The 72,089-nt window shown below is 34.0% G+C and overlaps 5 protein-coding genes and 1 non-coding gene across 7 annotated transcripts; all 6 read right to left on the reverse strand.

Annotated features, from left to right (window-relative positions):
- Positions 1–9,734: 9,734 nt before the first annotated feature.
- On the reverse strand, positions 9,735–23,991 carry LOC129873692 (uncharacterized). Its single transcript, XM_055948871.1, is given in 14 exon segments — positions 9,735–9,971; positions 10,078–10,131; positions 10,360–10,431; positions 10,533–10,620; positions 10,735–10,802; positions 11,923–12,030; positions 12,417–12,836; positions 13,028–13,109; positions 13,423–13,502; positions 20,857–20,934; positions 22,141–22,310; positions 23,467–23,870; positions 23,872–23,930; positions 23,932–23,991. Coding segments are annotated over 14 exon segments (1,833 nt in total). The 3' UTR covers positions 9,735–9,881.
- TRNAA-CGC (transfer RNA alanine (anticodon CGC)) lies at positions 23,955–24,027 on the reverse strand. Its single transcript has one exon. It is a non-coding gene; the product is annotated as a tRNA-Ala (tRNA).
- Positions 24,028–25,969: 1,942 nt separating this feature from the next.
- LOC129873761 (uncharacterized) lies at positions 25,970–35,865 on the reverse strand. 2 transcript variants are annotated; one of them, XM_055949044.1, is made up of 8 exons: positions 35,738–35,865; positions 32,741–32,873; positions 32,529–32,640; positions 31,324–31,406; positions 30,175–30,238; positions 29,939–30,056; positions 27,006–27,160; positions 25,970–26,405 (listed from the first exon to the last, which is right to left on the reverse strand). In XM_055949044.1, exons 1-8 carry the CDS (start codon positions 35,844–35,846, stop codon positions 26,352–26,354), a joined length of 828 nt encoding a protein of 275 aa, XP_055805019.1. In that variant the 5' UTR covers positions 35,847–35,865; the 3' UTR covers positions 25,970–26,351. The 2 variants fall into 2 exon arrangements, with proteins under 2 accessions (XP_055805019.1, XP_055804948.1); XM_055948973.1 differs by having other exon boundaries at positions 32,741–32,891.
- A 7,908-nt stretch (positions 35,866–43,773) lies between these two features.
- On the reverse strand, positions 43,774–47,283 carry LOC129889141 (beta-glucuronosyltransferase GlcAT14A-like). The gene is made up of 4 exons (XM_055964324.1): positions 46,764–47,283; positions 45,344–45,419; positions 45,133–45,248; positions 43,774–44,282 (listed from the first exon to the last, which is right to left on the reverse strand). Exons 1-4 carry the CDS (start codon positions 47,275–47,277, stop codon positions 43,774–43,776), a joined length of 1,215 nt encoding a protein of 404 aa, XP_055820299.1. The 5' UTR covers positions 47,278–47,283.
- A 1,855-nt stretch (positions 47,284–49,138) lies between these two features.
- On the reverse strand, positions 49,139–50,248 carry LOC129894462 (uncharacterized). Its single transcript, XM_055970172.1, has 3 exons — positions 49,982–50,248; positions 49,811–49,906; positions 49,139–49,630 (listed from the first exon to the last, which is right to left on the reverse strand). The coding sequence occupies exons 1-3, from the start codon at positions 50,246–50,248 to the stop codon at positions 49,139–49,141; spliced, it is 855 nt and encodes a 284-aa protein (XP_055826147.1).
- A 2,528-nt stretch (positions 50,249–52,776) lies between these two features.
- Positions 52,777–57,177, reverse strand: LOC129873913 (endoglucanase 6-like). The gene is made up of 9 exons (XM_055949141.1): positions 56,930–57,177; positions 56,505–56,717; positions 55,914–56,114; positions 55,534–55,623; positions 55,262–55,426; positions 54,859–55,143; positions 54,072–54,420; positions 53,735–53,788; positions 52,777–53,330 (listed from the first exon to the last, which is right to left on the reverse strand). Exons 1-9 carry the CDS (start codon positions 57,128–57,130, stop codon positions 53,038–53,040), a joined length of 1,851 nt encoding a protein of 616 aa, XP_055805116.1. The 5' UTR covers positions 57,131–57,177; the 3' UTR covers positions 52,777–53,037.
- Positions 57,178–72,089: the final 14,912 nt, after the last annotated feature.

Raw genomic sequence — 72,089 nt, forward strand, 5'->3', positions numbered from 1 at the left:
CAGACCTTACTCCTATCAAGGTAGGACGATTGTTTCCTGGAGACCCTCGGCTCAGTAAAAGCATAAATGCATAAAAAAATGTTAGATAAGAATAGAAAATTAAAAGCTTTATGAGAAAAACAACAAACAAATAACGATTAGATAACAAATAAATACAAATAAATAAATAGTAATAACAAATAACGATTAAATAAATAATGAAAGCGTCACATGTAAAATTGAGTAATCAAAGCATAGAAAGTAATAAATAATAACAGAAATAACAGAAATCAGAAGTCAAATGAAGATGATTATGATTTTTTTTCATGATCCAAAGAGATATAAAAGGTTAGTTGGAAAGTTAAACTACCTTACTATGACTCATTCACATATAACTTTTGCAGTAAACATTGTTAGCCAGTTTATGTCCGTACCTACAATCAAATATTGGGACTTTTGAAACATATTATGTGTTACTTGAGGATATCCTAGACTTGACATATTATATAGCAATCACGGTCATACCATATTGAGTCGTTGCAGATGTTGATTGGGCTGAATTCAAAATTGTTAAAAGATATGCTACAGATTACTGTGTCTTTATTAGAGGGAACCTAGTATCATGAAAAAGTAAGAAACAAAGCGCTGTATTTTAATCTAGTGCAAAATTAGAGTATGAAGCTAGCTAAATCACAGTTTGCGTGTGAGATTATATGAATACATCATCTTTTAGCAGAAATTGAAGTGAAGCATCATATACCAGCAAAATTTTGATATGATAATCAAGCTGCTACGTATTGCCTCAAATTCGATGATCAAGAAAAACTAAATATATTGAGGTTGATCGTCATTTTCTTTGTGAGAAGATACACAAAAATGTGATTTCCACAAATTACATAAAGATAGGAGAGCAACTAGTTGATTTGGTAACAAGAGTGTTGAATGAAACTCAAGTTGATTACCTTTGTAACAAGTTGGGCATGATGATTATCTATGCTCCAACTTGAGAAGGAGTGCTACAAAATCTGTAAAATAATGTATATAAATAATATAGTGTTAAGTAAATGGAATGTCCACTTATATTTTTAAATGAAGTGAGGCCCACTGAAAGTGGGCATCCCACTAAATTGCTCCTATATAAACATGCCATATTGGCATGAACGTGAGTAGAGAAAAAGAATTTCTTCTTCGTTATATTCCTTCTTTGTTATTTTTCCTTTCTCTGTTTCCCTTCCGTTTCCTTACTCTCTCCGTTAAAATTTGTTCAGATATAGAATATTTTATAACACGTTATCAGCACGAGGCTCCGACTAATTTTTCAAGGTAACAAAAGTGGTAAGAGTTTTATTTAATTTTATTTTTATAAAATGGCAAATATTTCTAAAATTGAATTTACTGCTCTTGATATATCTGGAAAATGATACTCATTATGGGCACTTGATGTCGAAATTCATTTAGAATCAATGGGTCTGGCAGACACCATTAAAGATGATAATATGGCATCCAATCAAGACCGTGCTAAAATTACAATATCTTACATTAATAGACCCCTTTAAATTGTGGAAAAATTTAAAAGAAAGATATGACCACCTGAAGTTGGTCATGCTTCCACAAGCTCGTCATGATTGACTAAATCTGAGATTAATGGATTTTAAAAATATAACTGAATATAATTCTGCTTTATTTAGAATTATAGCTCAGTTAAATTTATGCGAAGAAGAGATCACTGAGCAAGATAAACTTGAAAAGACATACTCCATATTTCCACCTGCGAATATGCTCCTGCAGCAGCAATATTGCGAAAAAGAATTTAAAAAATATTCTGAATTACTTTCTCACCTTTTTATTGCTGAAAGACATAATGAACTATTAATAAAAAATCATGATAGTCGGCCAGTTGATTCTTTGCCACTCCCTGAAGTGAATCAGACAAATTCTAACCAACAAGAAAGAGGCCATGGCCCAGTCGTGGTCGTGGTCGTAGTCAAAGAAGAAATTTTAATCATGATTCTCGGCTGGCACCGAGAAATAACCAGCAATATAAAAGGCAGGGTAAAAAGCCAGAAGCTTTACCGAAGAATAATTCAGAAACAATATGTCATAGATGTGGAGGTGTGGGCACTGGTCGCGGATTTGTCGGTCATCAAAACGCTTGGTTCAGCTATATCAGGCATCGTTAAAGAGGGCAGAAAATAATCCAGAGACAAATTTTATCTTTGAGGACAATATTGAGCCCATGCATCTGGATGTAGGTGATTTTTTTAATTTTCCAGAAGTAAATATGAATGTTGATAAGCCCGATAATATTTAAATAATTCTCTTTGTTGTTGTAAGTATTAAATATTATGTTTGTATTTTTCTAGCTCAATGTAATGAAATAAAACTTTGTATAATAAATCATGTATTAATTATAATATTTACTTTCTTTCTTTTTGAAGAAAAATATGGAAATGCCTCAAATTTTATTTGGATCAATGATCAATCAAGAAGATATTTATGTAATTGATAGTGGAACAACTCATGCTATTTTTAAAGACGAGAAATATTTTTCCAACTTGCTTAGAAGAAAAGCTAATGTTACTACGATATCTGGCAATTCCAAAATGATTGAAGGCTCCGGAAGAGCTACTATAATTCTGTCTAAAGGGATAAAAAATATTATAGAAGATGCATTATTCTCTTCTAAATCCTTTAGAAACTTGTTAAGTTTTAAAGATATCCGAAGAAATAGATATCATGTTGAGACACTAACTGAAATAAATACTGAATATCTTGGTATAACCAAGAGTGTCTCAGGCCAGAAATATATTTTGAAAAAATTACCAACTTTGTCATCTAGCCTATATTATGCACAAATTAATGCAATTGAAGCACATATGATCGTAAACCAGAAGTTTACTGATCCAAATACATTTGTGCTATGGCATGATCGAATAGGTCATCTTGGATCAATAATGATGAGATGAATTCTTGAAAATTCAACTGGACATCCGTTAAAGAACTAGAAGATTCTTACAAATGATAAATTTTCATGTGCTGCTTGTTATCAAGGCAAATTAATTGCCAGACCATCGACCCTGAAGGTTGGCATCGAATCTCTTGGCTTTTTAGAGCGTATACATGGAGATATATGTGGACATATTCATCCACCTAGTGGATTGTTTAGATATTTTATGGTCCTAATAGATGCATCATCTAGATGGTCTCATGTGTGCTTGTTATCATCTCGCAACCTTGCGTTTGCGAAGTTGTTAGCACAAATAATAAGATTGAGAGCGCAATTCCCAGATTATCCAATTAAGACTATTCGCCTTGATAATGTTGGAGAATTTACATTCCAAGCATTTAATGATTATTGCTTATCAATTGGGATAAAAATTGAACATCCTGTTGCTCATGTTCATACTCAAAATGGCCTTGCAGAGTCATTTATAAAGCGCCTACAATTGATAACTAGACCTTTACTAATGAAAACAAAATTGCCAATTACTATTTGGGGTCATGCTATCTTACATGCGGCAGCACTTGTACGTCTCAGACCGACACATTATAATAAATACTCTCCGTCACAATTAGTATTTGGTCATGAACCAAATATAGACCATTTAAGAATTTTTGATTGTGTGGTATACGTGCCTGTAGCACCACCACAACGTACAAAAATGGGTCCTCAACGAAGGTTGGACATATATGTTGGGTTTGACTCACCCTCAATAATTCGATACCTTGAACCGTTGACTGGAGACTTATTCACTGCTCGATTTGCAGATTGTCGGTTTGATGAAACATTTTTCCCGCCATTAGGGGGAGAGAAAAAGGAACCCGAAAAAGAAAAAGAAATTGCATGGAAAATTTCATCACTATCTTATTTTGATCCACGCACCCGCACATGTGAGCAGGAGGTCCAGAAGATCATCCACTTACAGAAAATAGAAAATCAAATGCCAGATGCATTTACTTATTTGAAACGGATAACTAAGTCACATATCCCTGCAGTGAATGTGCCTATCCGGATTGATGTCCCAAAAGGACCATATACAAGTATCATAGCTTCTGAATTCCAAACACGCCGGAAGCGTGGTAGACCGTTGGGTTCAAAGGATAAAAATCCTAGAAAAAAAAGCGTAAGAAATAATAAAGATGATACTACACATGAACTTCTTGAAGAAGGTCAAGTTTTGAGTAATCCTGATATTCCTGAAGAAATTAGTGAACCCGAGACTCAAGTGAATGAAGAACTTTCAATAAGTTCTACCGGTGATGAGATAAATTCAGATCGATCAAAAATTATGGTGGATAATGTTTTTGCATATAATGTTGCAATTAACCTCATGAAAGATAGTGAAAGTCTTGAACCTAAATCTGTCGAAGATTGTCGACGTAGATGTGATTGGCCAGAATGGCAAAAGGCAATTCAATCAGAATTAGACTCACTTGCTAAACGTGAGGTTTTTGGACCTGTAGTCCAAACCCCTGAAGGTGTAAAACCAGTTGGCTATAAATGGGTTTTTGTTAGAAAACGAAATGAGAGAAATGAAATTGTAAGATATAAGGCACGGCTTGTTGCACAAGGATTCTCTCAAAGACCCGGAGTCAACTATGAAGAAACATATTCACCGGTTATGGATGGAATAACATTTCGATATCTCATCAGTTTAGCTGTACATAAAAATCTTGAAATACACCTAATGGATGTGGTTACAGCTTACCTTTATGGTTCACTTGATAATGAAATTTACATGAAAATTCCAGAAGGATTAAAATTGCCTGAAGCATGTAAAAAGTCTCAGGAAGTATACTCAATAAAACTCCAAAGATTATTATATGGTCTGAAACAATCAGGGCGTATGTGATATAATCGCCTAAGTGAGTACTTAATAAATGAAGGTTATATTAATGATGTTATTTGTCTATGTGTTTTTATTAAGAAAACGGAATCAGAGTTTGTTATACTCGCCGTTTATGTTGATGACATAAATCTCATTGGAACCCCTGAAGAGGTCCAAAAGGCAATTGAATATCTAAAGAAAGAATTTGAAATGAAAGACCTTGGAAAGACAAAACTTTGTCTAGGTCTGCAAATTGAACATTTAGCAGACGGAGTTTTTGTCCATCAATCTGCCTACACTGAAAAAATCTTAAAAAGATTTTACATGGACAAAACACATCCATTAAGTACTCCAATGGTTGTTCGATCACTTGAAGTGGAAAAAGATCCATTTCGACCTCCAGAGGAGGAGGATGAACTTCTTGGTTCTGAAGTACCATACCTCAGTGCAATTGGTGCACTTATGTATCTTGCTAACACAATCAGACCTGATATAACATTTTCTGTAAATTTGCTGGCAAGGTATAGTTTATTCCCAACGCGAAGACATTGGAACGGTATCAAACATATTTTGCGATACCTAAAGGGTACTGTTGATATGGGTTTGTTTTATACTAACAAAGATAGTGCAGACCTTATTGGTTATGCAGATGCAGGTTATTTATCAGACTCACACAAAGCTCGATCTCAAACAGGCTATCTATTTACACACAGAGGGACTGCTATATCATGGCGATCCACAAAGCAGTCAATTGTTGCTACTTCTTTAAATCATGCTGAAATAATAGCAATTCATGAAGCAAGTAAAGAATGTGTATAGTTGAGATCGATGATACAGTTCATCAAAGAAAGATGTGGCCTGGAAAGTGATGTCAAAGTACCCACAGTTATATTCGAAGATAATACCGCGTGCATAGCTCAATTGAAAGGTGGCTTCATAAAAGGAGACAGAACGAAACATATTTCACCAAAATTATTTTTCACACACGATCTTCAGAAGAATGGTGAAATTGATGTACAACAAGTTCTTTCAAGTGATAATCTTGCAGATTTATTCACAAAGGCATTACCAACCTCAACTTTTGAAAAACTAAGGTATAAGGTTGGAATGCGTCGTCTCCAAAATATCAAATGAAGTTTTCATCAGGGGGAGTAAAATACGCGCTGCACTCTTTTTCCCTTAACCACGGTTTTGTCCCACTGAGTTTTTCTGGTAAGATTTTTAATGAGGCAGCACTCAATGCGTATTACCAGATATGTGCATTTTTTCCCCACTGGGTTTTTTCTAGGAAGGTTTTTAATGAGACACAACAACTATGTATTTTATTTCTTGTAAAGTATTTTTATAGAGGCACATTACACGTGGACATCCAAGGGGGAGTGTTAAGTAAATGGAATGTCCACTTATATTTTTAAATGAAGTGGGGCCCACTGAAAGTGGGCATCCCACTAAATTGCTCCTATATAAACATGCCATATTGGCATGAACGTGAGTAGAGAAAAAGAATTTCTTCTTCTTTATATTCCTTCTTTGTTATTTTCCCTTTCTCTGTTTCCCTTCCGTTTCCTTACTCTCTCCGTTAAAATTTGTTCAGATATAGAATATTTTATAACATATAGCTAATTTTTAGGGATTTAAATATTTAGTTACGTTTTGTTCATGTATTTATATCATTATACTCTAAATACACAAATTATTCTCCATATCTTTTCTCGGTTATATAATTCAAAAAGGGTTTCTTGATAGAAAATGACTATGCCACATCTATCTTTTTTTGGTAGAGAAGTTTTAGACTTTCATAATAAAAAACTATTTCTTCTCATATAGGAACACACTATTGGAAGAAAAAATTTGGACTTTTATTAATAAAAGATAAGTTCTCATACAGGAACACATTAGCACCAAAATGTAATTGTTTGGAGAATTTTGTTTAGAGGGAGATTTATTCACTCAATAACTTTAAAATAATATTTATATACTAGTATTATCATATGTAAGTCAACTGACCAATACATATCATAAAAAAAATTCAAAATAATTTATCTTGCATCTAATTTATTACTGTTAAATTTTCTAATTTATTACTGTCATAATTTAACTTTCACAGGACGATAGTTTCAATTTCAATACAATATTCTTACTAATTGATCAGATACCTCTAATTTGGGGAGAAATCTCTCTTTTTTTTAAAATCGAATTTAAAGTTAAACTTTGTGGAACTTTATAATTTTAATCTAAATCAAAATACAAATATTTTCTTATATGATTGATGTTTTGATTGGGCTTAATTTTTTAATTTATCTAGGACACCTCAAATAGTTTTAGGGAGAAGAAAAAGAAAGGAGTAGGATAGCCAGCGAGGTTTTTGTCAAGCTGTGCGGAGGGCAACGGTGGCATTGGGAAAATGATTAGCATCAGCCGGCGGCTGTCCACGCTTAGTTACCGTTTGATCATAAATTTCTTAGATCTCAGAATATTTGTCACGCTTTATTTTTCGATAGTCAAATTATATAAATTTTAATTAATATTTTTTGAAGTTTATATTTTGAGCATATTGATATAAAAAAATTGCAATTTATAATATTTTTCATATAGTCTGTATGTATTTTAAATTTCAAAATAATACTATTGAATTAATTTAATTTCATTTTAAAAGTTAATTAAATTATTTGAGAGGCAAAACGTGAAAATACGGTGAGACGGTAAAAGTGATATAATACTTCATATAACGCCATATCTTTACAACATGATTAAATAACCAAAGCATATGCTTAAAAGGAACTTGCATCTTTTAAGAACAATTAGAAAATGGTGACAATGCCAAAATGGCTTTATTCGAAAACAAAATTAAAGAAACAGCTATCATACTTTAAACGAAAAATCAAACATTGAAAGTTCTGGTTTTCTTGAGATCCCCAAAATATTTTTTTAAAATCTCGACAACACACTTAAATTTTATAAAAGTTCTATTACCTTCTTAAACTTATTTTTTTATGTATTTTTTTTGCTTTTTTTATGCTAACATGACACCATACATGAATTCACACGCCCTTAATTAATATATTCATGTATGATGTTATGTCAGCGCCAATAGAGTACAAAAACACATAAAAATGAGTTTAGGGGAGAGTAATAGAACCCTTATAAAATTAGGTGTGTCAATATGATTTCGGGTACGGTTTGAAATGATACTTGTACCTTATTCTAGATATGTATGTTTTAAAATATTGAAATTTCTATGTACGAAAATACATCAAAACATTAATCAGTTTAATCCATATATTTCAATAAATTGAAACAAATAGAGTAAATTTTGAAAAAATTATATAAATACACAATTTATTTTATTATATTCTTTAAAATTCCTATCATTCTCTTGATACATTATTTTACTGGATGTATCGATCGATACATTATTTACATGATGTATCAGGACGTCGGATACACATCACTTTAATAAATCGATCGGATATATTATTTTATGTGATGTATCAGAATGTATGTGATGTATTCAAATTCCATAAAAAAAAATTGAATAATCTTTTAAAAAACTAAAAATAAAATATAATTAAAAAAATTACTATAAAATTTAGATAAAATTTACTAATTTTTTCTCGCTTTTGTTTTGTATTTGTATATATTGGTGGCAACAAGTCAACAATATGGGCCCCAAGTGTTTATTTAAGTTATTCCTACTTGTTTGTTTTTTCCCAATAATTGGAGGGGGTGGGACACATTTGTTCACCAAGTGTCATCCTTAGCTAGTGAATAAACTAAAACACCCTCTCTCTTTTTTTACTTTATAAATTTGAATTAGGAAAAAGAGGCAAGGTTCATCATTCTTTGGAAAGTTCCAAATTTTTAAATTGGGCTAGCCATTTGTCGTTGTTATAACTGTCATTCATGATACATGTTGATTCCTCCTTTCTGCCTGTCAAGTCTGTCACAAAGAATTGACCACGTGAAGCCCCTACCGACCACGACGGAGAAAGAAGAGAATGTTACTTTTTTCCTTCATTTTTACTTATGCAATATTATTATTATTTGTTCATTTTTACTGATTTACTATGTACAGGGAAACAAACGATCTCCGTCATATTTTTACTTGTCAAATATTAATTTGACACATCCCTTAAGATGTATTACTTATTACTTTTAAGATAACAACAAAAGATAATTATTTTTTTCATATTTTACCTTAATATTAATTACTTATTGCTCAAATTATTTTTTCAATACTTAATACTAAACATCAATTACTAAGAGTAGCATGGCAAAATAACATATCAATTTTTTTTAATAAATATAAAAAATAAAAGTAAACAAAAGAAATAATAAATAAAATGACATTACTAAATTATATAATAATATCAATATTTTGAGAAATGATTTTCAATTAATTATAAAAATAAATTATATTTTAATTTTTTAAACTGAAAAAATAAACGTAGACATCTATTTATTGTTTTTTTAGTGAACGGTAGAGTAATACTGACTAGATAAATAGTGGCAAGTCAGTTTTGTCTTAACAACATTTTCTTCTTTTCAGACAGCTTTTTTGAGAAAAAGATGATGAAAGTTGAAAAACCGAGTACAAGTCAAAAGTTCCAAAACTTGACTTGAAATAACCAATAAAATCAATGCCGCCAAGGGTGGTGCGAACCCAAACTCAATAATTTTAGTCCAAATTCTAAAATTTCAAAACTCATAAACTTCAAACCTTGTATCCATGTGTTAAATGTACGACAACTTCAAAATTTTGAACTTGAAAAAACTTTTTTTTGTAAATTTTGGTTGAAGAAACTCAAAAAATTCCAACTTAAAAGATCACTTATGAGCCTCCCTTGTGATACAAGTTCTCTCTCTCCCTTCACAACAATTTTCTAATTGAGTTTTTCCAGATCTTTGGCAGACTTCTCCTGCAACTTAGGAATTAGCCTCTGGTAACGATAACACGTATGAAACCCAGAAATGGACATCCGTTTGACTCAGCATACGTCGATAACAAATAGCCAAATACAGTGAAAAAGAACCAGTAAGGTGGATATTTACTCTGGTACAATTTATGCACAGTTATCTTTCTGAAACCTTTTCTGTAGTTATGGGTTCAGAACTAAGAAGCCTTTCGGCTTCATCATTTGCCTCTGCTTGGATTTTCCATTTCTGCAAATAATGGACGAATAACATTAATCAATGCCAAGACTAAGAACCTACAGGATTACAGAGGCAATTAAAATAAAAATAGTACTTGAAAGTAAACAACACATACTTCCTCGAGATTTTCAAGCTCCATTATTTGTTGTATTTGTTCAGCAATACTTTCCTGCATAGAGTGGAGAAGATGAAAACAGGGCCAGTACAATGCTAAATTGCACCTTCACAAAGCAATGTGAACTACAAAAACTAGGTAAGGGTACACTGCACCACCAATCCCAACTACATTTTGGCTGGTGTTTACATTCTTTGTTCCATTTCCCATCTTAAACAGTTGAATAACTACCTCGCTATAGCTTTTAAATAATGTCAAAATTATAACAAAAATGATCCTTACCGCATTGCCTGCTGCTTCAGCAGCAAGAACATCTGAATCCATCTCTACTTCAATTTCTATAATGGAAGAGATCTGCAATACACAAGGCATATTTATTCATAAATTTGGAATGCATGTTCAATGGTATTTGAGCTTCAATGATCCAACTGAGCATTTCTGGAAAGATTACGCACTCTTGCATAGCTTTCAATCAACTCGATCCTTCTCTTAAGGGAGCTTTCCAAGCTTTCACGCACCCTTTTCACTCTACTTCTCCGGGCCCTTAAATCAAAGAGAAAGTCATGTAATGTGTGACAATGAAGCATACACATATAGTCTAAACAGAAGTTGATAATAAAAACAAGAACAGATATAGGAGTTTGAAGAGAGTTTTACCGATAAGCAGGTTCTCCAACAGCAAAGATTTTGTTTTCCAGTTGGCACATGCGAGCCAACATCCAAACCTACAAAATGAATAAATAAAATTTCATTTTGACATCGTCAAGGCAATAAATCATACAAAGGATTGATGCCGGAATACTTACAACCATCAACTAATGAAGCAAATCTATGCTATTGAAATTGTTAAAAAATGAACTTATAAGAAATCAATATTGCCTTTCTACAGAAAACATGCTTTAACACTCAATAGTAGATAATAGCAAAGTCAATAGTAATTACTGAGTGAAACAAAAATGATTTATGACATACAAATATTCCTCAAGCATGAATCCAGGTGCATGAGAATTTTGACAGCAAAATGAGACAACTTTATAAGTAAAGATATCAATGGTCTTTGCAGACTCTATAGATAGATAGAAATATAGACGATGAGGAATATCCAACAAGCGAGGGAAAATCAGTAAACAATGCATTGAGAAAGATTTCCTTCGAGGCAATCAAACTATACAACTTGTTTAACTACATTTGAACTATGACTCGGAAGAAAATGAAGTAAGAAAATCAAAAGGCTTTAAACAATTTTCAGAAGAACACGGGAGCATGAACAATAGAAATTCTTTTGTCCCATCAGAACAACTGCTGAACTCAGACATACAAGTGTAATCCATTTACTATCTTCATCTAAGTGTCATATATGCTGTCGGCAAGAAGTGGAGGATTTGGCTTTCAGGAAAAGAACACCAAAAAAGATAAAATATAGAAATGTTGTTGGAATGATTTGAACTCACGAATTTTGTTTTGTGAATTGACATTGAGTCTTCTATATTGCACTAGCTATTCCTTTGTGACAGTGCATGCATAGTATAAATACATATTTTTGTGGTTTTATCTAAAATGACTTCTAGTTTCTAGAAGATATAAACCTTAGTCCCTTGTACTATGTAGAAAGTTCTAGCCATCAACAGATCAAGGATGTAGACAAATCATGTAGCAGCCAACCCAAGTATGCAGGCATGAAATAACGCGACTTAAGCAAACATATACCAGTTCTTATTATTTTCCATTGCAGCTGCCTTTTATCTTTTCAGGACCCTGGCAGGAATGAGATTGACAGATTTTGGACCTAAAACCTAAATACCCAGAGAACAAGTGATTTAACAAAGTTGCACTGGAGGAGTATACCTCGTTATCAGCAGATTCTTTCAACTCCTTTATCCGTGATTGGAGCACATCATACTGAGATAAGAGTTGCTGCCTGATGCCAATGGTATCAACTAATCTCTGAGGAAGCTATCACCAAAAAGAAGAGAAAAGTAAGATTCTGCCTTATTTCTGCAGTACCTTGTGAAGGCTATATAAGTCTACAAAGAATCATCATCTTAATAAAAAGGATAACCTATGTATGTATAGGAACAAACTCCAGCAAATTGAATATAACCATTCTATAAAAGAGAAACTTAACCAATGATTTTACTTCTTTGACTTAATGCTCAATAAGGAAAGGAAAGGCAATATAAAATGTGAATGTGTAGGGAGATAGCTTCTGTGTTCTCCTTTTCTCTTTGCAGGTACTCCAGAAGACATTTCTTCAAATCTTTAATAAGCTCGTGAATACAACTTTTAGATATCATCCTTCATTGATGAAGTTAATTGCAATAAATATCACACTATGTTACCTTGCTGAATTGAGGAAAAACCAGGCTGCTAAAAGTGGCCCCAAGAGCAATTGAGGAAAGCGCAACAACTGCTATTATCTGAGGCAAGTTGGGATCTATCATTCCAGAGGCAGCATCTCCAGTGGCAAATACAGCAAGAAGAGGAACGAGGATGGAAGGATTTAATAAAGATGAGGTTTTATCTTTTTTGGGTGCTCTTAGTAAGGGTGATTCACGACCATCTTTGTGGTTAGTCAAGCACAAAGGCTCTCCTGGGTAGACGTTTGGAGCTTTTGGATTGAACTTTAATGGACCCAACCCTCGGTAAACATTTGGTGGTGCTGCTAGAGCAATGGTCACTCTCTCACCTTCTTGTGCAGGAAGATCAACTGTTTCAGTAGCAAATCTGTGTGTTCGTGCCATTCCAGATGGGGTCTCCACCTACAGAAAGTGCTAGAATTGATTTACAGAAGCCTTTTGTAAGAAATAAGAAAATATTGGTCGATAGGAATTGTCTCAAAATAATAGGAGCAAGAACTCCGCTACAGGAAAAAAAGTCGAAAAGACCCAGTACAGAAGGTGGGCAAACCAGAAAATACTACTGATATGTATGGCTTTTAAAAGAAATGTACCACAATCGAATGAACAGCAGCTGGAATGTTTTGCTTTATCGGCAGGAATCTTAGTCCCCTTCTCCATGCAGGAATTTCCATGCTGCGTTCGGCAGGAGGAGAACCTTAGAAAAAGTGAATGTCCCAGGATCAACACCATACAATAACACAGTTCTCATGACAAACATCGGAACAAGAGTAAATTTATTAATATATTTGACCCATGCATTGAAAAAAAAGCATCTGAACAGCTTTCTCATGTCTGAATGTTGCTTGTGTTTTTCTTTTAGTTTTTGTTTTATTTTATTTTTAGTTTTTGGTGAAATGTTTGAAATAATTGGTACAGAGTCGAGGATTTAACAAAGTAAAATCACTTCAATCAAAACTGGATCACACAGTAGTTAAAGAAAACTAACCTAATTTCTTCTGACTCTATACCAACAATATTGCCTGAAACGAGCTCATACTGGTAACGGCATTTTGAACAGGATACAACCTGCAGAAGTGGGTTTTCTTATGTCATGTAGTAGAAATAAAATACAGGAAGCACATTGACACACAGTAACTGACCAGGTTGATAAGCTATACCTACTATAAATTGTATGTGAGAGGAGCATATGTTCTCAATAGCAATGAAAAACTAATCATCATCATAATAAGAAACAGACTACTAAACAAAACAACTAGAAAACAAAACCCTAAAAAAAAAAAAAATTCCCTAACTCCATGGCCGCTTAACTATGGCAGCCTTGGCCCCTGACCAGCCGTCACCGACGGCGGTCCTACACCAACCAAAATTCCCACCTCCATCCTCATCAACGACTAATTCTCTAAACTATCCCCATCTAACCCACGAGTTTAAACAAGCTTCCACTTCTTCTTCTTCTACACCAAGTTAGGCCCAGACCCTTGAGAATGGAGCTCCCAAACCCAAATGTCATCCCATTCCATTGAAGGAAGTGTCGTATTTTGAAGGTATTCCAGTAGTGCGTTGGACAAATGCAGAAGTAACAAAAATGGAGCAGATTGAAAATCTACAACACGCTATTGTTGGTAAGTTTGCTTATGGGTGGCCAGAGTTGCAAGAATTAAGAAGCATTATCCCTCAACAGTGTGGAGTGAAAGGAAACTGTGTTATTGGTCTCTTGAGAGACGGACATCTGTTGATAAGATTTTCTCTAATGGAAGATTTCATCAATATGTCTTCAAAGTTTTCCTTTTGGTTGAAATCTAAGGATGGTCATGCGTACCAAATGAGGCCATTAATTTATAACTCTACCTTCAAGGTCGAGGAAGAAACATCAATAGCCATGGCTTGGATTTCTTTTCCAAATCTACTACCGACGTTTTTTGTGAAAGAATCCTTATTTACCCTGGCCTCAGCAGTTGGAAGGCCCTTGGGATTGGACATGGCCACCATAAATAAAACAAGACCTAACTGCGCAAGGGTAAAGGTCCAAGTAGATTTGCTATCTGATCTACCTAATTTTGTGCTGATGGAAATTGAAGATGAGAAGACAAAGGAGATAAGGAAAGAAAAGGTTCGTATACAATATGATCACCTGCCCAAGTATTGCACACAATGTAGGTTACAAGGTCATGCAAACGAAGACTGTCGAGTACTGCACCCTGAACTGGTGGCAAACAGAAATGAGAATGCAAAGAAAGAGGAGACGGAACAAGATAAGGGAGATATTTCAAAGAGGGATACAAGATGTTTTGTAGGAAAAAGCAGAAGACATCAGGGAAGGAGATATCCCGTCCAAACATATGTTCCTAAAGTACTATCAAGAGGGAAGATTGTTACTTATCCAGGAATTCACTTAAGAAATAACAAGAAGACCCCTGTTGATAATGGGAAAAACAGTCCGTTTGCAGCTTCTACTCAAAATCATTTTGATGTGTTAGGAAAGCTCACAGAAGGAGACATTGACAACAATGTAGAGTACAAGGGAACAGATGATAAAGACAAGGAGCTTATAAAGGAAATGAAGATACAAGTGCATGAAAGTGAGAATGATATGATTGAAGAAAGTCACTCTGCAGTTGAAGAATCAGATTCTAACAAGAACTTATTTGAGGGTGCAAGTGTCAGTGAAGCTGAGGAGGACATTATCCCAAACTATGAACAAGACTCAGGATCTAGCAACTTGACAACAGAAAAAAAGGAAATGGAGCTTGAAATGCAGAAGGAAGCTGACAGCTTCACAACAGATAAAGGGGAGGCAGATTTTGCAGACAAAGACCAATCAACACCTAGGGAGGATGTATCTAAAAATCCTGAAAAGATGTTACAATACCCAACTGCAACTGATGAATATGTGATAAATAAAGGTGTCAGTGTAACTGAGGAGTACATTCTTTCAAACTATGAACATGACCCGGGATCTAGCAGCTTCACAACAGACAAAAAGGAATTTGAGACTGAAATCCAGAAGGAGCCTGATAGCTTGACAACAGATCACCTAGTCCAGACATCACATCCTCCATCTCTAGATCATGTCCAGGAATTCAGTTCGGAAAGTACATTGAAGGAGGGAGATTTGAGCATCTCAATTGACAATGGGATTGGTTCATATCCTCCTCAAAGGGATGTGCTCAAGAAGTTGTCAGTGACACATATAGAAATGGACAGAGCCCAGCCACAATTTCATCAGAGAAAACAATCTCCTCTAAAGGAACTACATGATGTGATCTCGCATAACATTAATGAGAGAGATGAGGAGCAACATGCTGAGGGTAAGAACAAAGTCAATGAATGTGAAGAGAAGGCTTCTATGGAACAGATTTTTAATGATGTGGTAAAAGAAGCAGACCTCTCACCAAGATCAAAGCAGCAAATCTACAAGAAAGGAAAGAAACAAGTTAATACAGGTACTCTTCCTATAAGAGTGGTACCAAGGAGAGGTTGTAAGCCTATTTTTAAATGATGATGAAGACACTCTTCTGGAATATCAGATCAGTGAACACACAAAAAGCATTTCACAGAGTCCAAATGCTACACAGACATCATAATTTCTCCATTATAGCTTTAATGGAGCCTTTTCAACATTACAGACATATTCAGGCATATAGGAGGAGATTAGGCATGGCATATGCACATTACAACTGCAATGGTAGAGTATGGTTCTTTGTACAAGATCATGTAGATGTGGAGATACTGCAAGATCAGGAACAACAAATTACTATAAAGCTTTTCTTCCAAGAATAGGAAAAGTCTCTTATGGTATCTATGATCTATGCAAAGTGTGATCATCTAGAAAGAATTAGTTTATGGGATAGTCTGTATGGTTTGGCTGATCAAATGGAATTGCCTTGGTTGGTAGGAGGTGACTTCAATGTTATTATGAATGAGGATGAGAAAATTGGTGGTCTACCTGTTTTCCCTGCAGAATATGAGGATTTTGCATTCTGTATCAACTCATGCGAACTGTATGAAATTAATTACAAGGGGAGTCTTTTTACTTGGTGGAATGGGAGGACAGGGAGTGACTATATTTTCAAGCGACTGGATAGAATGACTGCAAACTCAAAATTACAAGACTGGTTTGCACACATGGAGGTTCAACACTTATCTAGAACAGGCTCAGACCATGCTCCCTTATTATTTTCTTGTGGTGAAACCTCACATCACATAAGGAAGCCTTTCAGATTCCTCAACTTCTGGACAGAACATGAATCTTTCATGGAGGTGGTTAAACATGCATGGATTACTGACTTTGAAGGAGATGAGTTTATCAAATTCAAGTTGAAACTAAAAAAATGTGAAATCTGTGTTGACTACTTGGAGCAAGGCCACTTTTGGTGATATTTTCAAACAACTAACAGTAAGGGAAGAGGTGGTGAAAATTAAGGAGCAATGTCTTGAAGAAAATCCAACACCTGTGAATAGAATGGTACTACAACAAGCGCAAGCAGCTTTGAAAAAATATGTTCATTATGAGGAAGAATTCTGGAGACAAAAGTCACATATGACCAGTTTTGCGGAGGGTGACAGAAATACAAGATTTTTTCATAGTATTGTGAATGGTAGGAGGAAGTGATTGCAGATCAGGAGAATTCAAAATCAACTTGGAGTTTGGCTAGAAGGGGACACACTGTTGGCAGAAGAAGCTTGTAGTTTCTACCAACAACAATTTTCTCAACAACTTCCTGCTTCAGATTACCACCTACTACAACAAGTTCCCAGTATGGTGGACCAGGAGACAAATGATCAGCTGATAAGAATACCAACATATCAGGAGGTGAAGAAGGCTGTTTTTGCCTTGTCTGCACAGAATACTGCTGGGCCAGATGGGATGAGTGGAATTTTTTATCAGACTTGTTGGGACATTGTTGGTGTTTGTGTACATAATTTGGTGAAAGCTTTCTTTAATGGCCAAACTCTTCCAAAGGCTGTCACACATACCAACCTTGTACTGATACCAAAGAAGAACAACATAGAAACCTTTGCTGATATGAGACCAATCAGTCTTAGCAACTTCATCAACAAGGTGATATCTAGAGTGGTTCAGGAGAAGTTGGAAGGCATCCTACCTTCTCTAATATCTCCTAACCAGTCTGGATTTGTTAAAGGCAGATGCATCATTGAAAATGTCCTACTCACTCAAGAAGTAGTGAACATCAGACTAAGAGGAAAACCAGCTAATGTGGTACTTAAACTTGACATGGCAAAAGCATGTGACAGAGTATCATGGACTTTTTTGATTAGAGTCTTAAGGAAGATGGGTTTTGCAGAAATTTTCATAGATATGGTTTGGAGGCTGATAGCAAATAACTGGTACTCCATACTCCTTAATGGTCAAGCACATGGTTTTTTCCATTCCACCAGGGGGGTTAAACAAGGAGATCCTCTCTCTCCTTCCTTGTTCATTTTAACTGCAGAAGTTCTATCTATAGCTTTGAATTCTTTATTCAATAATATGGAATTTAGAAGTTATGGTATGCCCAAATGGAGAGCAAACATGAATCACCTGGCATATGCAGATGACATAATAATTTTTTCATCAGCAGATACAAGATCTTTGGAGCTAATTATGGAGGTACTACAATCATATGAGCAGGTATCAGGACAACTCATAAATAAAGGCAAGAGTTCTTTCTATGTACACAGTAAGGTTTCTGCTACCCTGATACAACAGGTGGAAACTATTACTGGCTTTAACAGAGGCACTTTTCCTTTTACATATTTGGGGTGCCCTGTCACTCACTCAAATTAAAGAAAGGCTGATTATAATGATCTAATCAAGAAAGTGAAGAATAGGTTGCAGACTTGGAAAGGAAGACTATTATCATTTGGAGGAAAAGCTGTGCTGATTAATAATGTACTAATGAGTATGCCAATTCATCTCCTGTCAGCTATTAAACCTCCAAAATGTGTTATCAATGATATGCACAAAATATTTTCAACTTTCTTCTGGAATAACTGTGAGGAGGGTAGAAGAAGACACTGGTCTTCATGGTTAAATTTGTGCAAGCCAAAAGAATGAGGAATAGGAATTAGATCATTGTTTGATGTATCACAAGCCTTAAGTGCAAAATTATGGTGGAAATTCAGAACTACAAACACCATATGGGCAAATTACATGTGGATCAAGTACTGCAAAAGGCAAAATCCTTAGACAGTGCAGTGGAAGGGAGGATCTCAAGTATGGAAAACTATGATAGAGGCAAGAGATAAAATAGAGCAAGAAATATGGTGGGAACCAAGGAGTGGAACTGCAAATTTATGGTTTGACAACTGGACAAAACTAGGAGCTCTATATCACATCATACCAGAAGATTTCCAAATAGACGAGAGTGTTCAAGAAGTAAAAGAAATAATGATGCATGAAGGTTGGAACTTTCCAAAACTACAGCAATTGCTTCCTGGGGATATTGTAGCACATATCCAAGAAGACTTACACTTCCATGAACAAAAAGGAGAGTGGGACATACCAAGATGGATGATGACAGCATCAGGCAAGTTTACAGTAGGCACAGCATGGGAGTTATTGAGGAACAAAGCAGTCAAATCAGATGTTTACAACAATATATGGATATCAGGGGTCCCTTTTAAGATATCCTTCTTCTTCTGGAGATTGTGGAAAAACAAAATTCCACTTGGAGATGTATTAAGAAGTATTGGGATAGAAACTGAAACAACAAGCTACTGTTGTGATCCCACACAACATGAATCTGTGGATCACTTGTTTGTAACAGGAAAAGTGGCTACAACAGTTTGGAAGTATCTTAAAGCAGCTGTTGGCATCACAGCACAGTTTCAGCAAGTTAGGCAACTAGTTCAACTATGGTGGAATACTGATTTTCCATCAAAGTTAAGAACTATCTTTAAAGCTATTCCAATGGTCACAATGTGACAGATATGGAAATGGAGGAACACTGTGCTACATGGAGGGAAGATGTCCATCAACAAAGTGATTTATGAGATAAACATGATTATTTATCAAATGACTCGAATGAGATACCCAGGGCAGGAAAACTTACCAAGATACATACCTCAAATAATGCAAAAATTTGAATCATACAGGCCAAGATTGGTAACTAGAATAGTGAAATGGGATCTTCCTAAACAGGGATGGTATAAATGCAATTCTGATGGAGCTTCTAGGGGAAATCCTGGACCAAGCTCAGTTGCATTTTGTATTAGAGATGCAGTAGGAGATCTCCAGTATGCAGCAGCAAAAAGGATACCAGATGGATCAAACTTGATAGCAGAAGCAAGGGCATTACATGAGGGACTTCAACAGTGTTACACACAGACTCCTACCACTGGTTTTGGAAACAGACTCACTAACAATGAAAATGATATTGACTGGACAGTGGGAGACTCCATGGAGCATTTCAATGATCACAAATGATATCTCCAGGCTGAGGAGGGATAAGGAAGTGAGGGTGGAACATGTCTTAAGAGAAGGAAATGGGCTGGCTGATTTCTTAACTAACTATGCTCTTGATTTTGCAGGTGACCATCATTTTGAAAATTTTACTTCACTTCATGTGACAGCAAGGAAAATACTGAACACAGAAAAGTTACACATACCATATATGAGGATTAGGCGAGCTAAAGATAACTACATACCCGGAGATTAATCACAACCAGGAGAGCAGCAGAAAAAACAACTATACATCCCAACAAGCCATGAGAATTATAGGAACTTCGAAGATGATTCGACGACAATCATTTTCATCTTCAACAAAATGAGACAGCAGCTACAACCGAAGGACCATGGAGGATCTCTACAATTTCCTTCAAGCCTGAATTATTATTCATTTGACTTTGAACCATAGCACCTGGTGAGAGCTTGTAGGTGTCCGAAATGGTATCGAGGTAAGGCTAGAGGAATCGCAGCAGATATTTCTACTTAGTATTTTTGGCTGTAGCTCATCACTCTTACTTCTGCATTTTGTTTTCTTCTTAGAATAGTGTCTCTACTTATGCTATTGTACTGATCTTGGTTTTCTAATAAATCACTGCCAAATATTCTTTGGTGGTTTTAGTTCAAAAAAAAAAAAAAGAAACAGACTACTTAAATTGCCTTTTCGTAAACCACCTCAACCTCAAGACATCATCTCTTTATCTTGGCCAGAAAATGGAAAATAAGTCGTTTAACAAAAGCACTTTATCTTGGGCAGAAAAGTGTAGTCCTTTAATAAGAGCACTTTTCTCAGCCATTGTGTATTCACGGTGTACAGAAAAAGGTTAAAACAGAAAATAAACAGGCCAACCAACAGCAAGCCGGCTCTATCCTCAGTGGGTCTGGTTGGTTGATCCTAAGCAGCTCAAATCACCACTAACGTCATTTTATTGTAAAAGAACTGACACAAATCTTAAATATTTTTGTGTATACCTGGATACCATCTTGTGGCTGAGCAACAGTAACAGCAATCATGCAACTTGGACATCGGACAACTTTGCCGAAGAGAACCTGCCCAGACACCAAGTTGAATCTTATTTTATGTGCAATCGAACAACAATACGAAAGCTAAGTAAAAAAAGCACCTAGGTTCAGATTATTTCTAAAAAGAATCTTCACGGGTCTTCTTATACCACCACACACTTCGATATGTAAACTGATCATGACAAAGTTACCAATACCAGACACTGAGTATATCATCAGTGAGATGACAGCAAGTTCCTTTCCTCTATTGGGAGAAGATGTGCAATTTGGGTATAGCCTATATTAGACTTGAGATTTCTAGGTGAAACTTTATTATACTAAGCTCTTGGGGGCTAACACATTTGAGCCGAGGGTCTTTCGGAAACAGCCTCTCTACCTCCATGAGAGGAATTTCACTGGGTATGTTGTTGTACTTTATTATACTAAATGGGCTTGAATTTGCTCCGACTGCATTGATGTCATACCACAGACTTTAAAGGACGAATCATTTACACCCAAACAGTATATGGGATTGTCTAGCATGGAAGACATTTGAATATAGTACACTTCCATTTAAATTGAACTAAAATTGGAACATAAATACATAATTCACCAGAAAATTGAGATAAATAAAGAGAAATGGCGCATGTACTTTTCCTTCAGCCAGTTGCACATACATGAGTTTGTGGTAGAAAAGTACTACATCACACTTTAAGACAAGTGGTTAAAAATAGTATAATAACCTAACATATTCAAGACTTCAGATCAACTTTTTTAATTGACTATTGTACAACCAATGGTCCTATTATTTTTTCAGGGAAGATATCGTCCAGGTTACTGTTAATATACCACAACTACAAATAAAGAAAAAGAAATTATAAATTCAAATTCATATCTTGATTAAGTAAACAAAGTTACCAAGATAGAATGAGAATTCATATAGTTACATTGTCTAGGGTAGAGTCGAAAGTAATGATCCATACTTCCACACCTATCAACAAACTTACAATTACATAGTCCATTCGTGGCAGTTTGCTCGCCCAAAATTCCAAAAGTGTTCTATAAGGTCTGAAAGTAAGTAGATTACAGATTGAAAATAAACTACTTATAGTTGGTAATAAACTTAATCCACCGCAGAAAATTCTTCATATTGGCATTGGTGCTCATATGGAGAGTAGTGTAGAACTCTAACACATTAAGATGCTTAGGCAGACTAATACAAAAGCAAGTTGGGGTGAGTGATGAAATGCTGACCTCTTCATTAGGAGATATGCTTACTCGACAAACATTGGCGATGATTTTAAGGGCATCTGAAACTCTCAGCAGTGTTGCAAGTCCTCGAACTAACAAGGTATATGTAGTGACATCTGGTCTTGACCACCTCCATCTATCATAGGATGGGCCTCTGTCTAAAACAGTCGTCCCTTAAATATGGGCAAGTCAAGTGCATCAATATTGGGGAATATCAATGAAAACTTGTCAAAAGATACAAGAGAATAATAGTAAGAGAGAGTAGTACTGCATATCATAAAAACTCGGGATGACATAAATGTGCTCTGCGCTCTCTTCAATAATGGCAATGAACGAAGATTTCTTCTAATGCCACACCTATGGTTGGGGGGGGGGGGGGGGGGGGATGGAGGGATGTATGGTTTGAAAAATTGGTTTGCTAAAGAAAATTCACATTATAGTTTAAAATTTAAATTATTAATCAACTTAAAGTCTTGAAAGTTGAAATATTATAAGTAGATAAACTGAATGGTGGAAAAAAACTCGAAATTGATGGAGTACCTTTTAATGAGATTGAAAAAGCTTTTATCAAATTCACAAGTCATTGAGTAACACAAAGTTGCTTATTTTTTTTTCCTTTGATACCAAAAAGGCAATGATCATAATAGGTGCTTCAACCCAAACATGTGTTGTGGAATCACTTCCTTAAGAATAATTGTTTTCCTTCCATATGCTAGTGTAAACGGAAATTTAGTTACTTCTCATCACATACATCATTAAAATTCCAACTTCAGATGGAAATAATGGACAAATTTCAACCCCAACGAAAGCAAACTTCTTCCACTTATTTAGACATCACAAGCAACACACAAAACATTGCATTATTCCATATCTCTTCAACTCTTCGGGAAGAACCATAAAGAATTCGCCTTTCTTTCAAAACCACTCAACCTCCTACCCCCAACAACCCGTAAAAGAGGAAAAGATAAAATAGAAAAAACTCATATTCAAATAACCCTCTCCATTTCAATTTGTTTCTCTTAGTTTCCTTTCTAGTCCATTTCGAATTTTTCATGTAGCACATTTAAGACCAAATTAAAGGGCATTTTGATACATTTCCACGTATTCAGAAGTTTTCTTGATTTTCTTAAACTACATATCAAGTCAAAAGGAGACAAAATGGGGGGAGTACCAATTAATATTTCTTCATGACTAGAAAAATCTCTTCTTTAAGCTTCCAAAACCCAGGGAGAATGAGCAATCTCAAAGCTAATAGTATCTTCTCTTAGTTCCTTCCACATTTTTAATAGATTATTACTAAAGCAGACAGAGAGAAGAAAGGAAATTTACCAGGATTAAAAGTAGAACGCATAGCATCAAATACGGAGATAGCCAAGTCAGCATTGCTCCGATCAAGTGCAGCAGAGATAATCAAACAACAATCAGAAGAGCTCACAACTCCACCACTTCTCCCAGTCTTTGAAACTATCACATCCAATACCTCACTTGCATCTTTCGCAGCCGAAACCGAACTAATCAATTCATCATCTAACAACTCCGACACCTTTTTCTCTCCGTCAGCTTCACTCAACGAAGCTTTAGGCTTGAAATTAAAGGTTTTTGAGGAATAATAGTAAGAAAAAGTAAGGTTTTTGGAGAAATGGGAAGCAGAAGAGAAGATGAAAGAGTAATTTGGAGGTAAACGAGGAAAGGAAGGAGAAAACAAAGAGAGAGTCATGTGTTTGGAGTTGTGGAGAAGGAGGAGGATTGTTCGGTATATATTTTGCAGGAGATGGAGATAAGGAACAAGAGGTTTAAAAAAAGGCGAAGACAAAAGATGGAGGTGCGGGGAATCGAACCCCGTACCTCTCGCATGCGAAGCGAGCGCTCTACCATATGAGCTACACCCCCATAGTGCTAATATTAGACAATTTATACTTAAATTATTTTTATGATCTGCTAAAAGAATACATCAATTAATTACTTACTAAGTAACTTACACAAATTTCACTGGTTTAGGATCTAATTACTTAGATACACGTTAGTTTGTAATATTATGAATCTTATTAAATTTTAGACTTCAGATTTATGAAATCAAAATTAGGTGTAATTTAGTGTAGATGTGTATCAAAGTAGATTCGCAATTATATGAGATACATAAACAAATGTCGATTGCCTCCTTCCTATTTCGCTCATGTATCTGGTGTCCCAAATTCATGAATCTAGTGTCAGATACATGCATCTAGTGTGATTCGCATATATCTGAAATACATAGACTAATCTTGTTCGTCTCCCTCCCCTTCTCGCTGGCCTCTCTCCCTATTTCATCACATCTGAATACATAAAATATGTATCTAGGTATATATGACTTGAAATCTGGCATGAAATTATTAATTAGTGAGATAATCTGTAATTATTTCAAACTATAAGGAGATTAAATAAATATGATAAGAATGTTTGTGTAATTAGGTAGTTTTTCCATTACTTAGGGTATTTTCAAATTATTTTTTAATATCTAATACTCCTTCTATTTCATATTAAGTGAATTTGCAAGACAATGCATACGTATTAAGAAAAACAGTAAGGACATAATTTAAACCATAGTAGAGCAAATTATCTCCTAAAAAAATAAAACTTCACTAAAGGCAAGGGCAATTATGAAAAAAAAATGATTCAAATACTTATCTTGAATTTTGAACAATTCAATTATTTTGGATAATGAAAAAAATCCTAAAAAATCACTTAATAAGTTAATATGGATTAGAGAAAGTAATAAACATTAATTGATATGAATATTATAATAAAATGCTTAATCATTACTTTCTTAAAATGTACAAAATTTAAAATGAACAAATAAGAAAGAACGTAGAAAGTAATAAAAAAAAAATCTTTATTTTGGTTATAAACTATCAAAGAGACAGTTTGCAGTAATCTTCATATTAGACGGGTTTTTGTTTAATATTTAATCGGATATATTCCTGCTCGTAGTTTTAGATCATGGATGGTGTTTTTTGTCCCTCATATTTCAAAGTTTTTATTATTTATCCTTGCCATTCATTTAATAAAAATTTGTGGATTAAAACATTTTTATCTATTTAGACTTACTTCATCTTTTAAAAATTTATGGATCAAGGTGTTTTTATCTATTTAGACTTAATTCACTTTGCATAAATTTAAACTTTTTTATCTTTTGAAACTGAAATTTTGTCTAGCTCGACATGAATTTTATATGAATTAAATAATGCAATGCAACATAAGTTGTATAACATTTCTCTAGAATTTATTATAGTGTTTAGAAACTGAAGTTACGTTTTTTGGGGCATATGTTTTTTTTAATCATTTTTAGAGAAAATTGATAGCTAATGGGATGATAGAGTATGTGTGAGTCAATTTTATTATTTTGGGAATACATTATGCGCTCCCAATATACGGTATAACTCGTGGGATATTGTAATACAAAAACATAAGCTTATGTCCATACGACATAACTTGTGGAATGTTATGATACGAAAATAAAAAAGTATGTCTTGCGAAAAAATTATTTGTTATTTCAATGCCAAGAGCATAACCTATATATTATGATACGAAAATATAAATTTATTCCCCAAGAAAAACTTGTTTGTTATTTCAGTGTAAGGAATATTTCCGTCCATTTAAGTGTTGGAAGGACAAAACTTAAAGAACACATTTGAGGTAAAAAATGAATGGGTCTTATAACGTTGCAACAACATCAACCAATATGCTCGTCAACATGCATCTTTAGAAGCCTCCTATTTTCTGATCAAATAACATCTCAAAACAATGAAGAAATCAAGAAATTGCCATAAAAAGGTTACCTCATTCACAACATATATTTGCATTGGAACATGTTTCTTTCATTCATTTTTCTCCAAAGGTTAACAAGTACTAAACTCATAAACTTTGAGAATGCCTTAGTCTCATAGAGCCAGCAAGCTTTCCTTCATTATGTAGATACAAAGCTTAAAGTTGTACATGACAAGATCAGCACAATCCTTAGCATATGCTAAAACTAATTTATCGAATGTTAACCTCAACACTGTACAATGGCTATATGCTAGACTATGTACAGAATGCACCGGCTAAACACTAAAATGTTGCAGTGGAAGTTTTGAAAAAATTATATATATGTATCTGCTTCCGAATCTGGCTTATTTAGAGGTGGTTGCTGCTAATAGCAGATCATGTCAATTCCTAGTCAACTCATTAATAGTTGTTCAGTCAGATCGCAGCTTGCAATCACTCCGTAATGCTTCCAACCACGAATCAACCTGGAAAAGAAAAGGATAGCAACACATAAGAGCATGAAAATGGAAGATGAAAAGGAATTGGCTATGTTTGTATATAGCCTTCAGATAATAGTTTCCAAGTTATTTGATATGGGACTAACGAAGGATTCCAATTGCGTATTTTACAAATCTATGCTAATGTGTAACTATTCTGACGCTAGCAAAATGCTACTTATTTAAGATTAGTCCTTAAATGCTTTTAATCTAATATGTAAAGTTTTTACAACCACTAATGAGTTCAACAGATAACAAGCAAATGTTTATCATACTGATCCTGTCATATGTTACACAAATTGTCCAGTCCAATTGTTTAGAAATGACTTGAACTCACAAATATCTAATCACTATAGGGAGAGATAAGTTCACATAATAGTTTCAATACTATCCGAGAGGAACTTGCTGTGTTGAAACAAAGTTAACATCCAAAGAGAGGTGTATATAAAGAATATGAACAAGAAGGGTCCATTCGGAAAGGCTCGAGTTCCAAGCTTGACCAATTTGGGAACTTAAAGTTACTCAACAAATCCAAGACAGAGATCAGAATAGCTACTTGCAATAAAGGATCCAGAAAAAAACCATTACCTTTATCTTAGAAATACTAGTGCATTCATATTTCAGTCCATAACGAGTTGAGATATAAAAGCAATATCGTTTGTCCTCATTGTCTCGTATCAGGCAAGGTAAGGTTCCAACTTCAACTACATCAGATAGAAGGGTTGAATCTTGGGGGCTTAGATCTGCAAACATGTTAATCAAAATTATTCAAGAAATAACATATTTGTTGCATCAGGAAACAACGGGACTGCAGCTAGACTTTGGAAGTATTTTGGAATGAAGTTAATGAAAACAAACTAAGCCATTAAATCAAGAAGAGATAGCAGGAACAAATATCAGATCATAAAGAAACAGCAGATGCCAATATAAGGTGGGATATTTCGAGATTGAGCTATTCAGAATAGGTAAGGTAATTGCTACCCCAACCACAGGTGTTTTCCCTGCTCTATCTGCAGTATCAGAGGTAAAGGCCGAGGAAAGGAAATTTAGGCCGTGCTTGGCCACAAAATGTTTTTTTAAGAATCCTTTAGCTTTCTAAAACAAAGTTCTTTTTTTTGGTGAAAGCACATTTGTTCTCCATGAAACAGAAGAAAACACTTCTAGAAAACAAAAGGACTTTCTTTTGGTTTGAATCAAACTATACTTCCACAACAACCCACAAACTTCTAATGTATGATTACTATGATCCCCTTAATGGTTTAATATCATATTGTTTCTCCTGGCTTTTCTTCCCTATTCTTAGGCTATAGTCTTACCATTAAATGAAGTATTTCTATTAATGACATATAGCAGTAAGACGGTGCTGTGATATGTACATCGTATATTCCCTTCTAGTTGTATATGGAATCTATATAATCCACCAAGATTTCAACAACAAGTAGAGCAATTAAACTTAATTTTCAAGCTGGAGTTCGTTGCCCTTGAAGCATCTCAAATTCCTTTTTCACCAAAATATCCACCACATACAAACTGGGATTTTATTTTGTTAGAATATCACATATTGGTTGAAAGAATATGTTGTTGTATCCTTATATCCTCATCTCACAAGTTTATAAATCTCACGCAGAGGAAGTATGGGCATTTCGTAATAGAGAAACATATATATATATCTCACTTAGAGGAACACTGACACATCAGATTCTTCTTTGGCCAACAGGTATTGGTCTGTATGTCACCAACTAACTTTTATATTAGTGGTGCTTTTCATTGGTAGCTTTGATGTTGAGTTAGGCCCAATGTCCATTTTCTTAACATGGTATCATTGGCAGACTCATTCTTATTCTCGGTTTACTCAATACTGGCCGTCATGTTATATTGTCCAAACTTACGGCGTGTGGGGATGAGGGAAGGGACGAATGTTAGAATGTGACACATTGGTTGAAAAAAATAAGTTGTATCTTTATATGGTTATGAACAATCTTCAACTCATGATTTAGCTTTTAAGATTGAGTTACACCAACATCCATTTTCTTAACATGTTCCATTGGTATCTTTAAAAAGCTTCTATTCCAGAATCTTATCTGCCAATAAGTGTCCCTAGACATTACCCATTACAGCGCCCAAAATGCTCAATGATAAATGCCACAGTTGATACAGAAATGTCTGAAAAGGTGATTATTGCTTTCAGCTTCATCTCCAAAATAAATGATGTATGCTGCAGAGGTGAATTCCTCTCCTTTGGAGATTCTGTAGTGTCAAACATGTTATACATGCCAGCAACCAAAAGAAGCAGGGCTACTTTGTATAGTGATCTAGTTTTCCATATTTGTTCTCCAAGAGCATGTATGGCTCTAGTTTTCACTTGCTATCAGTGAGTTATATTAAGTAAATATCCACTTGTCCTGCATTTTTTTCAAATCAAATTATCTGCTGCACTAGGAAGTCCTTGAAATGCCTCCAAGGTTTGGTGGTTTTCTTTCATCCTCTTCACCTCCCAGTTGTTTTAGTTTCTCTTAAAAACTATGCTCCATCCATTACCAATTTTAAATCAGTGATCAGGATCAGACTGACTAAATACGGAGACGCCCATTTGTCAGAATCTTAGAAATGTCTCGTGTTAAAACGAAACTAGTATCTCGTCGAAATATAGATGTGGATATTTTATCACACCTAAAAATGGGTGTCTCTTGTATTCCAGGATAACCATATCTTCAACATATATTCTTCTCTCAATTATACTTTCATAACCATTTCTACAAGCAAGGTCTTATTCAGCAACCTCACATATCTAATTCCCATTCGGTCCCTTCACTTTGGTTGTTGCAATAGTGCTCCATCTTACCAAGTGATAAGCTTTTATTTCCTTGCTGTAAGATCTCTCCCAAGTTTATCCAACTTCCTCTCCTCCTTAACAGACATAGGAAATAGTGACATCACACTGTTGGTAGTGAGTCTGGCACTGTTATAAGTGCTAGCCATTTGAATGGACCCCTCCAAAAGATAGATTGGTCTAGTCTGCCATTCTTCTTTCATATCTTCTTACCGTCCCCAGCCATATACTGTCTTCTACCATTTTTTATGTTGTTTATGTTACGCTCTCCGTTTCAGTCTATTTAGCAATGTTTTATTGACCTTGAAACATTGTTGAAATAATATACGAATATTTCAGCACGTCGTCGAAAGGTGTGGGATTTAGTGACAACTAAAATCGCGATCTCTAGTTCCTACTATCTCAAACCAGTAAATCTTGACTCAACAAAAACATCTCGGAGATACCAAGTAATTCAAGGTGGTCCATTAGGTTGTTGTAAATACCAATTTAAGGGCCTTCTGGCTATCTAAATAAACGGCTAAAAAAATCTTCTTATAATGTAACATTCAAAGGTGTCTGATAGAGGGTCTCGGCAAAAAAAAAAAAGTGTGATAGTACACCAAAAAGCTTGAAATAACATATTTATACAGTAGTTGGAGAGTATCCCGAAAGGCATGCTAGTAGAAACTTTAACTGTTGAAAAAGTTACCTGTGCATGAAGAATACCAGAAGATACACGATCCCTGAAGGACAAAAAATCTAGGAAGCCAATCATCAACATCAGTGTCATCAACTGGAAGAGGTTCTCCGGGTAAAGTTGCCCATCTCTATTGGGAAAAAAAAGAAGCAGAATATAAATTGTGGAACAAAATATGTAAATCAAGTGAATTATTGTCTGAAATCTAAACAATGTTAAGATGATAACAGCTGCTGCACTATTAATACCATTCTCATGTCCAAATACCCTGAAAGTCGTGCAGCCCGTATGACTTCATCAATGTGTTCTAATCTGTGAGAGAGAAAAGAACAATGAAAATCAAAAGACAATACTCTTTTGACAGATCAATTTAGGATTGAAAATGTTATTATTGGAGTAATTGCAAGTATAATCTAAGAATAGCGAGTAGAATTACTCTTAGTGAAAGCTCTTTTCCTCTTTGTAACATTTCAGTTGTGATGTTCAGTAGGACTAGTGGGATCCTTGAACAGTACTTCACATTTGTCATGAAAGAGAATCTCTCAGTTTTCTTCAAATTGGGACTTGGTCCACTCTCAACCGCTTATATTACGTTTTGTTCACGATTAGGTGATAATAGAATAACAAAATCAAGAACACGAATATTTACTCAAAATAGTCTTCCAATAAGGTATTTTGCCATCAGATGCTCATCATCTCTCTACCTTTAACAAATGTTTTGTTTGAAAGGAAAGTGAAAACTGCAACAATATTCCATGCTTTTTGCCCAATTGAATTTAGGAAAATTAAATAAAATAAAAAATGATGCAACTAATTTTGGCCCTATTCTATTGGTTTCAATAACCGAGAAATAAGTTGTTTCTAGCTTCAAAACTCAGTGGATAATGGGGTCCCTCGACCCTTCTCCACTTAATACCCAAGAATTTGAACTGGTGACCTGAACCTACCGTTCATCCCATGTCGCACTACCTTTACTGTTGAACCAAAGCACGCTTTGGCCTCAAATCCTTGGGGTCACTTTTCGTAAAGTTGAAAAGATATAAATCTGTGAACATGTTCATATTACACTGATGATACACTTAAAACAGAGATGAGTATTTATGCTTTTTAATTCTCAAAATGATATTCACAGTGATCGCGCATGATGACGATGAGGAGCCTCACAAGCATTAGGGATTGAACATAGTGATGATAAACTAACGTAACCATATGAACTAGAAATAACTATAACCAAACCAACCTGCTAAATGCCTGGGAGACCCTTCTCAGTTTCACAATAAGAAATCAAAAGTACTAGTATCAAAGGGGAAGCAACCTATACACGGTTATATATAAGGAAAAACAGAATAGGTCACATAAGGCATAAGCGAACCCACAATGGGGGTATCAAATCTTACTGAGCTTTGAAATGAGCTTCTCTTTCCTCCAAAACACTGAGTTCTGACCGAAGAGATTCTACTTCTGCAGCAGTTAACTCTACCTGCAAGATTTGATAATATCTGTAATCTCTCCCTTCCCTAACCCAAAGACAATGATGACCTTCAGAACTATTAAGCAGGGGCGGACCTACATGCAGCCTAGGGGGGTCATCTGAACCCCTTCGTCGAAAAATTACACCGTATGTATAGAATCAATTTGTTGATTTATGAGTATATATTTAATAATGAACTCCCTGAACACAAGCCAAAAACTTGGTCCAGCGGTAAAGGGATTCACGAAATTGCAAATTCTGGAGCTAACTCTGCGGGTTCGAGCCCGGGTAGCAACATTTTTTTTCATATTTTAGTTTCAGCCAATTTTCATTTTTATTTGCTTAATAAATGAAACGTCCAACCCCAATATTGTAATATTAAACTGTATTATATGTGTTTAATTATTTTACATAAATATTTTAGAGCACAACATAAAATGAATTACACTTCACAATAATTTTTTTTCTATTTTTATAAAATTAAGTAAAAGTTATAACTTTTTTTGAGTTTTCATATTTAAAATTTAAAAAAAATTCTCTCATACTCATTTTAAGACAAACATTTAATTTTTATTTGATTAAGGAATAATATGATTATAAGTAAGATTAAATAAATAGGATTGGATTCTGGAAGTATTATCTTATCCTTAGTGACCACAACTTTAGAAAAAATATGCCTTTAACGTACAAATCAAGAATTAAGAAAATCCTCATTATTAAACTTTCATTTAATTATTTATCTTATTTTAATATATTTTTTTGGATAGTATAATCTTTCGTGTTCCTTATTTAGTTTCAAAAATTGAATAATGTATATATACAACAATGACGGCGACAGAACCCATAATTAAAATTTTAAAAATACATTTTCTCATATTGATTTTAATATTATGTCAAACGTGTACTTTCTCTATTTTATTGTTAGTGTTGAGCTAAAGTTGAATTTTATCTAGTTGCTTATATTTGATCCGACCTCATATATGACCCGATCCGATCTGCTTATTTGTAGATACTATTAGCGTGCTTACTTATTTTTTTGAACCCCCTCGATGAAAATCCTGGTTCCGCCACTGCTATTAAGTAGGAAATACCAAGCTAAACAGTTAGCGGACAACTGTAAATAATATGTACCTTTTCTTGACCATCTGTTCCAGACATCCAAGGTAACTTGCTGAGGCTAAACATATTCAACATTGAAGCAGCCCCTTTCAATTTTCTTCTAGTCCACGATCTACTAATGGACCTATTCTAATACGAGACAAGCCGAATAAAACAAATAAAAAAGTGATTTCCTTAAAAATATGTAACTCTTCTTCACCTCAAATGTCATTTAGAAGATATACCTTAAAGAATCATTACTTCCTATATATTTAGACATAGTTGGGCTCTGCATGGAGTCTTCACCAGATGTTGAAGCTTGAAAATGATCTTCAAACACCTGTATTCCTCGAGGACCATCACCCATAATGTTTATGTCTGCCGGCAAACATAAATCTAGAATTAAGTGAAACCAGAATAACAAAGTATAATCAGCATTCCCAACTCACAGAGTCCAAACTCATAGTGAGGAAAAAAAAACTATTTTATGATTATTGCCAATTACCTTTAAAGACTTGGAAGAATGACAGTCGATATATCACAATGAGATAACTTTTAATGGACTTCAAAACTCAAATATTAAATGTGTGACTCCTAAAGTACCTTAACCTATCTTTTAGAAGACAAGAAGCCAGAAGGGGCAAATTACCTATCATAGACAAGGCCTACGTTTACTGTTTCTGATAGGATAACTTATTCTGAGCTTTTAACATCTAAATAAAAAATGATTTTTTGCAAAAACAAACACCCTCCCATAGTCAAATTCTGTAGCAGCTTCTTTTGACTCCCTTCTAAAGTGTAAAGATATGGCACCTGAGCCTAACTCAACCCCAAAAGCTAGCTCCTGAGGAGAGGATTGTCCAAGTCCATATAAGCAGACCACCAGTCCAATCCCCAACCAATGTAGGACTTTTACCCACTCTAACATAAAGCAATTCAGAACAATCTACAACAATCTCACCCAAAAGTTTTTTTTGTCAATTAGTCTCTGCTTGTCTTTCCTTAATCCCACATGACTTACCTCTTTTCTCTTCCCTAGATGAGGATGCATGAGCAAATACATGTATAAAAGAGTGAAGCATTTCAAGTCCATGGAAATGACCATCAAGAGTGGATAAACTAGAATTTAGTCCATGTGGATATCAAATGAGCAGGTGAGGCGAGGTATTGCCACAACAATAGAGATGCCACAGATTTTAAGTTCATAGTACCATTTTGTAACCACTGTCATGTATGATTCTTTCTTAGACAGAAATTTTTCGAGATCTCCACATCATATCTCGGGTATAAAGCTTTTAAGCTCTGCTTGGTGCTATCATGGAGCTTTGACTAGAGAAAATTGATGTTATCGTTAATAGGGCATGGCGAGGAGGAAGATTTCTTTCCAAAACAATGTCTTGACAAAATAGTAGGAAGATCGATTTTGAATTTGACAAGCAAAACATATCTTGGGACTTGGATATTATGCCACACAAGCACTTAGTCAACTTCCAAAGCTGGAAGCTCAAGTATATGTTGGTAGTCAAGCCATTAATGAAGAAATAATCAAACAATTCCAACCTCAACAACAGAGGAAAATTCTGGAAATTAAGGAAGGTTTATTAAAATAGTAAAGATGGATTCAGAAAATGGATATCAACTTAATTAAAACCAGGCCATAGATGATAGTGATAAATTATAAAGGTCGTAATCATGGCTAGTCATGCCATTTAGTCTCAATAGTGCCCCCAAGCATTTTTGTGCACTTCATTAGTTAGGTACTTCTGCTTTTTACTATAGCAATGCATCTTCACACTATATGATGAATTCTATTTATCTCGAGCCCAAAGGAGGCAGAAGCACACATCTCATTTGCAAAATTTATGGTTCAAAGATGTCATGTCATAGGCAGTGTATTGAGGTTTATGACTCAAATCACTACAGAGTTGGCCTTATATTTTCCTATCTTGCCTCTTTCTTCCCTATTGCAAACCCTTTTCCTTATGATTTCCGGGGGGTATTGTTACCATAGCTTTCTATACATTCTATCCCTCCCACCAGGCTACCATGACGAGATTTGTGCAACATCAAGATTTTCAGTGCCATTTCAAGGAAATTATGTATGACAAGTCGATAATACCTATTTTGACATCACATTCCGCATTAAATCAGACTGCTATCCAGATAGAAAAAAGGTATTTTATCATCTTGAAAACACTTAAACTAAGATCATTTATTTTCCGTGTAGACAAAGCCACTTCTAGGATGGAACACATGAATGGACTTCAACCTCTTTATTCAAAACCAAAACTCCAAGAGTACAAGGAGTGGAGCCTTAAAGAGTCCTATTAAAGTAACCAAAAGCAGCCTGGATCAATGACTAGGATACACAATGAATGCAGAATGACAGTATGCAAGACCTGTTCCTTTAGATGGAGTAAGGGGGATTATGTGCCTCTTTATAATCATAGGATTCCCATCAGTTTAAGTCCATAGAAAAGGAGACATGGGCGAGGCAACCAACATGTTCTATCCTTACTAGTAAAAGGGATAAAACCCCGTTCAGTATCCAGAAACAACATGCACCCAAGGGTTTGGCCTAGCAATGACGGATCCAGAATTTTCACTAAAGAGGCTTCGAAAAATTTTAAAAAATAGCTCATGTTATTTGAACTTGGAACCCCAAGATGAATTTTGAACCCCTAAACTACTGAGCCAACCTTTAATCTTGTGTTCAGGCAGGTGAACACCCTTCCGATCCCCTAAATCCGCCCCTGTAGGCCTAGTAGTCAATAAAGTAGATTGAAAATAATAAGTTCTCAGGTTCAAATAACAGCGGAAGCAAAAACATTAAACGATTTCTTCTCTTCTATCCAAGCCTTAATGGATAGACTTACCGGGTATATATGCCGTAAATTATATTTAAAAATCTAAAACATACACATCCCAATAAATTCATGCCAGATTTCACCAGGAAAGGGGAAGAGAATCTTATTTTGAATAAAAATAGAAAAGGCGCAAACTTGAAGTGACCGCGCAGAAGAAGCACAATCTCTAACACAAAGTACTTCAAACTTCCATCAAAGCTTAAAAGATCAAGTCTTTACTTATATATTGTTAATTATCTTGTACAAAATGAAAGCCCAAAAGACTCAAAATTTTGATCTTACTTTTTCTCACTACAACAAGGAAAAGGAAAAAACCCAAAATTCACTTTAAGGAAACAGTATTATTATTGTAGAAGGAAGAGAAAGTAGCTGAACCTGTTGGGTTTTGATATTTGATCAGACCCAAGTTATGCAGAGAGAAGGGAGGCAGGAGGAGAAGGAGAAAAGTGGTTTGACATAACAGAGACAGCCATATAGAAGGCATAGTATATGATTGGACAACTAGTAGTTGAGTTGTATGATGTTTTGGTCCCACACAGAAATAGCATTAGAGTCTCTTCGGATTAACTTGTTGTTTTTATTTTAATATTTGATTGACCAATTTAAAGTGGGGTTTAAAATAAATTCAAAAAGACTTAAATATAAGGACCTTTAACTTGGCTTGATAGTGAACAAGTAGATACTTTAATTATCCAATACTTAAATTAAAAAAAATATTAAACTAGTCAAAATTAACAATTTATTTATTGAAAACAGCTATAGTTTAAAAATATTACGAAAAAAATATATATTTTATGTGCATAACAAATTAAAGATATCCTACAATACATCCTAATTTTACTCCACTTAAACCTACTTTTTGAGCTAAAAATAAAACAAAAAAATCCCAAACTATTTCTTTTCCTTTTCGAAATAGGAGCATTTATTATTGATTGGCCAAATCATAACCAGCATCCCTCTTTCTCTCTCATTTCTTTCCTCCATTTACCATATCTACATATAATATAATTGGATCTATTCTTTTTACATAAAACATATTTTGATTTTCTCCATTATTAATATTATTATTACAATAAATTCATTATCATCATCCTCGTCGCGTTTGTTAGAAGTAACGGTGATATCCAATGAGAATCCTTTAGATAATCGGAGCAATCAGTAAAGAAGAACGCTAAAAAAAAATTGGATCAGGTCATCTAAATTGGATTCAAAATAAATTGTATTCAAAATAAAATTATATTTAAAATATACAATTGGATCAGACTATCTAAATTGTATTCCAAATTAATTGTATTCTAACCTGATTTTGTATTCCAAATTTTATTATATTCAATATACAATTTGGGTCAGATCTTCTAAATTGTATTCCAAACAAAATATATTCTAAATAAAATTGTATTCTAAACTGATTTTGTATTCCAAAATCTATTTTATTCAATATACAATTTGGATCTAATCATCTAAATTGTATTTCAAATAATCTTGTATTCCAATCATCCAACATACAAATTCACATTCATTCCATCTACAATGCAGATCACATCATCAATTGTATATTGTATTTTCATTTGTAATTTTTTTTAAGATGAAAAGTTATTTTCTCTAAATAAAACTTAAGATTTCTCTTTTGTGGAAACGAGATCTCCACCGTCTTCATTAATTGGAAGTAAGTTCCTCTTACTGATATCGACAACCACCACAGAAGGTGAATAACATGGCGATGAATGACCAGTCACCGTCGCAACTAACGATAAACATCATTCACTCCACAATTGGTGAATCGAATACGAAATAATTATATATCGCGACGAATGAGAATAGTTCCTTTGCGATTTATGCAACGCCTAGCCACATTTTTGCTGCTACGGCCTTTTGAAATTTCATATTTGTGATATATACAACGCAAAGCAAAAACGATGAGGATTTGATCAGTTGTTCAATTGAATTCGTAAAAGAAGGAGGATTATCAATGACGAATTGAATTCAAGGACAATTATGAGAATTGAAATCGAGGAAGAAGGAAGAGAATCACCTATTTTGAGACTCCTACTCTTTATAATAGAATTAATGAGAAATTTCAGTATATTTACCTAATTTGAAAGATTTTCTCCCTTGATTTTTTCTAATTGGTTATTTTTATTTGTATTCTTTTAAGTGAAACATGTAAAAGAATACATAAAATAGCTACATAGAAAACTAAAATATAGTTATTTTATTGTAAATATTGAAAGTGTAGCCAATGGGTCCTATTTAATGCTAAATGTTTGCTGTTTTGATAAATTTTTCAACAAAAAAACACTCGAATATTATAGCCCAAACGTGTGATATGAAGACGCTCTAAAGTGGATTACTGAGCCACTCAGTGACTACCATCTAATTAAAATAAATACACATGAATTTTAAAAATATCTTTAACTTTGACAGTGAACAAGTAGGCATTTTAACTATTCAACACTTAAACAAAAAAACACTCGAATATTTCAGCCTGAACGCGTGATATGAAAACGCTCAGAGGTGGATTACTGAGTCACTCAGTGGCTATCACCTAATTAAAATAAATACATGTAAATTTTAAAAATACCTTTAACTTTGACAGTGATAAACAAAACTAATTACATTACAACCTAGATTATTTACAGATCAAGAATCTTCATTATAACTTTATTTTCACAATGACAAAAAAATAGATAAATGCCACTTCATTAGTAGTGAGCAGCAAATAGTGCTAAAAGAAGAAAAAGATGGTAGAGAAATTAAAAAGAGAATAAATTGAAATTTATATATATATATAAAATTGCTTAAGGATATAATTATCTTTTCAGCATTTTTTTATTGTTAGGGCCGTCAAATTTTACATCTGGCGTGCATAACTTGGGTGTTTTTCACGCATTTTGCCAGGTAGGATTCGAGTGTTTTTTTGTTTAAGTGTTGGATAGTTATAATGCCTACTTGTGTACTATCAAAGTTAAAGGTCAAACTTATAATTTGAAGTCAAGAGTCCAATTTATGTATTATGTTTAGCTTAGCTTATCTAAAGCAGCTTATAAGCTACTTTCAGCTTATAAGTTATTTTAGATAAAGCTAAGTCAAATAGGCTCTTAGTTTAGGGATGTAAGGGTTGTTTTGTAGTTAGCTAGAGTTATGCACATATATGAATTAATTATGAAAAAATTTATATATTATTTTATATAGTAATTAATTGTGCGGAATTTAATTATTGACGTATTAGCTATTTAATTTTTTTATCTTACATAAAATTATATTTTATTCTAGCTAAAATTTACTTTTTACCTTTAATGAAATGATTTACAACCATATAAATATTTAAGGATTGTTTTATACCACAAGTTTCAAAAGTCTTTTTTTCTTAAATAACATATCAAGTCAAAGGGTGCCACATAAAATGGGCCGAATGGAGTATATAGATTCCTCATAATATATATATATATATATATATATATATATATATATATATATATATTAGTTATGCAGATTTAAATTATAAATCAAATACAGTATTAATTTTATACATAATCCTAATCAACTTTCAAATATGATATTTCTTATGCAAATTTAATCCATGTAAACGACCCCTGATGTAATTTACTGATTATAAACAACTTGCCAAGTGGTTCCTTGTTTAAATCAAGGCATAATACATAAATATGCTATTTAACTTGGCTTCAACTGACATTTATGCTCTTGAACTTTGGGTGCGCACAATTAGACACTTAAACTTGTATAAAATTGAATAAGTAGACACACGCATTTTACGTGCCATATTACACATAGGACGCCACGCAGGACACAAAATTGTCATGTAGAACGAATGTGACTAGTTGTTCAATTTTATACAAGTTTAAATACCTACTTGTACACCTCCAAAGTTAGAGGGCATAGAAGTCAGTTGAAGCCAAGTTAAAGAGTACATCTATGTATTTGTGTACATTTCTGTCTACACGGTATCACTTATAGAAATGTCAGTCAATACATTTTAACATCTGATTATTTGAATTTTCATCATGTATCTTCAATTTCTTTTTATATTTATTTTTAAGTTTTTAAGTATTATAGTATAATTACTTATCACGCTTCGAGCCTACACTCTGGACGTGGCCGACATCCAAAATCATTATTGGTCCCGAGAAAATTCTTAGCCTGGATAACTATTGAGCGAAAGACTGAACATATATGCAGAAGCTTTAAAGAGATACACATTTAAATCACTTAAACATACTTAAGCAGAAATCTAAATAGAGATGATAGTGTTTAAGACATCTGAATATCAAGACTTAATTAACTCATTATATTGTCTATGAAGCCTCTACTAAGCTAAAGATAGGTGTGTGGACAAGACTCACGACAACCTAAATAACCAACTAAATGTCAAACTGAAGAGCATAAGTAAATCGAAGCCCTCCAAAGACAAGCAGATCTCACCTAAAGCTAATGAAGTGAAGATCTCAACGAAGTACCTGTTGTCGATCCTGAACACCTGTATTTGTATTATTAAAAGATGTAGCGCTAAATGACATCAGTACATGCATGAAATGTACGGTATGTAAAAATGGTCGAATGAAACATCAGGCTAAACTAAATAGATATGCTGAAAGGATACATCTGAAAGGAAACTATAAAGTAACTCAACTGGAAGTAAAGCATGCAAGAGTATTTCAAACAATAGAGCTTTACAATTGAGATATATGTAATGATATCAAATACTAAAATTGTATACTTTACTTTACTTGGGAGTTTCTCTAACCGACAATCATCACTATGAGTCTCGTGATGATACAACGTATTACCCACGTTGTCAGAGCCATCCAATACTTTACCAGGGTAGAGGACGAACTAAACTAATGGATCCAATATTTAAGCCCTTACCAAGGGCTTTTCTGAATCAACGACACGATCCTATCCTATGACGGCGACGTAGTTTATGAGGTTTGACTTGTCTAAACCTTACCCAACTCGATGATCCATACTACTCCCAAAACAATGCAATAATGCTCATATTAATCTTTGTATTGAGTTAATACTCAAAAGCACGTCTTTGAAATCATATTGAACCTTACTTTAAATTAATAAAGAATTCTTTCTAAAACTGTTTATGCTTTCTTTAAAGGTATAATACATAAATATGTCCTTTAACTTGACATCATTTCACATTTATGCCCTTCAACTTTGGGTTTACACAAGTAGGCACTTAAACTTGTATAAAATTGAACAAGTAGACACACATGTCCTACGTGGCACAATACACGTAGGACGCTAAATAGGATACAAAATTACCATGTAGGATGAATGCGTCTATTTATTCAAGTTTTAGATAAATAAAGTACCTACTTGTGCACTAGTAAAGTTGGAGGTCATAGTTGCCAGTTGAAAATAATGTACTTGGAACGCTTAATGTTCCCTTAAAACCTCTTTTGAATTATAGTTCAAATACTTGAAGTTCGCCTTGAATGTGAAACAATACCTAATAAATGACATGCCAATGCATTTTAAACAATCTCAATTAAATAGGGTTCATGTGGTTTAATAAGCATGAACAACAATCAAAGATCAAAACATATGAAGAACTACAATCTAAATGATAAGAATCAAAAATCAATGATAAGGAAGCAAAAACAATTTCGAATCCATGAAACATAGGGTAAAAGCCCTAGGTTTAATCTTACTAACTAAATTCTAGATGTAGAGAATGAGCAAGAACTTATTCACTCACTAAGATAGCCTTACATACATGGGAAAATAAAGTTCTTGAAGAAAGCTTGATAGAGATGCTTGAAACCCTAGGTTTGATTCTCTTGCTTCTTGCTCTAAGACTTGAGAAGAGTTATGAGAGAGTAATCGGGATATTACACTGATAAGGACCTTAATTAAGTGTAAAAACATTGGGGTTTAGGATTAGAAAGGATGGGAAAAGACCGAAATAACCATTCTTAAATCTGACGGAGTCGTTTAGGAGGGCCATCTACAGTCCGTAGTTCCTTTTACGGGTTGTATATGCCTCTCGTAGAACTCAGGCTGAGTTCATGGGCTTTCTAAAATTTTTGTCTACGAGTCCACTTTACGGCTCGTAGTTTCATTTACGGTCGTACTGCACACTCACAGAAATCAGACTAAAAGCCAAGTTTAGGACTTCTTTCTACGAGACCAAACTACGACTTGTAGTTGGTTTTACGACTCATACTATTCATTCGTGGAAATCAGGCTAAAATAGAGTTTCAGTAGTTCGGACTAAAAATCGATCTACAATTCGTAAAAGTATTTACGGACCGTACTGGCAGTCTATAAAACTCAATGAATGTTTACTGTTTCTGATCTTTTTCTACAAACACTATCTCCGGTTCTTGGTTCATTCCACGAGCCGTAAAGAAATTTTTTCACTAACTCAGGAACTGATCTACAAGCCTCATCTATGGCTCATGGTTCCATCTACAATCCGTTGCTCGTAAATTCCAAAATATGCCGAATTCCAAACTTTTGTTTTTCATTAAGGGTCTAAGGTTATCTTTTTATATCTCCTCTCTACAAAAAAATAAAAATAAATTAATCAGCGAGCAGATTAAACTTTGGAAATTTTATATATACCACAGGACTATATTTAGGAGCCATAATTCCACTTTACTTATTTTCAAATAATTACTTAATAACATTTCTCATGTTTAAATGAGAACATACAGAAGAGCACTTATTAATTTTTAAAATAAAAATTAGTATCGTTCGTTGATTTAATTGGCTCATTAAATTCACATCACAGATTTTCTCATGTTAATGATAATGCAAGGACAAGAAGAAAAAAATGGTAATGTTAGAAAGTAGAAATAAGAGAGAAAAGGTTATTATATACTCACCGCTCACCTATGGATGAGATGGGTGAAACAATTAAGCATATCATAGGGGTGGTAAACGAAAGGTCTCGAGTTGAAAATGAATTGAATAAAAATAGTGGGAATTTTCGATATAGCCACTTAAAAATATCTTAATTATGCTCCATAATTATAGTTTGCTAATTACAATTTGTAGCTATAGTTATAGCAGCGTTTGTATAATTCACGCAACATTTGTATACGTTTGTATAATTCGCTATACAATTCGCGATTTTTGTATAATGTTTGTATATTTCACTATACAATTCATGTCCAACGTTTGTATAATTCGCTATACAATTTGTAGTGTTGCTATACAATTCGATTCACGCACATCGTTTGTATAAATCGCGCAAATTATACAAACTCAATTGTATAATCGCCCGATTATACAAACCTCAAACTGTAATTATAGCTAGATGTTTGCCACGAGCCATAATTAATTCAAACTATAGCTATATTAGCTAATTAATTAACTAGTATATGTTTGCTTATCCGCATAATTTTCCCATAAAAATAAGGAAAATACACAAAGTAGACCAATTGTGAAACTATTTAGTCAAATTATACTCAACCCAAACTATTTAATGGACTCATGGCCCAAACTATTTTCTCTCTTAAGACACTTTTTCCTTTCTTATTTCGCCCATGACGTCATCATCACTGCTATGAATTAATCATCTGTGGTATTCCATCAGTATATTGATACCATATCGGTATAATATATAACTGAGCATAATTCTCTGTGATACTCTGGCGGTATATTGATACCTTATAACTATCATATAAGATCTGACTCTTTTTTAAGAAATAAAATAAAACAACAAAGATAAAATTATTAAAGTCACAATCTTATTTATTAAACTCTAAATTAGTAAAAAAAAAATATTCTTTGTGATACTCTGTCGGTATATTGATACTATATCGAAATCATATAAGACTGAGGTTAATCCTCTGTGATACTCTATCAGTATATTAATACCCTATCGATATCATATAGGATGGACATTGTCATCAATATGATGTCAACGCGCGAATTTTAAAATAAATTTATGTCTTTTTAAAATAAAAAAGAATATAAAAATAATGAAATATTTAAGAATAAATATTTTTCCTTTTTAGGTATAAGTGTTAACAGCCCCCAAAATAAGCTACAATTCATTTTTAATCTTTCCAAATCTAATAGCAAAATTAAGTGCATGGGTTAAATAATGAGAGTTGAAAGCGGATTTATTGCAAGCGGATTAAATAAATATGGGTTGAAATTGCCATCAACCAAATCCCCCAAACAATATAATTTTAATCCTAATTGACTTCTTCCAAGCTTTCCATCCCACAATTATTACAGCATATGATGAGTTATAAAGAGGGGCATTAGCAAAAATTGCATGTCCAATCCATTATTCAATATCAGTATACATAATAACAACAACAATAATAATATACCTGTATATCCCATAAGTAGTGAAATTTGGGAATGATACAATTTACGTAGACTTACTTCTACTTGATAGTATACATATATACATAATACATCTAAAGGCAATGCTTTTTGTCAAAATCTTTATCAGACAATAAACCAGATATCAATCTTGTTAGTCTTTCAGCACCTGATCCAGGCTGCAACCAAGTTATGTTTGTTACAATGTAGTTTGAAATAGTTGCATTAACATCCCCAAACCAACTACCAGGAACAAAACCATCAGGTTTACGCCCTAATAGCTCGAAATCAATCTTATCAAGCACTGGTTCGTTCTTCCCAAATTTTCTAGCAAACGGGGCATTGCTATCGACCATTTCCCGATAATCATCCATCGTGAGATAGTGTGGATGTTGCTTTGGAGGATTGTCCCATGCTATAAAATGAAGGTCGTGGTTTACTGTAGTATTTATAAATTCTTGGACATTGCATACGACAGTATGAAAATATCCTTCAGGTGAAGAGAGAAAATTAGCATAGTACATTAAGAGTGTCCTTGGGAGGCTATCCCACCCGAACAATAAGTACTCGACAAAGGACCGTGAGAGCATCATCCATGCGGATCCTGTAGAGATGAAGTTAAAATTTTGAGTTTATAAGTTCTAAATCGAAATTACAAAATAAGAAAGAATTTTGTGTTTGGTATGATAATATAAAAGAGTATTGATGATATTGCTCTTTAATAAATCATTACTTGATTTTCATGGTTCCAAATTATATTGTCCTATTAAAAACCATCCCGACAAGCCAAAAATAGTTATACGAACTCATACAATTGCGTAAATACTAAAAATCAAAAGGTTGGATTATTACAATTTAGTTGAGTGAAATTGAATATTAAAAACTTATAATGGTGAAACAGGGCTTGTTATATCCCACTAGTTTAGGAGTTAATTACTTAGATACATTTTAGTCTGCAATATTATGAATCTTACCAAATTTTGGTGTGTCCAAATACATATAACTCGAGATAAATGAGGTCAAAATTAGGTGTAATTTGTTCTAGATATATTGTATTCAAGTGGAAATTGGCATGTATTTAGGATACATAGACAAATTTCGCTCGCCTCCCTCCACCTCGCTTGCCACTCTCCTACCAGATACATGTGAATCACACCAAATACATACAGATACATGTATCTAGTGTGATTCACATGTCTTTGGAATACATAGATTATCTTGCTTGTCTCTCTCCCTATTTTTAGTTTATATGGTATCAAAATATATATATCTAGGTGTATCTTTCTCAATATATGGTAGAAAACTCTTAATTAATTAGTGATAAAATACGTAATTATTTAAAAATATAAATACAATTAGTACATATGGTATGAATATATGTCTAATAAGGTAGTTCTCCCCTATTTTTTTTTTTATTAATGAAACGCCAGAATGTAAAGTTTATAAATTGTCACCTGTGAATAATTTAAATGCTGTTGGCACACTCCTTTGTGGTTCAACAAAGAAGACATCTGATTTGTTCAAGCTGTATAACCCTGGATCAATTATTACAGGCTTGGCTCTATATTCCCTACATTAATTAAACCACAAATAGACATTTGATTAAATCATTATTTAATTAATAATAAGTTGATTAAATGGAAATTAAGTTAATTATGCACACACTCTTTCCAATCGAGATCACTTGTATGCTCAATAAAGTTAAGATATCTTGGAATACTCCTTAAACTATGAAGCAAATCTGTCAATATAAAATCAGATTAATTAGCAAAATCTGCAGTGAATAGACCAAAGGCATTATCTATTTGGGAAACGTATCAATACGTGTATATTATATATATATTTGTGAGGGTGACTCAAGATAATCGGAGGCATGAAGCAAAATTTTAATTAGAGGTCCAAAGTCTAAAACAAACTTCATATGTATTTATTTATTTTTAAAAAATCTAACTTTTTAGATGCAAATTATGACTTAATATATTTCATAAATAATATTTTAGATTTTTTTTTAATTATTTGTTTCAGGTAAGATTTTATCAATTCAACGTTGAAAAACAATTATTCACTGAGTCAATCATCATATGAATTTTTAACATAATTCTATAACTAATAAGCTGACAAATTTTAGATAAAAATAAGAATTAGAACCATAGAATTTGATAACTTGGTATACCCCACTTTAATATACTTGTTGTAATGCTTGAAGATCTGAGAAGAAATAAAAAATAAAAAGAATTTACAATTCACTTTATTTAACATTTTTCGACTATTGATTTTTGACAGGATACAAAAAGTTAAAAATTATAAAAGGACAAAATGTAAGAAGACAAAACAACGTTTTCTTGATTTCTTCTATTTAAAAAAGATTAAAGAAAATAAAATAATATAATTTTCTTTAAAAAACTATACTTTTTATCATAAATAATTAATTTTTTATGAACATATTAACACACAATATATTCTTATTCGAGGTCTAACACATACACCTTATTTTCTTAAGCATAGAGCCGACTCTGTGTATAGCATACTTAAATATATAAAACCTATACATTTATTGACTATATTATAAACTAGATCAATCAAAAACATTCAACTGTAATTATTTCAAATCTAAAGCACAAGTTATAAAACTTACATAGATATACTATATTAACAAAATATTTATTATTTATAGTAATAACATTTTTATTTTCGTTGAACATTTATAATACATATTACAAAAAATAATTTATAAAATACCTATAATGGGTAATATATTTATTACACACTTTAATACAATTATAATACACTGTGTCAATTTTTTTACTAAGCAAACCTAATATATTTTTAAAATACTTATCATATATTTATATTACATGCATAATTCACTTTTAATACCTAGTGCAAATTTATCATACTATTATTATGTATTGCTATAAATAGTAATAACTAAAAAATATCGCTAAAATCAGTTATTATTTATGGAAGGAAAATACTCTTTTTAGTAATTTTTACTTAAAATGTTTTCCATAACATCATTTCGTTATAATAATTTAAAAAATACGAGAACAAAGTGGTCATAAAGAAGTTTGAATTGTGGGCTTACCATCTTGTGTTACTAAAGGATAATCAGAAGCACTCAAATTGATAAACCAATCCCATTCACCACCTTCCTTCACCAAAATAGCAGCAGCATGAAGTGTATTGCTCACCATAGTAGGACCTCTATAAGTAACCAAATTAGATTTCTTAATTACCTTCACATTCACAAACAAACTCTCTTTCTTCACAAATTTCACCAGTTCATTTCTCTCTTCATCAGAGGTCTCGAGATCCAAATGCAATACGTACTGATTTAACGGATGATACAACGCCTTCAATGTCCTCTTTATCCTCTCTCCATCACCAATTGAACCAGATATCAAATACGCCAATCGCGGTATTGTTGAATTGGATCGAAGTGGAGACGTATGTAGTTTTGATTCGACGAATGATATTGATGAAGCTCGTACTGATGATGTAACTTGGAGAAAAAAAGAAGTTGAATTAAGAAAGGAAATTATGAATAAAGAGGAGATTAACAGAGCAAAAATGAACCATTTGTTGCTAACTAATTCCATTTTCGCTCTGTTTTTCTAAATATAGTTTCTTTATATATATATATATATATATATATTACTGAAATATCTTTAACGTAGAGATGGAAAAAGGTATGTTTGAGTGGTTCTAGAGCATTGAAGGTCACTGAAGGTTAGTGCAAAGTATAGTCTTGCTTAATGATACGGACAGGGGAATGATAAGTGGACTTTTTTTTGTGGGGTGGGGTGGGGTTAGGGGTAATTAATAAAAAAATAATATCACTAAAGTAAGATTGGATTTACCATCCATTTCCGATACCCACATTGAATTCGGTCTAAATCTGGATTTGTGTCAGGAAGTTCCACATCAGGGGAGGGGTAAAGAGCTCCCTAACAAAAGTGACTCCATACCCAGGAGGACAAAAACCCAAAATCTCTGATTAAAGATGAACGAATACTTACCATTTCACGACAACCCTTATTGGTGAATATTCAGTTTCTTGATTGTAGCAGTGAGAGTTTAATGCTTTAATTGTACAATTTATAATGCTTTAGTCCTTTGTTTATGTCGCTAGCAATATAAAGCCATGTAATTAATGAAATTTAAGAGACAAATTTTCATTCATATTTTTTTAATCTTGTTTTGTTGCATCTTTTTCAAAAATCATAACATATAGGAGGGTTAGTTTTCAATGCGCCCCAACTAATCTCTGGACACGTGTACCCGATTAATGTGGTTATGTTGTACCAAAGTTGAGTACTTTGCTTATGTGGATGATACTTTAGTCTTTTGCTCTGCAAGTTGGACTATTTTGCATCGAATTTTGGATGTTCTTTGATCTTATGAAGAGGCGTCGCGTCAAATGGTGAATAAGAATAAGAGTTGATTCTATGTTCATGGCAAAATACCAATGCTAGTAATTGACAAAGTGCAGCAGATTACTGGTTTTCAAAGAAAATAATCCCCCTTTTGCTTATATGGTTAGAAAAGTTGATTTCTTGGAAAGGAAAGCATTTTACACATGCTTCAATCTACGTCTATTTATTTATCTATCAAAATATGTTCTTAACCAACTTCATTGACGGTTTGCTTGTTTCTTTTGGAACAATAATTTGGAGGTGCTAGCTCGGCATTGGTGATTTCCTTATGCAACATTTGAAGGAGGTATGGGATCTAAATCTCTTTTTTGATATATCGAATTCCTTGATTGTGGAGCAAGTTTGTGGTTAATAGATGTTGTAGGCGTGGTCATCCTGTCGTGATTTGGAAAGCCTAAGCAATCTGAGAGGCAGATTCAGAATTTTAATTTGATGAGTTCAAAATTTAGGTTCTTACAACTAAACTTGTTACTTTTTTGGTAGCATATAGGAGTCTTAACAGTACTGTTTGATTTATTGCAAACTGTTAAGAACACAAGAATGCTAGTGTAACTATTCATTCAACAAATGTATGTGTAAAGTAGGTAATATTGTAGTAAAGCTTACACCATTGTAATCAGTGGCGGATCCAGAAATTTTATGAAGGGGGTTCAAAAAAAAATTAAACACGCTAATTATATCCATAAAAAAACAGGTCGGGTCAAATATACCTGTTTTGCAAGAAGTATGGGGTCTTTCTACAAGTTGTTCAGTTTCTTTTGAATTCTCTTTAGTTCCTGAAAGTGCAAATGGAGAGCAAATATAAACTTTTACATTTAAAAAGACTTAAAATAAACACCAACTCAAAGTAAAAGCACTCTTCCTCCGGAAAAATAATTTGACATAAAATGGCTTCAAAACAATACAAAAACATCCTGAACAATAGAGTTATAGGCATTTTCTATCGAATTAGAAAGCATGTAATAATAAGCCTATCAAAACATTGTTTTACAATTGAAATTCAACTACATACACTACTACAAATCTACAATTGTACTCTACGAGGTTTCATATCTTGAAATGTCTTAATAATAGCATCATTAGAAATACTATCAAATACATCTTTTTCTAAATAAGGCACCAAACAACCACTAAAAAAATCATCACTCATTTTGCTCCGCAAGTCATTCTTGATATACTTTATTGCCGAAAAAGCTCTTTCAACGGAGGCAGTGGCAACTGGTAGAAGTAGAGCAAGTTTTACTAAGCGGAATACCAAAGGATAAGTAGAATGCTTCTTTGTCTGAATTAATATTTTGGAAAGATCACAAAGCCCATTTAGATCGGAGAACCTTTCATCAACATCACGAACATCTACAACATAACTTGCAAGTTGATTCTCAAGAGCACTCATATTAGATTCATCAAAGTCATCCGGATATAATTTCGCCATTCTCATTACTTTTTTAATGTCAAAACTTGAAAATGAGTTAATTGGATTTAAGCAAGCAATTCCATGGAGCAAATCGGTAGTCACCTCATCAAAACGACCATTAAGTTCTTGAAGTTGTCAATAAATAATATTGCAAAAAACTTCAACACGATAATGATATAAGATTGTATAGTTAGCAAGATTTCGTCGTGATCTTAAAGCGCTAACATATGGCTCCTCAAAGTTAGGTATCAAAACATCATGTTTAATACAAAATGTAGATACCTTAGCAATAAGAGAGTCCCATTCATCATCCCTTAAAACTTGCAACCTTCTCTTTGCTACTTCAACAAGTAGCATGGCATTTGCAATATCTTGCTCCTTTTTTTATAAGCATTTATTAAGCTCATTTGTAATTGCTAAGACATCTCTCATCAAATGCAACATGAATGCAACCTCATATGTTCGGCAAGCTTCGAGATGTCCCATTGCCTTAGCTCTTTCATCCATATTTCGTGCATCAAGAGCAAGTGATTCAAGAACATCAAGAATAGAGTCAAACATAATAATAAAATTATTAAAGGATTTATAATGAGATCCCCAACGAGTGTCACAAGCTCTTGAAAGACCAAGTTGTTGATTCAAGCCCCTACCGGTTGTAAGTTCACCCATATCTAATGCCTCTTTAATCGTTTCTTTTTGAGAATCACGTAATTCATCCATACGTTTGAAAGAAGATCCCAATACATTAAAAATATTTGAGACCAATACTACAAGTTTTCCCACTTCAACACACTTTTTAGAGACCCCAACAAGAGTTAGTTGAAGTTGATGAGCAAAACAATGGATGGAATGAGCCGATCTACTTTCTTGACTAATCAACATTTTAAGGCCATTGATCTCACCTTACATATTGCTTGCTCCATCATAACATTGTCCACGCACACTTGATGGACTCAAAGAATGTTTAGCAAGTAAATTAACAATTGCCTCCTTTAGAGATGAAGCACTAGTATCTTGAACATGAACAATGTCAATAAGTCGCTCCATCACAAATCCCTTTCTATCAATATATCGAAATACAATAGCCATTTGCTCTTTGCGTGACACATCAAAGGATTCATCAACTAGCAAGGCAAAGTAATCACCATTTAATTCCTCAAGAATAGCTTTAACGGTCTCTATTTTACATGCACTCACAATATCTTTTTGAATTATTGGAGAAATCATTTGATCATTTTTAGGAGCATGTTCTAGTACATAATCACATATTTTATCACATTTTTTTGCATACCATGAGAGAATTTCAAGAAAGTTACCCCTACTAAGTGATGATTTAGATTCATCATGACCTCGAAATGCAAATTCCTGAGTTATGAGAAGTCTTACTACATCAACCGAAGCACTTAAGCGAATCCAATATCCATACTTGAGTTGATTAGATTGCCTCTCAAATGCAAATTGAATAGACTGCCGTTGTCGTAATAAATCTTGACATTTCTTTTTTGATTGATTATGAATGCTATTTGGTAGACCAATATGTTTGTCAAGACTACTCTTTTTATTCCAACTCTTAAGCCCAACACTTGAAAATACTTCACCTCCCCCTTGATAAATGTTATGGTCTTTAAATAGATAACAATACAAACAATAGACTGCATCTTTACTAACACTATACTCCAACCAATCATGATATACATCATCAAACCATTCATGATTAAAACGACGCATTGATACAGATATATTTGTTTGAGGATACTCATGCACCGCTAGACGAGGTTGGCAAGGACCATTCAAAAGGTATGTTCTTCTAATAACATCACGATGATTTGGATGATAGTTCAATATTGAGATTTTTTCACCAGGATCAAACTTTAAAGAATCCAAATCAAATTCTTGAGAAGAGTGTAATGATACTTCCGAATGATTAGCATTTTCTTCTTTGTTAGATTGACTATGACTATGAGAGGCTAAACTTGATTTCGAAACTTTGGTGAAATACTTCTTCATTGAAGCTTGATAGTTGAGACTAAACAGTAAAGAGCACATAAATAAGACAATAAATACCATTATACTAAAGCCAAAGGCATATATAATTCTGAAAAGTTTTAGAACACACAAAAAAAGGAAGAAGAGCTAAGAACTTACAGCAGGTCAGCAATGAGCAATGAGCAGGCACAGCGGGCAGCGGCAACGGGCAGCAACTGGCAGTGGCGAATGGACAGCAGCAGCAAAGACCAAAGAGCAGCTAGGAGAAGAGAAGAGTTGAGGAGAAAAAGAGGCTTTTTCATCCCTAGAAATTAGAAGAAGAGGGCTTTTTTATTTGTTAAGTTTTCAATTAAAGATTTAAAATTAAAAAAAATTAAAATGTTAAGAAGTCATTTTTTAATTTAAAAAACGCCAAAAAAATAAATCTAAAAACGCACCTAAAAACAGAAGAAGAAAAAAGTGTGGCTATTTTTGGATTCGAACCCGCGACACAAGGGGCTTGCAAGCGAAATATTGAACCCTCTTTGCCATTGAGCTAGTCCTTTGGCTTATGCTCAGGGTGTTCAACATTAAATATATACACATAAATTAAAAAATATATTTTATATATACAGTATAATTTTTTAACGAAGTGGGTTCGGATGAACCCCTGGACTCAACGTAGATCCGCCCATGACTGGAACATATTTTGATTGGGTCAATTCACTCAGGTAATCAATATATTTGGCCTCTATTGATAAGGAGGTACTCATCAGCAGTATGACTTGTGTAGGGTCTTCAGCAAAAGGGTCCTCATCATCAGGATCCTTATATTTAGCAACTTCTACCATCATTTCTTGCATCCGTTTTTGCTCGATTTTCGTCAAATAAATAGCTGGGAAAGGGAACTCAATTCCTGGCTTTTCCTTTGAATGCAAAAAGTAGGAAAGAACAGCTGCACCAAAAGTTAAGAGTGTGATAGCTGGAATGTTTTTTGAATTTGCAATTTCCTTAGCCCATAGCTGTAATACATCATGTATTAACAAATCAGGTTTCAAATCATGCAATATTCTTGAAAATTCAGGTTTGGACATTTTGACAGCTTTTTTGAGAGTGGAGTTGAGATGGGTTGGAAGTCCATTTGTTGTATGGTAATTAGGAGGAAGCTCAGGTAATTCTGGTATATGGAGTTCAACAAGGTGAATTGAAAGAGAATACTTTTGAGGGAATTTGCAATGCATCAATCAGAGGAGAAAATATTATAAAGACGCAAAACCTTGAAGTGGCGTAAATTACAAAGGAAATGAAGACTTTCATATATGAACTCTCTGTGGAGAAGCAACATTCTTTCAAATACACTATGCATCTTGTGAGAAAATGAAGTGGAGAAGAAAGAGGATGAGCACTTGTTTTAATTCGTCTCTTCGCTCCTTTCTTCCGACAGATATCCGCCTTACTTCATCATCTAAAGCACTAATAACTCAAACTACAAAGCAACAAGAAGTTGAAAAATTACAAACAAGCTGCACATGAATTCTCGCGATTTAGACAAGAGTGTAGCTTGATACGGAGACCACTGCAGGAGAAATAGCAGAATGAATGTACACAAACTCGAGGCTTTTTCCAGCTGGTAACGAGTTGAGCCAAGCCGGAAACACGTAGGAGTCACCATACTTTGAAAGACCCCAGAGAGAACCATAGAGCTGGGATACTGAGAGCTTCAAGTTCTTCAATGTCTTAGAAGATTTGTTAGTTACTATTGCTGAGTATCTGTAGTAAGTTTTCTCCTTTTGAACCCATGAAGTTGTTTCCCTTTGCTCAATAGCAATGTCTGAAGCTGCAGATATTATGTTATTCCAATTTAGATTTCTCTCTTAAAAAAATTATAGCTACAATTTATTTAGGCATAATATATAAACAAATACTCAAACTTGACCTCATTTAGCGAGTAGCACTCTAACTTTGAGAGTGCACATCTAGACACCTCAAATTGATCTCAACTGTCAACTAAATACTAAGTCGTCTCCACGATGTCTCGTGGTCGTGGACACCCGATGCTGACATGGAGCATAATGTCTAGATGATCATCTTGTAAGATTGGAGTGTTCAGCCGACACAATGAAAACGAGTTGAGGTGTCGTTGGGGTATTAACTTGTCAGTTGATGCCAAGTTTGAGTATTTGTTTATGATTATGTCATTTACTTAATTAATTCTAACTGTAAGAAGAAGAGCTAAAGTACCTGGGGCTGGAGTTACTTTTTGCTCTGGATCTGGTTTTGGCTGAGGAATAGCAACTGTAAGTAGCAAAGGTAAACTCTTTGTTAGCAATAACTTCAAATAACTAACTTAGAATCAGAGGTAGTAAATGGGAGGGTTGGAACAAATTTGAGCAGGTTAAAATAGGTCAAATCAATAAACATGTCACAACCCAACTCGCCCAAAGTTTGCTTGGGCAAGAATAGTTTGGGTCAAGATGGATCAAACAACGGATCATAATCCAATCTGTCCAACATGACCCAAACCTCTTCCTTTTCATTTTTCTCTTTGAAAAAGAAAGTGAAAAGTAACCAAGAATACCTGGAAGGAGCTGACTATATTCACTTTGACCACCATGAAGTCTAGCTAAAACACCAATCAAGGGAGCATTGTTATAGGTAGCTGGTTCAGTTTGCTCATAGTTGTCTCTTTGATCAGCAAAGTTGTCATAGGCATCAGGTCCTCCAACAATGGCTCCGGTTAGAAGATTGGGATCGTTCGCCTTTCTGCTAAACCAGGTAGCATAACCTCCACGGCAACTAACAAAAGTAGGATCAACCTTTACGGAGACGATGGAGGAACCTCTGTGGTGAACTTGTCTCGGGTAATTGTTTCCATATCCCACCATGTAACTTGTGGCTCTTGGATTATCTCCAAGAAGGTAGTCAACCTAAAACGATAAAACATGCTTGAGAATTTAACCACTGCATGCATTGTGTACGAGTCGCTGTGTTTGGACATGAATTTTACTTGGGAGTGAAAAACAATCATTTCACTTGAAATACTCCTCAAATAAGTTTTTTCAATATTCACCGGTACATGCAAATTATGAAGTATTTTACTTATGGCCAGATAATCATTAGTCCCTCCATTTCAATTTATGTGTGTCTTAACGTACTTTCTTTTTAGTTTGTTTAAAAGATAAAGTCACTTTTTATATTTAGTAACTCTTTGACTCCAACACCCCACGAGATTTAAGGGCAGTTTGGCACATTACACATATCTTTAGACTTGGACCATAGGATCCAAAAGTAATCCTTACTTTTCTTTAATTTCGTGCCCAGGCAAACTAAGACACATAAATGAAACGGAGAGAGTATATATTTACCTGTGACTTGGCAAATGCCAGGAGCTCGGGTGGTGATACAGGGCCGGATGAACACACGAGGGATTTTTTAGCAGATGCCAAATAGTCAGAGTAAACAGTTGCAAGGAATGAAGCACTTGTGACAAATTGCATGTTGTTCCATCTCTGCCTGAAAATGAGACCTCCTGGACTCTTATGAATGTTTTGGTTACCCTTACCAAGACATGCACACATAAAGTTCTCAGCCTTTTCCTGGTACTTCTCAAAGACAGCTGCATGATTACCAGCATTTCCTTGCATTAGGAACTGCAATTATACATACAAAATAGGTTAATGATTTGCCTAGTAAAAGAATATGTCATGACACCTAGCAGTCTTGCTCAAGAATGCCACGATGTAAAACTAAGACTTTCATGTAATTGACCTTAGCAGCAAGAGTCTGAACACCAGCATACTTGACGTCCCAGCCAAATTCGGTCATAGACCAACCTGTTCCACCAAGTGCATCGCCATTCTCCCCTAGGTAGTTCAAGTAATATTGCTTGTTAGATGCCTTGTACAGCCAGGCAGCAGCCCACAGTAATTCATCCTGTTAAAATCAAAATCTTCTTGATTAATTGTTGTGAAAATGACAAGATGTATACAATTTAACAAAGAGATTGTCGTAGTATTTCTTCATGAAATAATCACACATACCGCGTACCCACTGACAGATCGATAGTACTTCTGGGCCACAGTAATACTACTATCATATTTGCCCCTGTATTTGTCCGCAAACTCGAATAGCTGAAAACAACAGTAATAACTAGTTATGAAAATGAAGATGTAAATAATGTAGTACTAATGTGGTAACTGCCTAATAACCCCGCCCCGCCCCTCTCCAATTAATAAATGTATGACATGTATTTCTTAAATATTTTGAACCCAGTATCTATCAAAAATAACTTTTTTATCTCACAAAAGTAGATGTAAGGTCTATATACCCTGGTATGTTATTGTTGATGTATTTTTTATTTTCTAACTTTATGCTATTCTTATAGGTAAATTATTTAGTTCTATGTAAAAATCTCGCTGACCTGATAGGCATGAGTTAGAAGCTCCTTGGCATAGTCAGGATTGGTGTTTCGAAAAACGATGGAGGCAGCAGCCATGGCGGCGGCTGTCTCCCCAGCAAGATCAGATCCAGGGCGGCTTGGATCAATCCTGTAAGCAGCTCTTGAAGTGGTCATGTCCTCTGGTCTTTGCCAACAGTAATGGTCTGTGTTACCATCTCCAACCTATACATTATTTAACATAATTACATCAACTACTACTCCTAATAATCATATAAGTCTAAACATTTCAAATTGTCAAAATTATATATATACATAATCTATAATCTTAGTTTAAAAGTTGAGTTTTATTCCATTGAAAATGACATGTTGGTATACATACCAAATTTGATACTAGTGAAACAATGCTATAAATGAGTTTTAAGTTTTTCGGTTGTTGACTACCTGAACATTTAACTTGTTTGAGGAAAATTTTTTATACCATCAAATATACAATGATAAGCTTTCTTATAAAGTGAAATTTGAAAATAAGATACGTTCCATGTTATAATAAATAAAAATGCCTTGATGTTGTGAAAATTATTTACACTAACGATATATATCTGGATTAATTACCTCTCCATATAGGACATGTGGTTCAGGGTGAGCTTTAAGGAGATAATCAGTACCCCACTTAACAGCATCTATAGCATTACTAAGCTCTCCACTTTCACTCAGTTGTTTTCCATACTCAATTATGCTCCATGACATCATAGTAACAGTGAATGCCATTGGCAGCCCAAATTTCACATTATCCCCTGCATCATAGTACCCTCCTACCAAATCCACCTGCAAAACAATCAGAGACGGATCTAAGATTTTTATAACACGAGCACACCATTAAAAAAAGAAAATAAAATTAATCACTAATCTTTTAGGTAAATAAATTACTAATATTCAATTAAGTACACTATTTAAATACTATTAGATCCAATTCTAATAAATATGTAATACATCAAATGTCATTGTTATAATATTAAAATGTTGTTCGAATAACTTACGCCACTAGCCTTTCCGTCCTTAAGACCAGAATTACCCCTCCATTGAACTCTTTGATCATGAGGAAGGTAACCAGATCTCTGAGCTTCGTAAAACAGAAAGCTCTTGCTAAGTGCTTCACCATAATTATGGCTACCAAATGCCAAATTAGGAAACAGCAGGAGCAGAGAAGTAATGTAACAGAGCATTAAAAAACCTTTCATTATATATTTGTAGTAATTGTTACTAAAAATGTTTACAAAGAAAAAGGAAGGCCAATGTAGGTCCAACAGAGAAGAAAGAGTGAGAATTGGGGAGAAAGGGAAGAAATTGAACTTGTATATATGGTGGAGGGAAGAAGAGAAGAAGCCAAAATTTTAGAAAATGGAACAGTGTGGACAAATAATGCAAAATTTGGTTTATTTAAAAATCAAAAGAAATTAAATAAAAATAATGTCATTGATACTTCATAGTTTCAGTGTAAGGAGGAGGAAAATGGTTGGGACTGAGAGACAATGGCATGTGCTTTTGTTTGTCGCTTTTGGCGAACAAGGTTCGGCGCGGAAATTACAATTAGAAGGAGATAATTACTTCGATTCACTTTTACTAGTTGGGTAAAACTAGAATTTTATTTTTAAGAATTTTGAATTATATAAAGATGATTTTAAGTGATAATAATTTAAAATGAATTTATTGCTGCGCCCGAGCCCCATTATGTGCATATGCTTTGAGAAATAACAAATAAAATAATAATTTTACTCAAAATTATTATAAGTCATATAAATATTGATTAGAATGAATATTAAATAAATAATAAAATTATCTCTTGAATTTTTAAATTGGACAAATAAAAGGAGATATCTAGTTTTAGAGCCCGTTGATTTGAAAAAAATGACTTTTATTTAAGTAAAAATGAAATAAGTAGTGGCAACTTTTAACTTTTGACTTTTTTTTTATAAATTTTAATTGATTTTAAACATTTTTTTAATTTGTCAAAACTTCCAAAAGTGAAAATGATCCAATCCAAATAGACTCTTAGTATAGTGGACAAGTAAAACTAAACAAAAAAGTACTCCCTTTGTCTGCTTTTACTTTGTCTACTGCACAAAAATGTAGAAATCCATTTTTACTTGTTCAATTTAGAAAATAAAGAGAGAATTCATTATTCAGTTCCTAATTTACTGCTATTAACTATATTCATTTCGCAATATATTTTTTAAATATTACATTTATTATATTCAAAAAGTAATATAGTAAAATTATTATTTTTTAAAAAATATGTTAAATCAATAGTAGATAAGTAAAAATTGGACGGAGGGAGGATTAGTTAAAGTAATTAATGAATAATCATATTGTACTAATTTATTATAGGTCTAGACAGACAATGTGTACAAAGTTAAATGGAGGAAAAAGAGTTTGTAGGAGAATGCAGTCAAAAAGAGTTGCTGAAGACTATCTGTTGTGTCACTATTCCTATTTGTGTAAATTTATTAACGTTTGGCCAACGAGGCCATGTGGTAAAGGCGATGCTAAATTTCAAATACGGCCAAAACTTAAAAAGGCTAAAGCATCAATTAATCGGTACGTGGACATAGTTTATTATTTGCCTAGGTAGTAAATGACTAGAAGTTATACACTTGTCAATTATCGGAGATTTACTTTCCAGTTAATTCTTGGTTACTCAATTAATAGTTAGTATGATAGTAACATAATTGAAGGCCTAAAGCAAAATTTCAATTAGGGATTTAAAATATAAATAAATTTTATATGTATTTATTTTTAAAATGTATTTTCTAGCTTTTTACATGCAAATTATTACTTGATATTTTTTCATAAATGATTTTTTTGATTTTTTTTTCACTTATTAGTTTTAGGTAAAAAATTATCAATTCAATATTGAAAAACATTCTTTTAATGAGACATTCATTATATGGATAGTTAACATAAATGTTGTGCCTCGTTAAAATCTTATTAGAAAAAATCTAGTAGGAAAAAATCTAGTGAAAGAAAAATAGTACACACATCTAGTAATACGCCTTGAGTGATGCCTCATTAAAAACCTTACCAGAAAAATCTAGTGGGACAAACCTTGGTTAAGAAAAAAAGAGTGCAACGCGTTTTTTACTCCCACTGGTGAAAGCTTCATTTGATATTTTGGAGACGACGTATTCCCATTTTATATCTTAGTTTCTCAAAAGTTGATGTTGATAATGCCTTTGTGAATAAATCTGCAAGATTATCGCTTGAATGAACTTGTTGTACATCAATATCACCATTCTTCTGAAGATCATGTGTGAAGAATAATTTTGGTGAACTATATTTCGTTATGTCTCCTTTTATGAAGCCACCTTTCAATTGAGCTATACACGCAGCATTGTCTTCGAATATAACTGTGGGTACTTTGACATTATTTTTCAGGCTGCATCTTTCTTTGATGAACTGTATCATCGATCTCAACCACACACATTCTCTACTTGTTTCATGAATTGTTATTATTTTAGCATGATTTGAAAAAGTATCAACAATGGACTGCTTTGTAGATCGTCATGATACAACGATTCTTTCATGTGTAAATAGATAGCATGTTTGAGATCAAGCTTTATGTGGGTCTGATAAATAACATGCATCTACATAACCAATAAGGTCTGCACAACCTTTGTTAGTATAAAATAAACTCATATCAATAGTACCCTTTAGGTATCGCAAAGTATGTTTTATACCGTTCCAATGCCTTCGCGTTGGGATGAACTATGCCTTGCCAGCATATTAACATAAAATGTTATATCAGGACTGATTGCGTTACCAAGGTACATAAGTGTACCAATAGCACTGTGATATGGTACTTCAGGACCAAGAAGTTCTTCATCCTCTTCTGGAGGTCGAAATAGATCTTTTTCCATTTTAGGTGATCGAACAACCATTGTAGTACTTAATGGATGTGCTTTGTCCATGTAAAAAGATATACAAAGAAAGATATGAATTCTCTCATATTACATTACTCTCTGCATATTTCTTCTGCTACTTCTCCTCTTCCTTTCTTTATTTAGTTTTAATAATTTATTTTATAACATGTTATCAGCATGAAGCTCCATCACCTTGAGCTATTTTTAAGAAGGTAACAAAAGGGGTAAGAATTTTATTTTCTTAAAATATCTAATATTTCTAAACTTGAATTTGTTGCTCTTGACATATTTAGAAAATGCTACTCATCATGGGCACTAGATACCGAAATACATTTAGAATCGATGGATCTGGCAAACACCATCAAAGATGACAATATGACATCTAGTCAAGACCGTGCAAAAGCCATGATATTTCTCCGCCACCATCTTGACGGGGGCTAAAATTTTAATATCTCACATTAAAAGATCCCCTTAAACTGTGGAAGAATCTAAAAGAAAAATATGACCATCTGAAGTTGGTCATCCTTCCACAAGCACGTCATGATTGGCTAAATTTGAGATCAATAGATTATAAAAATATAATTGAATATAATTCTGGCTTGTTTAAAATTATAGCTCAGTTAAATTTATGCGGAGAAGAAATCACCGAGCAAGATAAATTTGAAAAAATATACTCCACATTTTTATCCGCGAATATGCTCCTACAGTAGCAATATCGCAAAAAAGGTTTTAAGAAATATTCTGAATTACTTTCTCACCTTCTGAATACTGAACGTCACAATGAACTATTAATGAAAAATTATGATAGTCGGTCCATTAGTTCTTTGCCACTCTCTGAAGTGAATTAGGTAAATTATAACCAACGAGAAAGAGGTCATGGCCCTAGTCGTGGTCGTGGTCGAAAAAGAAATTATAATCATGATGCTCAGCTTGCACCGAGGAATGATCAACAGTATAAAAAGAAGAGTGAAAAGCTAAAAGTTTTACCAAAGAAAAATTCAGAAAGTATATGTCATAGATGTGGAGGTATAGGCACTGGTCACGGATATGTCGGTCATCAAAATGTCTGATTCAGCTATATCAGGCATTCTTGAAGAGAGCAGAAAATAATCCAGAGACAAACTTTATCTCTGAAGATAATATTGAGCCTATGCATCTGGATGCAACTACAACAACAACAACCCAGTGAAATCCCACATCGTGAGGTCTGGGGAGGGTAAAGTGTACGCAGACCTGACTCCTACCAATGTAGGACGGCTGTTTCTGAAAGACCCTCGGCTCAATAGAAGCATAGGAAAAAAAAAGGTCAGACAACTGGATGCAACTGATTTTTTTAATTTTTGCAGAAGACAATATGAATATTGATAAGCCTAATAATATTTAAATAATCTCCTTTTTATTTGTCTGTACTAAATGATATGTTTGTATTTTTCTAATCCATGTAAATAAATAAAATTTGTGTAATGAATCATGTTTTAATTATAATATTTACCTATTTTTTTTGAAGAAAAACATGGTTATGCCTCAAATTTTATTTGGATCAATGATCAATCACAAGAATATTTATGTAATTGATAGTGGAATAACTCATTCCATTTTTAAAGATGAGAAATATTTTTCCAACCTGATTAGAAGAAAAGCAAATTTTACTACAATTTCCGGTAATTCGAAAATGATTGAAGGCTCCGAAAGAGTTACTATATTTCTGTCTAAGGGGACAAAGATTGTTATAGAAGATGCATTGTTCTCTTCTAAATCTCCAAGAAACTTGTTAAGTTTTAAAGATATACGCAGAAATGGATATCATGTTGAGACACTAAATGAAAATGACTATTGAATACCTTGGTATAACCAAGAATGTCTCATGCCAGAAATATATTTTGAAAAAATTATCAACTTTGTCGTTTGACCTATATTATGCAAAAATTAGTGCAATTGAAGCACATATGATCGTAAATCAGACGTTTACTGATCTAAATATATTTATGCTATGGAATTATTGAATAGGTCACCCTACATCAATAATGATGGGACGAATTCTTAAAAATTTAATTGGATATGCATTAAAGAACCAGAAAATTCTTACGAATGATAAATTTTTATGTGCTGCTTGTTATCAAGGCAAATTAATTGCCAGAACATCAACCCTGAAGGTTGACATCAAATCTCTTGGCTTTTTAGAGCGTATACATAGAGATATATGTGGATCTATTCATCCATCTAGTGGATTGTTTAGATATTTTATGGTCCCAATAAATGCATCATCAAGATGGTCTCATGTGTGCCTCTTATCATCTCGCAACCTGATGTTTGTGAAGTTATTAACACAAATAATAAGATTAAGGGTGCAATTCTCAAATTATCCAATTAAGGTCATTTGCCTTGATAATGCTGGAGAATTTACATCTCAAACTTTTGATGATTATTACTTATCAATTGAGATAAAAATTGAACATCATGTTGCTTATGTTGATACTCAAAATGGCCTTGAGAGTCATTTATTAAACGCTTACAATTGATGAAAATAAATACAGCAGCACTTATACGTCTTAGACCGACACATTTTAATAAATACTCTCTATCACAATTAGTATTTGGTCATGAGCCAAATATAGCCCATCTAATAATTTTTGGTTGTGTGGTGTATGTGTCTGTAGCACCACCACAACGTACAAAGATGGGCCCTCAACGAAGGTTGTGCATATATGTTGGGTTTGACTTACCCTCCATAATTCGCTACCTTGAATCGTTGACAGGAGACTTATTCACTGCTCAATTTGCAGATGGTCAATTTGATGAAATAATTTTTCCGTCATTAGGGGGAGAGAAAAAGGACTCCGAAAAAGAAATTACATGGAAAATTTCATCACTATCTCATTTTGATACACGCACCTGTACATGTGAGCAAGAGGTCCAGAAGATCATCCACTTACAGACAATAGCAAATCAAATGCCAGATGCATTTACTGATTTGCAACGGATAACTAAGTTACATATCCTTGACGTGAGTGTGCCTATCCGAATTAATATCCCAAAAGGTGCATCTACTAGTATCATAGCTTCTGAATTTGAAACACGCATGAAGCGTGGTAGACCATTGGGTTCAAAGGATAAAAGTCCTAGAAAGAGAAGCTTGAGGAATAACAAAAATGATACTACAAAAGAACCTCCCGAAGAAGATTAAGATTTGTGTAATCCTTATATTCCTGAAGAAATCAGTGTAACGGAGACTCAAGTGAATGAAGAACTTTTAATAAGTTTTACCGGTGATGAGATAAATTTAGATCGATCGAAAATCACGGTTGATAATATTTTTGCATATAATATTGCACTTAACCTCATGCAAGATAGTGAAATGTCTTGAGCCTAAATCCGTCGAAGAATGTCGACGTAGATGTGATTGGCCAGAATGGCAAAAAGCAATTCAATCAGAATTAGACTCACTTGCTAAACGTGAGATTTTTGGACCTATAGTCCGAACCCCTGAAGGTGAGAAATCAGTTGGCTATAAATGGGTTTTTGTGCAAAAATGAAATGAGGGAAATAAAATTGTAAGATACAAAGCACGCCTTGTTGCGCAAGGATTCTCTCACAGACCAGGGGTCAACTATGAAGAAACATATTCACCTGTTATGGATGAAATAACTTTTTGATATCTCATCAGTTTAGCTGTATATAAAATTTTTGAAATATATCTAATGGATGTAGTTATAGCTTAGCTTTATGGTTCACTTTATAATGTAATTTAAATAAAAATTCCAAAAGGATGAAAATTGCCTGAAGCATATAATAAGTCTCGGGAGATGTACTTAATGAAATTGCAAAGATTATTATACGGTCTGAAACAATCAGGGCGTATATGGTATAATTGTCTTAGTGAGTACTAGATAAATGAAGGTTATATAAATAATGTCATTTGTCTATGCATTTTTATTAACAAAAAGAAATCAAAATTTGTTATACTCGTCGTTTATGTTGATGACATAAATTTCATTGGAACCCCTGAAGAGGTCCAAAAGGCAATTGAATATCTAAAGAAAGAATTTGATACGAAAGATCTTGGAAAGACAAAACTTTGTCTGGGTTTGCAAATTAAACATTAAGCAGACGGGGTCTTTGTCCATCAATATGCGTACACTGAAAAAATCTTAAAATGATTTTATATGGACAAAGCACATCCATTAAGTACTCCAATGGTTTTCGATCACTTGAAGTGAAAAAAGATCCATTTCGACTCCCAGAAGAGGATGAAGAACTTCTTGGTCCTGAAGTACTATATCTCAGTGTTATTGGTGCACTTATGTACCTTGCTAATGCAACTAGGCCTGATATAACATTTTCTGTTAATATGCTGGCAAGACATAGTTCATCCCAACGCAAAGGCATTGGAACGATATAAAACATATTTTGCGATACCTAAATGGTACTATTGTATGAGTTTATTTTATACTAACCAAGGTTGTGCAGACCTTATTGGTTATGCAAGTGCAGGTTATTTATCAGACCCACATAAAACTCGATCTCAAACATGCTATTTATTTACACACGGAGGAACTATTATATCATGGCGATCTACAAAGCAGTCTATTATTTTTACTTCTTCAAATCATGCTGAAATAATAGCAATTCATGAAGCAAGTAGAGAATGTGTGTGGTTGAGATCGATGATACAGTTTATCAAAGAAAGATGCAGCCTGGAAAATAATGTCAAAGTACCACAGTTATATTCGTAGACAATGTTGCGTGTATAGCTCAATTGAAAGGTGGCTTCATAAAAGGAGACAGAACGAAATATTTTTTACCAAAATTATTCTTCACACATGATCTTCAGAAGAATGGTGATATTGATGTACAACAAGTTCATTCAAGCGATAATCTTGTAGATTTATTCACAAAGACATTACCAACATCAACTTTTTAGAAACTAAGATATAAGATGGGAATACGTCGTCTCCAAAATATCAAATAAAGCTTTCACCAGCGGGAGTAAAATACGCGCTGCACTCTTTTATCCTTAACTAAGGTTTTGTCCCACTCGGTTTTTCTGATAAGGTTTTTAACGAGGCGTCACTCAAGGCGTATTACCAGATATGTGTATTTTTTTTCTTTCATTAGGCTTTTTTCCATTGGGTTTTTCCTAGTAAAGTTTTAACGAGACACAACATCTATGGGTGTTCAGAATATTTGTTCTTTCACTAAAAAATTTCTTGTGCACATGAACATATAAGGGGGAGTGTTATAAAATGATATGTAGTGGATGTTCATTTAAGTTTGACCCACTAGAAAAGTTGTAGGCAAGTTGTTCTCATTTTATAGCTATAAAAGGGTCATTCTTTACAATGTAAAAAGATATACAAAGAAAGATACGAATTCTCTCATATTACATTACTCTCTGCATATTTCTTCTACTGCTGCTTCTCCTCTTCCTTTCTTTATTTAGTTTTAATATTTTGTTTTATAACAGTTTTCTTGATTTCTTTTATTTGAAAAGGAGTTAAAGAGAATAAAATAATATAATTTTTTTAAGAATTATACTTTTATAATAAATAATAATTTTTTTCTAAAAAATATAATTTATTCTTAGTAAAAATTTGAGGCTCCCCAAAAAATGGAGCCTAAGGCATATGCCTTGTTTGTTAAAGCATAGAGCCGGTATTGACTATCGCTCACAAGGGCATGATTAAGTGGTTGAGAGCTGGGTCTCCCATGTGGGATACCTATGATCGAACTAATAATTATTATTATTTCAGAAAATTATATTTTTTATTGAATAAAATTAAAACTAAAAAGAAATATGATTGTTCAATAAAAAAATGACTTTCTAAAATAATATTCCTTACTTAAACTGAAATTTGAATAATCGGCCCCTTTGCGTACTAATGAAAGTTGAATTGAAGTACACATATAGCCATTATAAAATACACGATCCAGGCCCTTAGCGTCCTCTTATTTGAATAGATTGTCATTTGTTTATTACAATAACAACAACAATCTAGTGAAATCCCACAACGTGGGTCTGTGGAGGGTAAAGTGTACGTAGACCTTACTTCTACAAAGGTAGGACGGCTGTTTTCGAGAGACCCTCGGCTCAATAGAAGCATAAAAAGAGGTCAGATAAGGCTAAAAAGTTCAAAGTGATATGAAAAAAAATCACAAAAGCGACACAGATAAAATAGAGTAATGAAGATACAAAAAGTAATAGCTAATAACAGAAGTCAGAGCACAAGAAATTATAGTGCGCTAATGCTCCTACTAATACGGAAGAATAACGAGACTATGTACTAGCCTTCTACCGTAATATGGGTCCTCCATATCCTCCTATCTAAGGTCATGTCCTCGGTAAGCTATAACTGTGTCATGTCCTGTATAATTACCTCTCTTCAATATTTCTTTGGCCTACCCCTACCCCTACCTCTTCTGAAACTATCCATGGCCAACCTCTCACACCTCCGCACTGGGCATCTGTGTCTCTCCTCTTTACATACCCAAACCATCTCAGTCGCATTTCCCGCATTTTGTCTTTTATCGAGGCCACTCCTACCTTATCTCTAATAGCCTAATTTTTAATCTTGTTGCTCTTGGTATGCCCACACATCTATCTCAACATTCTTATCTCGACAATTTTTATCTTTTGAACGTGAAAAACCTTAACTGACCAACACTCTACCCCATATAATATAGCCGGTCTAACCACCACTTTGTAGAGCTTTCCCTTAAGTTGTTGTGGCACCTTCTTGTCATATAACACAATAAAAGCGAGCCTCCATTTCATCCACCCTGCCCCAATACGATGTGTGACATCATCATCAATCTCTCTGCTGCCTTGCGTGATAGACCCAAGGTACCTAAAACTACTTTTCTTTTGGATAGCCTGGTCACCAAGCCTAACTTCCGCGCCAACCTCTTGAGGTGTCTCACTGAACTTCCACTCTAAGTACTCTATCTTGGTCCTACTCAGCTTAAACCCTTTAGACTTCAAGGTATGTCTCCAATCCTCCAGCTTAGCGTCAACTACGCTACGAGTCTCATCGATCAGGACTATGTCGTCCGTGAAACGCATATACCATGACACCTCACCTTGAATCTATCGCGTCAATTCATCCATCACCAAGGCAAATAAAAATGGACTAAGAGTTGATCCTTGATGCAAGCTCATCACAATTGGAAAGTGCTCTAAGTCCCCTCCTACTGTCCTTACCCTGATTTTGGCACCCTCATACATGTCCTTGATCACTCTAATGTACGCCACAGATACATCTTTAGCCTCCAAACATCTCCATAGTATCTCTCATGGAACTTTATTGTAGGCCTTTTCTAGGTCGATGAATACCATATGCAAGTCCCTCTTCCTCTCCCTATACTGTTCCACTAGTCTCTTCATAAGATAGATGGATTCTGTATTTGAGCATCCCGACATAAATATGAACTGGTTCTTTGAAATAGACACGCCTCTCTTCACCCTCATCTCCACCACTCTTTTCCACACTTTCATAGTATGGATTAGAAGCTTGATACCTCTATAGTTGTTGCAGCTCTGGATATCCCCCTTATTTTTGTATAGAGGGATCATTACACTCGACCTCCATTCTTCGGGCATCATTGTCGTCTTAAAGATGACATTAAATAATCTAGTCAGCCACACCAAACCTACTGAGCTCGTGCTCTTCCAAAATTCCCCAGGAATCTCGTCAGGTCCGGTCACTCCTCCCCAGCACATCCTATGCACAACACCCTTAATCTCTTCGACTGTAATATTCCTACAACACCCAAAATCATGAGCTTTCCTGTATGTTCCAAATCTCCCAACACAATCTCTTTGTCACCTTCTTCATTCAAGAGTTTATGGAAGTATGATTGCCATCTCTGTTTAATGAGGGTCTCCTCTACCAATACTTTTCCATGCTATTCTGTAATGCACTTCACTTTATCCTCATCGCGTGCCCTTCTCTATGGTGCCCTGGCTAGCCCGAACAATTTCCTATCTCCGTCTTTCTTTTCTAGTTCAGCATAAAGGTGTTTAAAAGCTGCCATTTTTGCCGTCAAAACCGTCGACTTCTCCTCCTTCCTTGCTATCTTATAAAGTTCCTTATTCGTCCACTTCTCCACCTCATTCTTGCTTTCTATCAGCTTCGCATACACCATCTTCTTTGATTCCACCTTCCTTTGCACTTCTCCATTCCACCACGAGTCCCCTTGATGCCGACCACGACTACCTATCGAGACTCCCAACACTTCCATTGCTACAACCCTAATACAACTAGCTGTCCTATCCCACATACTGTTTGCATCCCCACTACTATTCCAGGCCCCTATATCCTTCAATTTCTCTCCCATCTCCGGGACACTAGCCATGATCAAACTCCCCCATCTGATCCTAGGTCGGTCATCCCCAACCCTCTTCTTCCTCGTCATCTTGATCCCTAAATCCATCACCAAGAGTTATATCGGGTCGTAAGGTTGTCGATTGGAATGACCTTACATTCTTTGCACAGACCTTTATCATCCTTCCTAAGGAGTAAAAAAATTGAGTCTTAGCCACCAAACTATGGTAGGTTACCAAGTTGTCCTCCTTTTTTGGGAAACTCGAATTGACTATCACCAACCCAAAAGCTCTATCCCTGAAGTGAAAGTAAAACTCCTCCTCCATTTCTGTCTCCGAAGCCAAAGCCTCCATGCACATCAGTATACCCTCCCGAAATAGACCCGATGTGCCCATTGAAATCTCCTCCCACAAAAAGCTTCTCAGTAGGTGGTATGCCTCCCACTAACTCGTCCAAATCCTCCCAAAAACGCCTTTTATCCTCCTCGCCTAAGCCCGCTTGTGGCGCATAAGAACTAATAATGTTAAACGTGATCCCTTCAACGACCACCTTAATCGACATCATTATATCAATGACTCTCCTAACCTCCACCACCTGATCCCTTAAATCACTGTCTACTAAAATGCCTACCTCATTCCTATACTTCGATCTATCAGAGAACCAAAGCTTATACCCGTTTATCTACTTAGCTTTAGAACCTACTCATTTGGTCTCTTGGACACAAGCTATATTAATCTTCCTCTTCTTTAGAATCTTAACTAGCTCTATGGATTTTTCTGTTAACGTCTCAATGTTCCAAGAACCTACTCTTAGTCTAGACGCTTCTTTAACCCACTTACCTCTCATTACCCTCGTCCCCGTCCCCGTTCTTGAGAGAGAACATGACCCTAGTCTACCATCACTATCCAAAGCCACGAAAATGCTTATGAACTAATAAATTATTCAAATATTTAAAGTCAGCAAAATGTAACTACAACTGTATGAGCAAAGAATAGATATGAAAAGATATGAAAACCGAAGGTACCAACTCCAGTTGAAATGAGCCTGGTTGCCGCTGGAAAACACTGTTCACATTGGAATTACTGTTCATGTCGGAGTTACTGTTCACGTTGGCTTGCCAAGATGCTGTTCACAATGACCTTTGGGTTGTGTGGGTAGCAGATCTTGGATTGAACGAATCTTTGGGCCAATGGCTATGGCCAATCACAGTCGTGCAGGGATTCAGTGGACATTTCCAAACTACCTTACACTTATTTTTATGAATTTCCCACTAACACTCGATTACTCGGACTTCACCAACAAGCTTTTTTTACTCTTTGACAATTTATCGAACAGATGGGGTGCATTAAGTTCTCTTACTCTACTTCACAGCTAGGCAACGATATTACCCAGCAAAAAGCAGCAACAATATTCACAAACAGTTTGCATAAATAATAATATGAAATAAATAATATTCTCTCTTCAAATCTTGAAAAGAAAAGAAAAAGCCTATGGTTCCTTCAAAGTTAAATACACAATAAAGTTTCAATCCTGGAGTCAAATGTTGTGAATCTGATAATGTTTATGGGAATCAAGAATCTTGATTTGAAGTGTCAGAGAAGAACCAGATAGTCATTTGTTTATTACAAATAAGAAAATTACACAATATTTAGGTGCCGTTTGGCCCCAAATAATTTTTGGGAAAAATTTTAAAAAAAGTTGAAAATTAGTATTTGATCATATAATTTGTTATTACTTGGTAAATATATTTGACAAATATCTCAAGTTCTTAGAAAAAACTAGAACTTGGGAATTTGAAAAGTTTAAAAATTTAAAAATTATCTCAAACTTTTATATTTTATAAAAACACCTATCATTTATTAATTTCAACTAGTAATATTTATCTATCAACTTACTCCATTAACGTGGTCATCCAACACCATTAAATAACATATTTATATATTAATAAAAGAATAATTTGTTACTACCTCCTTTGAAAAAGAATAGTTTGAATGACAAGATTGAAAAAAAAGAATAATTTATTTTTAATGCAATTAATGTATTGCTCTTGTCCATATTGTTATTTTTATTTTGTTGATAAGTCGGAAGGATATAACAAACCCATCCGGTGGACTGCCGAGCTACGAGTCCTACGACACTGGAGCGGGATTCTCTAAAAAGCCAAGGTCGTGGGTGGCTAAGAGGGCCCACTTGGAGACTTGGGATCTTAGCAGGAAATGCGAAGGTTGCGACAAGCCGGCCGGCCGGCCAAAGAGAATCAACTAGTTTAGTTCTGATCTGAGTAGGCTCATAATTAGGGAATACCCTAACCCTGGAATCATGGCCTAGCCATCCTTCGTTTGCTGTCGACGTTTCGACTTTGTTCTTCGACAACTGAATGTTTTGATCAGGTTCGATTCATGATCGTTAATTATATTATAAGTTTTTTTTAACGGAACATGTTCATTATAAAATGATAATATAAACTTATGAGTATTTTTTAATAATTTTTAAAACGTACGGGTACAAAATATTATTTTTTGATATAGTCAAATATTCTTGAAAAATAATTGTGGCCAAACGCATGGTGAAATTTCATCAAAACTTCACCCAAAAATAATTTGTCAAGAATATTTGAGAATTTGGAGTCAAACAGTAGCTTATTCTTCCTTTATAGCCAAATATGATACGATGCCTTCCACTTGAAGGAAATTTTCATTTTCACTTAAAAATCATTCGCCCCAAAGCAGGGTGGATCTAGAGGGGCGGGAGAGGGTTTACCTGATCTCCTCGACTAAAAATTACATTCTATATTCAGGATATACTTTTTGTTTTTACCTATATATATTAATTTCAAACTTCCTGGACAAGAAAGTACAAAACATGGCTTAGTGGTATAGTGCCTTCCAAATACATCCATGTGTTGTGGATTTGAAACTCACCGCTACATTAGAGACTCCCTTCAAATTGTATTTTATTGACATATTCACACATTTATTATATTTATTTTTTCAATCTTTAGTGAAAATCCTAAACATGTCACTGTCCAAAACACAAAACCCACGCACACAAACACTCAAAGAATAGTTACTGCACCAATAATTTTGTATTGATAAGAAATTATGCACTAATCAAAAAGAAATGTAATTTACTAGGGTTAGACTAATTTTGAGATGGAAGAATACTCTTTTCGTCCATCTTTATTTCTATTATATTAAAAATAGATATTCAATAATACTTGTCAAATTTATGAATTCAAAAGATAATTTACATTTAATACCTAATTTGTCCTTATCATTAATTAATAGTCATTTTCCTATTATATTTTTCACAACACTGTATTTATTATATTCAAAAGGTGATATGATAAAATTATCTTTATATTTACAATTTCTTAAGAATTATAATAGTGGACAAATAAAAATGAACGGAGAGAATAATTAAGAAGAAAAGGGAATTAAGTAGCATAACATGTGGGGGATTAATAAGATTGAGCATAATTACAAGATTAGTGATTCGGAAAATCGACATCCCGACAAACAACACTTCCCCTACTTCCTTCATTTAAGGCACTGTAATTTGTAAAAATCAACACCGACAGACCACAAACTAAGGTTAATCATCATATTAATTTTCCTCGTTCTCATAACATTGCATGTTCTTAATAAATTAAATGAAAGATGGTCAAGAAAAGGGGTCCAACACTGTTTTTCAATTTTTTTTACTTCATTTATATATATATTTTTTGTTTCACTCGTGCCAACCGCAATTAACGGCTTATACAATAAAAAAAATAGAGAAAGATAGATAGGGATAATTTATTATTCAAATTAAAAAAAATACTAATTTATTTTTTTGTTTGTACTCAGTTTTGCACATTTTAAAGGACACGTCACGAGTAATTCCAAAAACAATGCACCGGGATCGCCGGATGACGCCGGTTTTGTGACGTTCACGGCGTTTATGCTTTCCGAATTTTG

The sequence above is a fragment of the Solanum dulcamara genome, chromosome 1 (assembly GCF_947179165.1).
Source record: "Solanum dulcamara chromosome 1, daSolDulc1.2, whole genome shotgun sequence".
NCBI classification, from domain to species: domain Eukaryota; kingdom Viridiplantae; phylum Streptophyta; class Magnoliopsida; order Solanales; family Solanaceae; genus Solanum; species Solanum dulcamara.

Coding starts and splice junctions, on each gene's coding strand:
- LOC129873761 (XM_055948973.1), bottom strand. CDS start 35,846: ATGCCTTCTATATGGCTGTCTCTGTTATGTCAAACCACTTTTCTCCTT. Junction 31,407..32,528: donor GAACAGATGGTCAAGAAAAG/GTACATATTATT, acceptor CAAATCTTGCAG/GTAGAGTTAACTGCTGCAGA. Junction 26,406..27,005: donor CTAGTATTTCTAAGATAAAG/GTAATGGTTTTT, acceptor TTTCTTTTCCAG/GTTGATTCGTGGTTGGAAGC.
- LOC129889141 (XM_055964324.1), bottom strand. CDS start 47,277: ATGGAATTAGTTAGCAACAAATGGTTCATTTTTGCTCTGTTAATCTCC. Junction 45,249..45,343: donor AGTGATCTCGATTGGAAAGA/GTGTGTGCATAA, acceptor TAATTAATGTAG/GGAATATAGAGCCAAGCCTG. Junction 44,283..45,132: donor AGCATTTAAATTATTCACAG/GTGACAATTTAT, acceptor TCATCTCTACAG/GATCCGCATGGATGATGCTC.
- LOC129894462 (XM_055970172.1), bottom strand. CDS start 50,248: ATGGATGAATTACGTGATTCTCAAAAAGAAACGATTAAAGAGGCATTA. Junction 49,907..49,981: donor AAGCTTGCCGAACATATGAG/GTTGCATTCATG, acceptor TTATAAAAAAAG/GAGCAAGATATTGCAAATGC. Junction 49,631..49,810: donor GGGACTCTCTTATTGCTAAG/GTATCTACATTT, acceptor CGTTTTGATGAG/GTGACTACCGATTTGCTCCA.
- LOC129873913 (XM_055949141.1), bottom strand. CDS start 57,130: ATGAAAGGTTTTTTAATGCTCTGTTACATTACTTCTCTGCTCCTGCTG. Junction 55,427..55,533: donor GATCTGTCAGTGGGTACGCG/GTATGTGTGATT, acceptor TGATTTTAACAG/GATGAATTACTGTGGGCTGC. Junction 54,421..54,858: donor TGGCATTTGCCAAGTCACAG/GTAAATATATAC, acceptor TTATCGTTTTAG/GTTGACTACCTTCTTGGAGA.